This window comes from Physcomitrium patens, chromosome 22, assembly GCF_059467195.1.
Source record: "Physcomitrium patens ecotype Gransden chromosome 22, ASM5946719v1, whole genome shotgun sequence".
Classification (NCBI taxonomy): Eukaryota; Viridiplantae; Streptophyta; class Bryopsida; order Funariales; family Funariaceae; genus Physcomitrium; species Physcomitrium patens.
In genome coordinates, this window is record NC_143431.1 from 6,156,024 (window position 1) to 6,215,778 (window position 59,755).

The following is a 59,755-nucleotide window of genomic DNA, read 5'->3' on the forward strand; positions in this document are numbered from 1 at the left end:
CATCACTTCCTCTTCTAGCTTCAAGGTCTCCAAGAAGTAATATTGCAGCAAGCTAGTATATGCGCAAGAAGTTGAATATCTGTCACATGGTGTCCGCTATATATTCTAGTTGTTTTTTGTAAGGTAAATGGTTTATAGGTCCTTGTAGCCAATGATAGTGCTCCAAGGCTTCTACTTGTGATCAAGCATAAACTTTGATATTTTTATTATGGAATTGTCATGCAAACACTCCTTCTAAATGTCCTTCATAGGCAGGTTCTAACTAAAATATAATTACTAGTGACCTATTACTAAGTATCCTTTGACATCTTTGTGATTCAGGCGGCTCTTCATCTTAGGGTCATCTTCGCAAGCTACTTGATTGAAATGGTATGATCAATAAGACGTCTATTTCTTAACTATCCATATCATATAAAGTAGATAAGATCAAAAGAATATAAATAGGCTATGGTCATGAACTCAAACTATTGACTCATATTATTCTAAAAATTTGATAACAACTGCCTCTTCAAAGGTTGTCTCTTCCCCTTTTTTATGAGTCTAAGAACTAAGAATCTTTAGTGTGAAATTATCTTATTAAGCTATTGTTCTTCTTTTTGTCACTTTTGGTTTGGATGGATGTCGTTGATAGAACCTTCAAACCTTTATTTAAACATTTATAAGGTTGCCAATTGGTTCCGACATGCGATTGTTGATATCATATCCATGCCAATGGACCAGATATTCAAGTCTTCTATATCTTATCCTTAAATCTAATACCTCTTCTATCTCAAATTTAACATAATCATTGATTTTAATCATAGGAGGTGGTCGTTGTCTTTGACCTAATATGTTTGATTCTTTATACATTTTCAAAAGTGAAGCATGAGAGATTGGATGGATCTTCATAGATGAAAGTAACTCCAAGTAATAAGTTACATAATTAATTTGTTTCTGAATCACAAATCGTCCCAATCTTTGGTAGTCCAATTAATCACATGACCTGTTGATTTTTATATTGCACCAAAGCAGCCATAATTTTTTACCAACTTGAAATGGAAGATGTTCCTTCCTCAATTCATCTGCTAGTAGCTTATAACATTATTTATTCTTTTTTAGGTGAGTCTTCATGAATTCTTGAAGTTCAGCCATCTTTATAGCAAACTCTTCTACTACTGGATTATTTGACTTTGATGGCTCTATCATATCCAACTTTGGATGATGACCGTAGTTTGAATAGAATGACATTTTTTGTGTAGATGTATGGATTGTATTATTATATACAAATTCTACTAATAATAAGTAGGAAGTCCAATCGTCTTATTGATAGGTGATAGTACACCTCAAATATTGCTCAAGAATTTAGTTGACCCACTCCGTTTCACCATTAGTTTGAGGGTGGAAGGTAGAAGAATGGTTGATGTCAACCTTAAGAATCTTAAAAGGTGCCTTTTAAAACCTTGATATAAATTGTGGCCCACAATCCGACACAATGTCATTTGGCAATCCATGGTAACAATAGACATTGTCAATAAAGAGTCTTACCGTCTCTTCACTAATAATTAACTTCTTGTAAGGTATAAAATGTGCCATCTTGATCAATCAATCAACAATTATAAAGATAGTGTCAAATGAATTTGATGGTGGAGGATCTATAAATAGATGACCATAGTTGTATTAGAATTGGAAGGAGTTGAAGAAGTACATATGACTGACGGCGAGGATTCTTTGACCTTCAAAAAATATCACATGATAGTACAAATTCTTTAGTGTCCTTCCACATTTTAGGCCACTAAAAATCTCTAGACAGAAGTTCCAAGGTCTTGTTGAATCCAAAATGTTCGGCTATAGGAAAGTTATGGGATGTTTGAAGAATCTGCAAGCAAGTCGGTCCTTCAAGAATGAACAAACGTTCTTCAAAGAATAAAAGGTTGTCTTCAAACTTAAATTTAGAAGAGTCTTTAAGAAGGTTGTTGGTAAGACACTTGATATTAAGAACAAGAGGGTCCGTATTTGAGGCTTTATAAATTTGATCAAGAAATGATAAATCTACAAGCATTAATACATTGATTGCTCAAAGATAAAATTGCTTAGGTTTTAACAAGATTGTCCATTGTTGATTATATACTGCCTCGCTTTCTTTTAGTTCAAGGCAGGAATATCTTGGTAATGCATCTGATAATCTTTATTGGCTCTCGGATCGATATGTGATACAAAAGTCAAATCATGATAAAGATATATTCCAACATGCTTGGCAATGATTCAATACTCTGGCTAACATGAAGTATTCAAGATTCTTGTGATCTATATATACAGTCATTTGATGAGAGGCGCCTTCAAGAAAGTAGCACCATTCTTGGAAAAAATCTACAATAGTAAGTAATTCTTTATTGTAGATTTTATACTTAATTTTTGTACTTAAGAATTTTTTAGAATAGAATGTAATTAGATGAAGTTTGCCATCGTGTCCATATTATGACAAAATTGCTCCCAATGCAAAGTTTAAGACATCGATCTCTATAAAATAGGGCTTGTTGAAATCTAGATGTATCAAAATTGGAGCTATTGTAAAAGCATCTTTTAAGCTTTGAAAAGTTTTCTCTTCTTTGAGGCCCCAATCTAGTTTGTCCTTACATATTAATTGCGTAAGTGGAGCAGCAATCTTGGAGTAATTTTTAACAAAAATCATATAGAAGTTTACAAATCCAAGAAAGCATTGGACATCTTGTATAATTTTTGGCTTTGCCCAATCAATGATTGCTTGTACCTTCTTTGGATCCATAAAAAGGCCTTTGTTGGAAATAATATATCCAACAAATTTGACTTGAGATGCATGAAATATACACTTCTTCAATTTTGCATATAATCCAGCACTTCATAGCTTTTCTAGCATAAGGTGGAGATTTTTTTTATGGTCTTTCGGATTCTTGGAAAAGATTAGAATATCATCTAAATAGATCACAACAAAGTCATTAACATAATTGCAAAGTATATCATTCATTAAGTGTTAGAAAATGGCTGGAATATTGGTAAGTCTAAATGGCATGATTTTGTATTCAAAATGTCCATACTAGGTGTAAAATGCTGTCTTTCATTCATCTCCTTCCTTAATGCATATCAAGTTATATGTACATCGTAGATCAACCTTCATAAAGATCTTTGCTTGGCTAAGTTGATCAAGAAGTTTGGATATCAACGACAATGGATATCAATTCTTTACTGTGATTTTATTAAGATCGCAATAATTAATACACATTTGTAAGGATCCATCTTTTTTCTTCACAAATAATATCGGAGCACCAATTGGAGATTTAAAATTTCAAATAAAATTCTTAGTCAGATTTTTTTCAATGTACTCTTTTAAAGTCATAAGCTCAATCTAGTATAAATTGTAGATAGGTCCAAACAAAATTGTTGAGCATCTTCTTAAAGGTCAATTGTTTAATCATAAGGGTAATGCTTCAGCAAGATATCTAATTTTTTTTTTTTTTTTTTTTAAATACATCTGCAAAATCCTTATATGCCTTTGGAATTGTTGTTGTAGTAACCATAAGTTGCAATTGTGGATTTGTATAGACAACAAATATAGTATCTTATTTGGTTGCCTTCACAAATGTTCTAGATTTGATAAATAAATATTGTTTAAATTTTGGCTTGTTGGATGTTAGAAGCTTTTTCATAGATCTAGGGATTCTATGATCTATTAGAAGAAATTCTAACTTTCATGATATCCAATCTATCTATGGATTGTATTTTTCAAGTTATGAGATTTCTAAAATGATTGGACTTGATAGTGATCTAATGATGTTGAATACTACTTGGCTACTATAGATGTCCAAGATTATTTCTAATAGAATTATTTCATAAGTGACGTCTCTAGAGGATAAAGGTCGACTATCTATTACTTCTATGTGTATAGCTTTCAATTTTTTGACTATACAGATTTTGTGTAATCTAAAAAATTCTTTGTCAATAAAACAATTAGAGGCTCCCGAATCAAGTAATGCATGACAACCTAATTTTGTGATTCGTAATCATATAGATATAGTAAAACAATGAGAAGGATTGACAGAGAGTACATGACCTTTTTTGGTTTGTGATAGTGAAGAATCTAGTCACACAATCTCTACTGTGGCTAGACATCATTTTTTTTTTATAATGCTTTTGATGATGTGGTGGCACTCTTCATTTGATATGTATGATGGCATTTCTTTGAATAATTATTAACCTTATGGCCACTTTTTTTACAATATAAGTATGGGCCAAGTTCCCTTTGACGCTTTTTTTCTTACTCAAAAAGAGATTTGAAACAAATTGCATCAATTTGCATATCTTCTACTTCCAATTGCTTAATAGAATTAAGTCGTGAAGAAGCTGTAAAATAATTGGTATATATATGTGGCATAATTGAAGAATGTTTATCTTATTGTCGTTGATATAAATGGTTATCACACTTCACAGCTTAACTAATGGCTTCATTTAGTGTTAGAAGATTTGGTATACACAAAAATAAGTCCTTGACATCATTTCTTAACTCCCAATAAAATTGGCTCATTAATGCATCTTTTCTCTAATTCATATCACATACTAATTATTAAAAATCTTAGGCATACATTGATGAAAAGTGAATTTTTTGTCAAAGGCTTTGAATTTTAGTTGTTAAAAAACAAATCTTATCATGTTCACCAAATGCTACCAAAAATGCTTCAAAATTGTATAATATAAGAAAATTCTTTTTAAAAAACGGGGCGAATGAAGATAAAGCTTGACCTCAAAGAAAGGTTCCAAACAAACCAACTTAAGAGGCTTCAGTGAAATATCGCTGAGATTGAAGCAAGATGATTAATTGTACTTGGTTTACAAAGCCACAAAATTTTGAGTAGGTGCCATCAAACTTTTTCAAAAGGTTGATCCTTAGTTCTTTTGTTGTTATTATTGTCAGATCATTCCCTTGAATGGATGCACCATCCATGTTTGAAGTAGACATAGTCATTTGAGAATTTAGAACTTCTTCTTAAACATAAAAATTTTAAAATGATTGCATTAGAAGGAGATTTAATCACATTAAATATTACCAAACTGTTGTAACTTTTAGTTGCTACTTCTATAGGAATAGTTTCATATATAACATCCATAAAAGACAATGAACGTCTATCTATTATTTGTACATACGTAAGTTTGATTTTCTTAACTAAGGATATATCTTATTTTTTGACAAAGTCTTCATCTATAAAATAGGCTAAGGTTCTTGAATCCAATAAGACTAAGATTTTGTGATTTTTTGGTCCTAAACAAACTTCTATTATAAAACAAGGTAAAAGATCTGAGAATAAGATCTTTACTAGATGTTGCACATGATTCCAGTTGCACGATTCCTATTATAGCTAGAATAACTTGTTTTTTGACACATTATCTTCTTTAGCAATTGTGCCTCTCATTTTGTAATTGCATCATTTTTGTGGATAATGTTGAGTAGTATGTTTAGCTTTTCTACAATACAAGCATAAACCTTCTTGACTTCCTCAATTCTTTTCCTACTTTGAGAGAGATTAAAAATGTATTATATCAATTTGCATTGGTTTTGGCTTTAATAAATAAGTTTCTAAAAACCTAAAAAATACCGTCATTATTTGATTTGTTCTTTTTTAATCATATCTATGTTCTTGACATCTTTCAAATAATCAATTATTACAAACAATGGCTTGGATAATAAATTATTTTTGAGATTTTATCTTTGGCATTATCAGTAACAAGTCTTTGACATTATCTGTTAATTCATATTAAAATTGATTGATAAGGGCTTTATCATTCAAGTCTACATTGCAAGTAAGGTTTTAGAATTCAATAGCATATATGGTAGCTGATCTTGTTCCTTGTCATAAAGATAAGAGCTTGTTCTTTGCTACTCTTTTTCAATCACTTTTTCCTAATGTAGTCGTAAACACTTCTAAAAATGAATTCGGATCATAAAAGAGTCACAAATCTTTTTTCATTAAAGGTGTAAACTAAGAGAGAGCACTTCTTCATAGAAATGTACCTATGAATCCGACTTCAATAAATCCATCAAAATATTGGAAAAGATGAAATCTTAGTTGGAGCTTGACTTATTGCAAAAATCTTTGAAATTTTGATCTTGTTCTAACAAACTTCTCAAGTATACTAATCCTTGTCCCTATCATACTTATAGAAGCAAAATTCCTTAGATTTGGTTGTGAAGTTGATGTATTTGCTTCCTTCAACTATATAACTTCTTGCCACAGACTTTGAACTTCTTCTATATGCATAAGTATAGTACTTCTATGATTTATATTGAAAATATGTGAGATTTTTATTCTTAGAATATTGATAAGGTCATTAAGATTTGTAATAGTTGTAAATCTATTCTTACTTCTGTTAAGAGCAGCATCTATAGTTTTTTTTTTTTTTATATAAATAATTCAAACAAATTCAAAAAATTAAATTAAAGGAGGATAATCAGTAATTTATAATAAAAATTTCTATAAAGAAGGGTAATCCACTTTCTTTAGGTAAAATATCAATATTAGAAAATAAGATTTTTTGTTTAAAGAAAGATAGTCTACAACCTTCAAAATACAACAATAGAAGTAGGATAATCTACTCACTTCTAATATAAGAGAAATAATATGTCTTCACTCTTATCAAACTATTTAAGACACAAATCTCAAAGAAAGAAAATCATCAACACATCCTTATATTACTGAAAGAAACTAAAAAGTCACTCAAAGATAATATAATGTTGAATTAGAATAGCTATTTCCAAAAATAAGAAGATTAAAAAGTCTTAAGACACGACTAAAGACTAAAAAGATATTGACAAGAGTGAAGAAGGCTTCACTCTTACCTCCATATATACTCTTTATTAGGAACTACGTGGGGATGTCCTATAGGACTTCCAAAATATGTTGACTTTGCAAGACACTTAACTTAACTTGCAAGGTAAGTTTTCTATATGTATACCATATAATTAGCTTGTTCCGCAAGCTATCAATACATGGTTAATTTATTAACCAAATTTCTAACCTACCAATGAATTATAAATACATGTAAAGTCAAGCAATGTCTATGAAGCTTCTAAAAAGCTTTTCTAAAAGTTCTTATAAAATTAACCTACTTTTATCTATTTTTATCTATTCTTACTTAGTCATATAAGTGTTTACTAAAATTCTTATGTATATCTGTGACAACATATATCAAAGGTCGTGTAGAACATTGTCATGTAGCTTTTAGTTAGATAATATATTTGGAGGAAAGAATGAAGACTTTTTCATTCTTGTCAATGTCTTTCTAGTTCTTAGTCTTGTTTTAAGATTTTTTAGTCTTTTTATCTTTAGAAATAGTTATTCTAATTTAATATTATACCATCATTGATTAATTCTCTAGTCTTTTCAAATGACATAAGAATATATTGATCTTTTAATTCTCTAAGATTCATATCTATGACAATAATAAAGATTATCTATCCTTTATTTCAGTTTTGATGGATGTCATCAATGAAATATAACAACTCTCTTTATTGCATTTACAAGATTCTTAATTGACTCTCATATACATTCACTAATATCTTATCTATACTAATGTCTAAGATATTTCAACATATTTTATTGTTGCCTTTGATCTAAGACTTTTCAATTTCAAATTATTTATTATTACCTATTTTTTAAAAAAGAAGTGACATTTATCTTCTTCATAAAATATGTATTATCATGATAGCTCAAGAAGAGACATATGGAATATGAAATGAATTTTCATAGACTCTGATAGATACAATCAATAAGTAATTATATTGATCTATTTACAAATAGAAACTAATTTAAGTTTATAGTAATCTATCTTGTTATAAGAGCAAATAGTCTTGATAGTATGATGATGTAATTATATTTTGTCACAAATATGGAATTGAGGTTATTCTTCTTGATAAGCATCTATATTGATCTTTTATCATTTTTAAGTTTTTTTTAGTTGTGCCTTCATTGTTGTATGTAGTTTTAATAAATAATTTTCCAAATCTTCAATTATAAAATTTTTAACTTTTGAGAAGTCAAAAGCATAAAGTTGTAGATGATAACAATAATTAATAAAGAAAGATGTTTGTTCATAAGATAAATATATCATATTATTATAAGCAAACTTTGTCAAAGGTAAAAAAAAGTTATCCAATCATCTTATTAGTACTTGATAATATAACTCAAATACTACTCTAAAACTTAATTCACTTGCTTTAATTATTTTTCATATTTAAAGCCATCAAAAATTTCTAGATATTAGTTCTAAAGTCTTGATGTAACCAAAATGTATAGTTACTTGGAAGTCATGATAAGCTTAACAAATATCTTATTATCTTTTATTTTTTGGAATGTATAATTTATTCTTAAAATAAATTATACTATTTTTAATTCAAACTTAAAAGTATCATGAAACTTAGTAAAATTATTCTTAATAATATAAATAAGTAGATCAAAGGACATACTTGACTGAACTTACTTGAGAAAGGTTGATTAAAAAATCAATATTGATTTCATTTTTCAAAAATAAAATTATTTTGGCATTAAGATGATTCTTCTTTATTGATAAAAAATTACGTTTTTTTTTCTTTTGCTTCAAGATAAGAATGTTTAAAAAGAATGTTTGATAAATCTTGATATTTTATAGACAATAAGAGATCTTCAAATTGAATCTTAATAAGAACATATTTCAATGGATTTGGCAATGATTGAAAATATATGTTGACATAAAATAAACAATGTTCTTGTGATATGTATACACAATGATTAGATGTAAAGTGCCTTCTAAAGAATGATGTCATTCTTGAAATGAGTCCATAATTCTATGAAGTTCTTTGTTGTAAATCTCATAGTTGATTTCTATAACTGAAAATTTCTTGGAATAAAAAGCTATTGAATGGAATTTATCATTTATTATTAATTATGATAATACCACATCCAAGTCAAAATCCAATGAATCTATTTTTATAAAAAATGCCTTAAAAAATTTGACATTGTTATATGCTAACACAACTATATTTTTAAAAATAAAAATATTGATATTATTAAAAAAGACCCTAATAGAAAGCTGTAGTAGAACAACAAAGATAAATGATAGGATAGTGTTGTTCTCGTTGCGTTCAAGCTTCAATATACCAAAGCAATTGAACTAATACATGTGAGTTCGAATACGGAGAAAGACTGGTTATATGGATTGGATCTATTAAGGTCACAATTGACTGTACTCTAGCTATCTAAAATCAATTATCAAACTACAAAACACCAAGGCTTACTACTTCCATCTTAATTCAACCCATAATCCATTCTACAACTATCAATTCAATAATACTTCTATATTCTTATCTATTCATCTCCCACTTACTTTCTTTGTGGCTTATATATATTCAATTAGTGATCTGCAGCTTACCTATTGTATTTAGTTTCTCGATTCATCACATAGAATTCAATATCTCGGCTTACGACTCTCACAGTCTAGCACTCCAGATTAACTTCTTAGTATTCAAAAACTATCCATTACTCACCAACAACAAAGAAACAAAAAGAAGTAGCACCAAGCTTGTCCCGGCTTACGACTCTCACAATCTGGCCCTTGGCTTACGACTATCATAGTCTAGCTCTTGGCTTACGACTCTCACAGTCTGCCTCTTGGCTTCTCTTTTTTCAACCTCTTTATCCTATCAAAAGATGATCTATCAGCCAACAGATTCTAAAGATTATGATCTTTGAATTCTTAACCATTTATTCCACTAACAACCTACTATTATCAACTAAACTACCTAACCATCAGTCTAATTCTCAAGGTTATCAATAACCAACCAATAACTTACCACAAAGTTTATTTACCTATTTTACATAGCCTCACTCCTATCTGTGCAGCGCCCTCGCAAACACATAATTGTTATCTATCTAAAAACTACTTAACAAAATTCTACAAAGGTACTATTTCTTCTCACCCATTCAATTGATCATTTGCTGCATTATCGAATGTGCGTTCCACCGAATCTGGTCCCAATTGCAAATCTTCTTTCTCCTCCTCCAGTCCATCCATCAACTTCTTCCTCAGCTGGTTTGAGAGATCTTCATTATACTCTCCCAATTCATGGACTTGAGCTTCCAGTTTCAAGTTTTGGACATCCCGAACTTCTAATTATTGCTGCTGTTGACTCATCCATTCTGGAACATATTCAATCGATACTTGTGACTCGGTCCTCATTGTTAACTCTTAACTAGAACTACTACTCTCAAAAATACAAGAAATATAAGAAAATGGCACTCCATCCAAAACAAAACTATACCACAAAATGACTTTAACTAGTGCTCTACTCCTATTCTTTTACTACTTAGTGTTAATAAAAACATGTTATCCATACTGTCCATGAAAGGTAATGGGAAGTAATCTTTTTTGGTGGCCATATTAAATTTCCAAAAATCCTGACAAATTCAGATTTTCTCGTTCTTTTTTGGCACCATCACGATTTGAGAAATCCACTCACTATTTGGTACCAGATAAATAAAACCAACTACAAGAAGCTTGTCCAATTCTTCCTTCATTATGAGGAAATATTTAGGATTAAGGTGATGTTGCCTCTGCCGTACCAATTTAGCGTTCTCCTCTAAAGTGATACGATGCTCATAGACTTCAGCGAGGATACCTTTTAGATCAACATAAGTCCAAGCAAAAGCTGCTTTATTATGCAAGAAAAATTCTATCTAGCAAGTTAACTCTTGTTCCTTAATACCTTCATATACCTTAATTGTTTGAGGCTTTGTTGTAATTGCCAAGTTGATAGTTTGACATAAAGGTGCAATGGCGATGTTCAGTTTCAACCCCCGCGTTGATTTAAAATCAGTCGATAAGTCTGACATGTACAAAGTACTAAATCCTAAGTCCAAGGCACTCTCATGGTACACATCATACTTGGTCATCCAATCAATACTAACTTTAGCAGAGATTTCCGAATCCATTGTGTATATCAAGTACTCCCCCAGACTGCCACATTGGTACACCACTCCAAAGTGTTGGTCTGCTTCAATGGACACCTCCGTAATCGATGCTACTGTATCATCATCGATGCTAAGCTCATCGTCCAACATCAATTCAGATGCTGGCAATTGAGATTCCTTGTGATAGTGTACTGGGTACATTTGTAACACCATATTATCTCCTCCCTTGCCAATTGTCAAAGTACCTCGATCCCAATCGTTCTTAGCCTTCGCTTCATAAAGTCACGATCGTCCCAATAAAATTCGATACAATAAAGCTGAATGTTGATCGAAACATCGATGGTTGGTGTACCTGGGTCAGGGTTCAAACTGACTTAACAAACTTCTTTATTACGTTGCCTATGCCGTATTAACAATGAATTCAATGTAGAACGGCACTCTGGTGTAACCGTTAGAAGTTGCTTCATAGAAATAGAAGGCCAAATAAGATTGAGATCCTTCAAAATGTTATAGGGTTCCATATATAAGGTAATACCCAATGCCTTCTTTCTTTTCATTGGTTTGAATTTAACTCCATGAGGTAAGATATTCTTCCGCCTTAGACTCAGAATTGAAACAGTAGACGAAGTTTTTTTGGAATTTGTGCCTCTAAGAGGATCTTTCAACAGATAGGATGTTTTCTAAAACTGTATAGAGAATGGAACAGCTTGACACGAAATCGAAGCCTCCGTAATTGGTACCTCATTGGGGTATACAACCGATTTAGGTCTTATACTCAGTAAGGGATCCATGTCAGGACCTAGATTGGATGGCCCCATAATTGGGTCCAAATGGCCCTTTGCTTCAAGATCACTCAAATATTGAATTGGTCCTTTTTTCTTTTGCTGACTTCTTGTATGGATAGCTTGAACTACTTCTATCCAATGAATTGGTGATTCCTCTATCCCATTATTTTTTTCTTCTACAATTTGCACAGTTGATTGTATCTTCTGATTATGATTATTAGGATTAAATGGAACATTGTATTGATAATGAAAATGATCCAATTGCTTGTAATTTCCACATACTAGAGCATATTCATCTATAAACCTTGGATTAGGGCATTTACTGGCATAATGACCAATTTGTCGGCACCGGTAGCAACGTAGTGGTTTTTGATCCATACTATTAGGTACACTTGGAGTCTCTATTGGAATATATCTATTAGATCGATTCCAGATAGCCATAGTAAATGATCATGGCTGACCAGTTGTTACTAGTCAAGAATAAGACTACTGAATTGGTATAGTTTGGAGATTATTCTCTTGATTATTTCCATTGTTGTGCATCTTTGTTCCATAAACCGGATTATAATTAGTATTTTGAATATTTCCAAAGCCATGATTAAATCAATTTGAGCGATTACTATTTCATCCATCCATATTTTCAGTTTGTACTTGATTAACATTCCATTGAGTTGGCTGTATCATCTTGTTATTGAACTGTTGTTGCCTTTGTAAATACCAGCAATTTTGGGTAAGGTGATTTCTTCCACAAAATGTACATTGTACACTCGTTTGTCTAGGTGATGGACATTCCGTATCAAAATGATCTTATCTCTTACAATTATTACACCATACATTAGATCTCGTATTAGAAGTCTTATGTCGTTTCTACTTGTCTTTAGCCAAATTTACGGCCAATTCTTCTATCTTCTTTATTAGATTTAATAACAAGGCTACATTTGCATCTTTAACAGTCGCACTTGTGAGCAACTCTGGTTATTGATAGGTTGGCGATGTAAATTAAGGTGTTATTGTTATTGGTGCTATTGCTTGGAGTGGTGTAGCATTAATTGATTTTTGTAACATAACATTCTTCATGTTGGAGTCAGCCATTTGTGGATAATTACTCATCGACACATTTCTCGATTGTATTTGTTGGCTTCCTAAACTTGGAATCATTGTGGCCCCCACTATTAACAATTGGTCATAATGACATTCTTCCCACACCTTTGCTCGTATCAACGATGCCTCTATTGTAGCTGGTCGAGCCTCTTTTACAAACATTTTCAATTCTAGTGGATGCAAACCATTAATTAATATGGATAATATAAATGCATCTGGCATTTGATTATTTGGCCATTTACAAAGTATATCCGCAATCCGGCCATAATAGGACTCTATTGATTCTCCCACAAACATCCTGCTATTCATAAAACTTTCTCAAAGTCGATCTTCAAATTCAATTGGTCTAAAATGGGTTAGGAAGGCGTTCCTCAAGGCCTTCCAATTAGAAAATCTACCCACTGGTTGCCAAATATACTATTCAAAAGCTATATCTTTTAAAGTTATTGGCAACAATCTCAACCAAATGTCTTCAGTTCTACCATTATTAGCCACTCAAGCTGTCAAGAATTGAGATATATAGTGATCGGGATCAGAGCCCGGCCAACCACTAAAAGTAGGTAATGCTGCCACACTTGTAGTTTGGACTCCTACTGCTCCTATTTGTACTGCAATTGGTACTTCTAGCACTCTCGTGGCCATTGGTGTTATCACTAGTCTCTTTACTATTTGAATTTGAATTTTTCTTCCTTTGGTTTTACTTGGACCTACAATTCTTTTTTGTCGTTCCTATAGGAGATTTCTTATGCATAATCGCTCCTGTCTTTCTTTTGCTTCTCGATCAATTCTTTGATAATCCTCCCTTTCATGATTATCACCTATAATCTTTCATTCTTCTTTACAAAATCAATACTTCCTTGAATTATAACTCACATATTTGTAACTCTAAAATTGGTTCTTCTCATGTTCTCATTCAACATATAATTCCATCTCCTATACAATCAATTTCTAACATTTCATATTGTTATTATTTCCCCGACATCGGTACCAAAATATTGTTCTTGTTGTATTCAAGCTTCAATATACCAAAGCAATTGAGCTAATAGAGGTGGGTTTGAATATAAAAAAAGATTGATTATATGAATTGGGTCTATTAGTATCACAATTGATTGTACTCTAGCTATCTAAAATCAATTATCAAACTACAAAACACTAAGGCTTACTACTTTTGTCTTAATTCAACCTATAATCCATTCTACGACTATCTGTCACGGCCATAATCATGTAAGCTAATAATTACATATAGAAGTAGATAAAAGTAAGTTAATTCTATAATATTTAATATAGAAGCTTCCTAGAAACTTCTTAGACGCTGCTTTGACTTCACAGGTGTCTTTAATTGACTTTTTGGCCATGTGCCACACATGTTGGTAGCTTGAAGATTAAGCTAACTATGTGTCCCACACGTAGAAAAACTTGCCTTGTAAGTCAAGGCATGTGTCCTACAAAGTCAACACATATTGGAGGTCCTATAGAACGTCCCCACGTAGCCCCTAGTTAGATAGTATATATAGAGACAAGAGTGAAGGCTTCTTCACTCTTGTCAACTCCTTTCTTGCTTCTAGTCTAGTTTCAAGGGTCTCTAGTTTTCTTGTCTTTTTGTAATAGCCATTCTAGTTTCTCTTTTCAATATACATACTTATTATTCATATTTTGTTACTTTTCTTTGAGTGAAGGCTTACTTATCTGAACTATTTTTTTCATCGAGTTCTTGTCCTTGACAGATTGACAAGAGTGTACTTACAATATCAGAGCTTTGTTTTTCTTCAGTAAGAGTGGATTACCCCTTTCTCTTGACAAGGCATAAGCGTATTAGAAGTTTGCGGATTACCCACTTCTAAACTGATATTGTTCTTAGTATCTTCTTTGTTATCAAGTCTTTCTTTTCTTTTGTCTTGAGCAGTATCAAACAAATTTTTCTTCTTAGTGTCATTATGGCAAAGCTTGTTGAAATGAAGAGTGCAATGGCACAAATGCAAGAGCAAATGAGGGAGTTAATGCTTGCAATGCATCAACTCAATTCACCAACACAGGAAAGAACAAGAATAACAGAAAGTGGGGATATAGAGATGATCGGAGCTGCTTCAACATCTACAACAAATCACGTTCCTTCTCCAATTGTACAACACCCTATAAGCACTAGAGAACCAAGAATTACCTTACCTGAGAAATTTGATGGTACGAGATCAAAGTTTCGAGGGTTCATCAATCAAGTACAATTGGCAATTGAACTTCAACCGCAAAGCTATCCAACTCCAGGATCACAAGTCAGGTTTATTGGCACTCTACTTTCTGGTTCTGCATTATCGTGGTTTTCGTCTTTTCTTGAACAACGAAATCCAATATTGGATAATTTGGAAGCTTTTTTGGCGGAGTTTCGATCTATGTATGGTGAACACGATGCAACTCATGTTGCAACAAATAAGATCCGAATTCTGCGATAAGGAAATCGCTCAGTAACAGTGTATGCTTCACAATTTCGATAACTTGCAATTGACATCAAGTGAGATGATGCTGCACTCATCAGTCAATTTCTTTATGGATTGCAATACGAAGTAAAGAAATTGATGCTCAACTTATCTGATCCTCAAACTTTGAGTCAAGCAATCGATTTTGCGGTAAAATGTGATAATCGACTTTTCGAATTTCGATCCGAGAATCATTCACGGGAACCTCAACGTTATTACTCAATGGCAACATCAACATCTTTGCCAAACGTACATTCGGAAGTAGAAGACATACAAATTGACGCGGTACGTTTTAAACCCCTAACTGAGCGAGAAAAGATTCGTCGTCGTCAAGAAGGATTATGTTTATATTGTGGAGAACCTAAGCACACTGCTCAACATTGTCCAAAGAAACGACGCAACTATAAAATGAGGGGTACGACGGTCAAAGAAGACAACATGTCAAAAAACGGATTCGTCCAGCTACAATAGGGACCGTGCAACTGGAACCTTGTACAATTCCTAATGAAGGTCCTATCCTCTCCTCAGAACCCTCTCCTTGTTTTATAATAGACTTATATTTAGGACCTAAGAATTACAAAGCCTCTGCTTTATTAGATTCGGGAGCCTCAGCATGTTTTTTAGATGAACAATTTGTTAAAAGTCGTAAAATACCCTTTGTATAGAAACCTAAACCAGTACATGTAGAAGTCATAGATGGTCGTTCCTTGTCTTCTGGAGATGTCACTCATGAAACTCATCCTATAAAAGTAACAATAGACGGTCATGATAGCTACATAGCTTTTAACATAATTAAATCCCCGTCCAATCCAGTTATTTTAGATTTATCGTGGCTAGAAAAATATAACCCTCGAATAGATTGGAATTCGCATAAACTTGACTTTTTCCAGAGCGTTATTAATAGTTCTACTAACTAAGTAAAAAATTATAAGTCTAGTATAGTAAAACCCGTACTGATAGGTGCAAAAGCATTTATACATGCAGCAAAAGAAGGATCAACTTTTGCTATTTATGCTGCACCTATTTCTGAAAACGTAAAGACTTCAAGTGGCATTCCAAGTCAATATCAGGAGTATCAAGACATTTTTGAGAAAAAAAATGCAGATATTCTTCCTGAGTATCGCCCATATGATTGTTCAATCGACCTCAAGGAAGGAACTCAGCCATCATTTGGACCAATTTACAGTTTATCGCAAGATGAGATGGCTGAACTCAAGACATATATTGACGAGAATTTAGCGAAGAATTTCATACGCCATTCAAAATCTCCAGCAGGAGCTCCAATTCTATTCGTAAAGAAAAAAGATGGATCTTTACGAATGTGTGTTGATTATCGAGGACTCAACAAGATCACAATCAAGAACAGGTATCCATTACCTTTGATATCAGGACTCTTTGACCAGTTGAATCAAGCTAAGATCTATATAAAAATAGATCTAAGAGGAGCATATAATCTAGTACGAATCAAAGAAGGAGATGAATGGAAGACTGCGTTTCGAACCAGGTATGGACATTTCGAATATAATGTCATGCCCTTTGGACTCACGAATGCACTAGCTGCTTTTCAACATCTCATGAATGATATATTTCATGAATTCTTAGACAATTTTGTCGTCTGCTATCTAGACGATATCTTGATCTATTCTAAGAATGTCGAAGAACATGAAATACATGTTCGTCAAGTATTACAAAAACTTAGAGATGCAGGATTGTACGCCAAGATGGAAAAGTGTGTATTTCACACTACTCAAGTTGATTTTTTAGGATACATCATTTCAAATGATGGTCTCATGATGGATTCTAAGAAAGTCCAAACAATCATGGATTGGAAGATTCCAAGAACAGTAAGAGATGTCCAATGTTTCTTGGGATTTATCAATTACTATCGGATCTTCATCAAAGATTTCTCACGCGTTGCAGCTCCACTTACACGCTTGACTAGTAAAGATAAATTTCAATGGAATCAAGAAGTAGAAGCAGCATTTGAAGCTTTGAAGACATCGTTTGTCTCTGCACTAGTCTTATATCGTGTTGACTTTTCCAAGGCATTTTTTATGGAAACAGATGCATCAGATTTTGCATTGACTGCAGTTTTATCACAAATGGGAACAGATGACAAACTTCATCCGATAGCTTTTCATTCAAGAAAATTCTCAGCAGCCGAGATCAATTATAAGATCCACGATAAAGAACTTCTTGCGATCGTGGATTCCTTTCAAGAATGGCGTCATTATCTAGAAGGCGCTTCTAGTCCAGTCACTGTGTATACAGATCACAAGAACCTCGAGTATTTCATGTCTGCACGCGTGTTGAATCGTCGTCAAGCTTGTTGGAGTATGTCTTTGTCAAGATTCGAGTTCATTATCACTTATCGGCGAGGAAAACAACAAGGTTTGTCTGATGCCCTATCTAGACGTTCTTATTTTGCACCAAAAGAAGGAGATGCAGCTTTTGAGCAACAAAGAACGGTCCTCTTGAAACCGGAGCAATTTCATCTCCGAGCAATGAAATCAACATTGACTGTTGATTCAACTTTTCTCAAGCAAATCCAATCCAGTATGTCCTTAGACCCTCTTGTTTATGATATCGAGAATAATTCTTCCAAGTCTCATGATCCTTCTAAGTTCGAGTTCAAGAATAATCTATTATATTTTGAAGGTCGCCTATATGTTCCAGAAGGAGAAGCACGTTTACGTGTTCTTCAAGCACGTCATGACTTTCCAGCAGCATGACACTTTGGATATAATAAGACTTTGAAACTCATATCAAGAGATTTTTGGTGGCCACAAATGTGGAAGTCAGTCAAAGACTTTGTACAATCATGTGATATTTGTTCAAGATCAAAAATTCCTGGTCATCGACCTTACGGACTTCTTCAGCCATTACCTATACCAGAACAACCATGGTCTTCTGTTTCTATGGATTTCATCACAGATCTTCCAAGCTCAAGATCTTACGATTCTATATATGTGATAGTAGATCATTTCACCAAGATGGCACATTTTGTGCCATGTACAAAATCTATCACAGGTGAAGAAACAGCTAAGCTTTTCATTGATAATATCTATCGCTATCATGGATTATCTAAAGATATCATATCAGATAGGAAAACTCAATTTGTGTCAAGATTTTGGAGGACCCTTTTCAAGATTTTAAAAGTGGACATAAAGCTATCTTCGGCTTTCCATCCTCAAACTGATGGACAAACAGAGCGCGTAAACCAAGTCTTGGAGCAATATTTAAGGTGTACTATCAACTACCAACAAGATGATTGGACAACCTTTCTTCCATTGGCAGAGTTTGCTTATAATAATACGGTACATTCTTCCACGCAACAAACACCTTTCTTTGCCAATTATGGCTATCATCCACGACTTGATACTTTTGATTTTTCAAAAGTTGATAATCCTGCAGCAGAAGATATGGCAAATCGGTTGTCAGAGTTACATGCAATAATGAAGACGTAATTGAAGGAAGCTCAAGAACGACAAAAGATAAATGCAAATCTATATCGTAAAGAGCAACCACAACTCAACGCGGGTGATAAGGTATGGCTACTTCATCGCAATATCAAGACTACTCGACCTTGTGACAAGTTGGACTATCGTAGGCTTGGCCCCTTTTCTATTTCTGAACAGATCAACCCAGTTGCATATCGGTTACATCTACCGGAGTCAATGAAGATCCATCCTGTATTCCACGTGTCTCTTCTTGAACCATATAAGACAATGGATATACAAGGAAGAAGACAAATGCCACCGCCTCCTATAGAAGTAGATAATAATGAAGAATTTGAGGTGGAAGAGATATTAGACTCAAGGCGGCGCCGAAATAAGCTGGAATATCTTATTCATTGGCGCGGATATGATATTAGTGAACGCACATGGGAGCCATCCAGGAATCTAACAAATGCATCAGCTAAAGTTAAAGTTTTTCATCAACGACATCCATCAAAACCAAGATGAAAATCTCTCTTATAAAAGAGACAAGATTGAGGCAAGATATCATTCAATTTCCTATCCTTGTTTGTAACTTCTTTGCATTTGTGATGCTAATTAGATGGAGAGCCAACAACCAGCGGATTCAACTCAAGAACCTTCGTTTGCTGACTTGTCGGACGAGACATTACGATTGTCACAACCTTCAAGACGACGCAATCGAGATGAAGATCTTCAAGAACGACATGTTTTTCTTCGAATAGATGGTGAGATACAACGCATTTGGTATCACGATTTGGGAAGGGACTCTCGATGTTTGGTGATTTTGCTAGAGGTAGGAACAACTCCTGATGGTGTTCCGAATATTCTATTCGAAGGAAGTTACGAAGGCCTCAACAATGATCAAATAACTGGGTGGTCTTCCCGCCCTGGTATGGGACACTACCGAAGGTTGAGAGGCCCTATCAATCATCTTCGAAGAGAACAGAGATCGGAGTATGTGGCGAATACAATTCGTCGCATCATAGATTTCCTCAACATATGATGACCGCTCCTCGTGGAACTCGTCTCTAGAAGGGGGGGTAATGTCACGGCCATAATCATGTAAGCTAATAATTACATATAGAAGTAGATAAAAGTAAGTTAATTCTATAATATTTAATATAGAAGCTTCCTAGAAACTTCCTAGACGCTGCTTTGACTTCATAGGTGTCTTTAATTGACTTTTTGGATTAGAAACGTGGTCAACAAGTTGGCCATGTGCCACACATGTTGTTAGCTTGAAGATCAAGCTAACTATGTGGCCCACACGTAGAAAAACTTGCCTTGTAAGTCAAGGCATGTGTCCTACAAAGTCAACACATATTGGAGGTCCTATAGAACGTCGCCACGTAGCCCCTAGTTAGATAGTATATATAAAGACAAGAGTGAAGGCTTCTTCACTCTTGTCAACTCCTTTCTTGCTTCTAGTCTAGTTTCAAGGGTCTCTAGTTTTCTTGTCTTTTGGCAATAGCCATTCTAGTTTCTCTTTTCAATATACATACTTATTATTCATATTTTGTTACTTTTCTTTGAGTGAAGGCTTACTTGTCTGAACTATTTTTTTCATCGAGTTCTTGTCCTTGACACTATCAATTCAACAATACTTTCATATTCTTATCCGCTCATCTCCCACTTACTCTCTTTGTATTTTATATATATTCAATTACTAATATCCAGCTTACCTATTGTATTCAGTTTCTCAATTCATCACACAAAATTCAATATCTCGGCTTACGACTCTCACAGTTTAGCACTCTAAACTAACTTCTCAGTATTCAAAAACTATCCATTACTCATCAACAACAAAGAAACAAAAAGAGGTAGCACCAAGCTTGCCTTAGCTTATGACTATCACAATCTGGCCCTTGGCTTACGACTCTCATAGTCTGGCTCTTGGCTTCTCTTTCTTCAACCTCTTTATTCTACTAAAAGATGATCCGTCTACCAACGGATTCCAAAGGTTATGATCCTTTGAATTCTTAATCATTTATTCCACTAACAACCTACTATTACCAACTAAACTGCCTAACCATTAGTCTAATTCTCAAGGTTATCAATAACCAACTAGTAACTTACCACAAAGTTTATTTACCTGTTTTACAAATAGTATTAAAAATTTTAGCCTTAATATTATCTTTGATAGAAAGAACTTCTTTTTGTTTTGTAAAAGCATAAATAACTCAAATATAAATAAATAAAATAAGTAAATAATATAAGCTTCTTTAAGAGAAAGTTAATAAAAAATTTAAATAAAAATTACCTCAAATTACTAAAAATTAATACTTAGAGAAGATTAGTTATAAACTTGAATCGAAATTAGATCCCAAGGCACAAAATTGCACAACTATAGCAATTCCATAGTTTTTTTTTGTTACTTAAAGAGCAAGATTAAAAAAAAACCTATGAAAATTTTTTAAGAATTAGTTTCATGTCATTTAGATTAATATTAAGATTTTTAAGGATTTTCAAAATTAATGATGTACTTTGATAGATTTAGATTTTAAAAAATAAAAATAAGTTTACAAATTTAAAGATTTTTTGAATTTTATAGCATATTTATAAATAAAAATTTGATAGTGTATTATTTTAATTATTATAAATGTATGTAAAGAAAAATTTAAAGTCAATTGAGTAGTTAGATTGAAGAATATGAGAATTTTTGTGGATTAAGGTCTTGAATAATTGAAATTTACAATCAATGAGAGATTTTGCAATCTAGCAATATGTGTTACCTTAATTGAGGCAATTTTTTTTAAAGAATATGAGACTTAAATACTTTTAGAAAATTAAATTTTTGAAACATTTGATCTATTCAACAAAGAGAAATCTTTGTTGAAAGATCAACATTCAAGTTGAAAAAAGAAAGTAGCTAACAATTGAGAGATTTTAAGAGATTTTCTTGTAATTTTTAAATGTATATATTTTTTGTTTAAAAATTTCTTATCAATTGAAATTTGAATAAAATTTTATTTAAGATAAATGATTCAATTAATATTTATTAAAACCTAAATAATTATATTAATTTATTTAGATTTATTTATGATTTTTATAAAATTTAATTAAGATTTTTTTAGGATTTAGGATTTAATTAGAATTTGATTTAAGATTAGGATTTAGAATTTAAGTTTTTATGAATATTGGTCTAGGATTTGGTTAGGATTTAGAAATTTCAGTAGGATTTGACTTAGGATTTGACTTAGAATTTGATTAAGGTTCATTATAATTTTAATTAGGATTTCAATAAGGTTTTAATTAAGATTTGATCTAGGATTTGATTAAAATTTATTATGGTTTCAATTAGAATTTCAATTAGGATTAAATTAAGATTTGATCTAGAATTTGATTAAAATTTATTATGGTTTCAATTAGAATTTCAATTAAGATTAAATTAAGATTTGATCTAAAATTTATTAAAATTTCAATAAAGATTAAATTGAGATTTGATTAGGATTCAATTAGGATTTATTTTGGATTTATTGATATTTTTGTATTAATATTTCTTTAAAAAAAATTATCATTTCTGTAATTTTTTTATTTATTATATTTTTATATGATTTTTTTAATTTTTTAAGGTTTTATTTTTATATTTCTTAAGGATTTCTTTGCCATTTTTCTTTGAGATTAAATTATTATTTTTTTTTTTTAAAAAAAATTGTAACTTCTTTTAAATTTATTTTAAATTGATTAAAATTTGATTAAAATTTGATTAAAATTATTAAAGATTATTTAAAGTTTATTTAGAATTCTTAGACTTAGAATTATTATTCCATTTTTACTTATCTTCCATAGCTAGATGTCCATTGTATTCTCAAGCAAGAATATATGTCATACAATAATGTGATATAAGATTGGTACAAAAATAAATGCTGACTTTAAAACTTCAAATGATGCTTCAGCTTTTTTAATTCATTGAAGTTTATTTTTATAAGTTAATTGTGTAAATAATGTTATAACTTAAGAAAATTTATTGATGAAGATTTAATTGGCAAATCTAAAACAAATTACATAACTTTGATTATTTTTAAAATCTTTTAGCCATAATAATTCAAACCTTCTTAAGATCCATCATAAGACCTTCAATTAAAATAATATATCTTAAGAAGTCAATTTTATTAGTATAAAATATACACTTTTTTATCTTAATATATAGTCATGCATTTTTAAGTTTTTATAATATACAACAAGTGAAAAGTTCATATTTTTTTGTATTTCTTAGAATAAATTAAAATATCATTTAGATAACAAACAAAAAATTTATTAAGAAACTTTCAAAAGACGTCATTTATTAGATATTAAAAAGTAGCTAATACATTTATAATAAGGCATGGATAGGATATTTGTATTATTTGTTCATAGAAATATGTAAGTAGAATTGTTTTTGGAAATTTATTAAATATGTAAGTAGAGTGGTTTATTGATTTTTTAGAATTGAGGTTTATTGAGTTTTTTAGAATTGAGGTTAGGATTGTGGTTTTATTTGGTTCTATTCTCTTCTACTTAGTCCTATCTTTGAAGTTCTATTCTGTTTAGTTACTTTTAATTTTATTCTAGTATACTTGGTCTTACATTGTATCAAGATCTTTATTTTTATAAATTTAATAATATTTTAGACTTTAGAAAATCCAATCTTATTTCAACATTTGTGAATCCAAAAGATATGACATTATATTTGAAATGTCCATATCTGGTTCAAAATGTAGTCTTCTATTCATCTCCTTCTTTGATTTGTACTAAGTTGTATATTCTTTGTAGTTCTATTTTTGTATATTTTTTTTTTCAATTGAATTGATCAAGATGTCTTAAAATCAAAGATAAAGGATACATATTTTTTATGGTGATCTTATTGAGTCTTTAATAATACACATACATCCATAAAGATCCACATTTTTTCTTCACAAATAAGATAGAAGCTTTTGCTAAAGATTTAAAATGATACATAAAGTTCTTAAAAAATTATTTGTCAATGTATTTTTTGAGTGCAACTAAGTTATTTTTCATTAAATTATAGATTGATCTAAATAGTAGTTGAATTTTTTCTTGAAGATCGATGGAATAGTCATAAGGACAATGTTGTATAAGAATATATACATTCTTCTTCTCAAAAACATCTTAATAATCTTGACACTAGCTTAGAATACCACTTGAAGTCTTTCCTCTATCAAAAATAAATGTGGCATATATAACAAAAGGTGACCGTTTATTTGCAGCATATATAAAAGTTCTTGCAACTACTAATATAAATTTGATTGTATTAAATTTATAGATTTTTATTTTACTAATAGAATTTTTTTTTAAACTATAAAAAAAATCAAGGTTATGAAAAATTTATTCTATTTGAGGATTATACTTTTTTATCCACAATAATCCTAAAATGACTAAAATAAAGGAAGATTTAATCACATTTAATATTATTAAGCTATTACAATAATTAATTTTTATATCTAAAGGAAAAATTTCATAAATAACATCTTTAGGAAATGAAAAATGACCATCTATGACTTCTATAAGCATGAATTTAATTTTTTTAATTTATAATATTTTATTTTTCTGACAAAGATTTTATCTATAAAACAAGTTGAGGCTCTTGAATTTAACAAGGTTAAGACTTTGTGATTTTTTGATTCTAAACAAAATTCTATTATAAAATAAGGTAGAAGATCTAAGGAAATAATATGATCTTTACTAGATGTTGTAAAAAATAAGTATAAATCTTCTTGACAATATCAAGTCTTTTCTTATTTAATAAAAGATTTGAAATATACTATGTTAGTTTGTATAGATTATAGCCTTAATAAATAAGCTTTTAAAAACCTAAAAGCTATCAATATAACTTGATTTGTACTTTTCCAACCAAATCTTTGTTCTTTGCATCTTTCAAAAGTCAATTTTTATATACAATGGCTTAAATAATAAATTACTTTAATAAAAAAAAATTAATATTATCAATAATAAATCTTTGATATTATCTTTCAATACATATTAAAATTGATTGATAAGGACTTTATCATTCTAATCCACATTGCAATATAAATCTTATACAATCATTGAAATAGGAAATAGAGATATAAAAATAAATCTTTACAAACTATTATATCTTATTAAAAATCTTAAGGAAAATAATATAAAAGCCTCCATTTTTCTCTGAAAAAATACTCAATTAGAATTTCTCAAGCAATTCAAAATAAACTCTACAATTTTTAGTCTTCCAATAGTTCTAATCTCTAGAATAGAATCAAAACCAATAAAATAAAATCTAACCAAACTTTGGTACACATAGCTAAGTTATTTAAATTATACTAGTTTGTCACAAATAAGTAAATAAAATATTGAAATCTTTGAATAATCAATCTTATATACAATTTATAAAGTGTCATAATTAGATGAGTACATTTAAGCAATTTTTTTTAAGCAAGCAAAACATTAAGCCTTAAGATAGTTGGAAATTGTCTACTTAGGCTTATATAGCCTTATGTCAATACCTTCTATTGGTAGTACTAAGTATTTTTTAACCTTTACCAATCATCATATTTATAAAATCTGGATTTATTTTTTAAAATTTAAGCACTAAACATATGAGAAACTTTTTATTTTTAAGAACCATGTAGAAAATTAGACATGGCTTCAAATTTTTATTCTTAGATTAAAAATTAAAAGAATGTATATATTTTTGGAATTTTTTAAATTTTGCAACCTTCATAGTATTCATATATAGGTATCTACTTTCTACTCTTTTTTAAAAAATAGAGTATTGAAGCAAAAGAACAAAATAATTTTATATATGATATGAAATATGCTATCTATAAAAAAAAGTTGTAATTTAGCTCTGAAAAGAAATAACAAAGACACTAGTCATCTTCTCAAAAAATCACTAGTAAAATCCAACTTAAAAATATCAAATAATAAAAAAAAATTAAAGTAAAACCTAACATATTTTATCCTTACACATTTAGTTGCTTAATGCATGTCCATCTAGACAAACTCTAATAAAATAAGTTATATTCTAAGCTTAATCAAATAATTATTTTTGGCTATGATAAAACTTACAAAAGCCTATCTTTATACTTAAAATTTTAAAAAATTATTAATACAAAGAATTTTATATTGAAGAATCATGCTATTTTAATAGATATCTTCAAAACTTTTAATCAAGAAATCAAGATATTAATTCTCCTACTATACATTGATGACTTGTTGTTTATAATTGTTCTTCAGTATGGATTAATTGGTTTTGTTGGCAGTTAGAGACAAAAATTGAAATGGCTTTGCTTAACAAAGAAATCGAAAGAATATACTTTGCTTCTAAATTTTTTTATAGTCTTTGAAGGAATCTTCATATTATAAACCAAATACATTGAGCATTGTTTCAAAATCTTTGGAATAAGAAATAATCAATGTTCAATCATTCTTATGATTGAATGATCTAAATTGAGAATGAATATACATAAAGAAGAAATTGATTCCATGCTATATTGAAAGTATGTGGATAAACTTATATGATTTTCCTATAGATGCTATAATATTAGCTTGGTAGTGAGGATTTATATTAGATATATGTAAAAACTTCAACTTTTATATATAGAAGTATTTAAAAAAAAATTAGAGATATCTCAACCATACAAGAGACTATAAAATTATATTCATAAAAGAAGAACAATCAATCTTTATAAGATATGTAGACTTTAACTATCTTGAAGACATTAAAAATAGAAGATTGATGATTTAATATATATTTCAATTTGGAAGCAGTCCAATTTGTTGACACTTAAAATATTAACTAATTATGGCACTCTCAATTCTTAAAGTAAAATATATATTATTTTCCAATGCAACAAAAAAGTATATCTAAATCAATATACTATTGACAAATCTAAGAATGAAATAATATACTCACCATAATATTTTGTGACAATAAAAGTACCATCAAACTTGCTTACAATCTTATCTTTTATCAACATTCAAAACACATCTTTGTATTCTACCATTATACAAGAGAGAAAGTCAAAAGCAAAAAGATTTAATTCTTTTTCAAATCCTTGTATAAGCAATTAGCTAATTTATTCACAAATCCATTAAGTAAATTATTAATTAAAAAATTTAAGAAAAAATTGTGTTCAAAAAATTCTAAGCTTATAGATACTTTATCATCTAGATATTCTCCATCTTTGTACTATTTTTTTTCTTGAATTCTAGACAAAATAATAAATTATAATTTTCAAATTGAGAAAACGTATTGACACTATTAATATTTTTTATATAACATGATAACTAGATCATACATGTAATCTCACATTCATCCAACAAAATCATTATAACTTTTATAAATTTATAACTATTTTCTATTATTATCATTAATTGATATTGTCTATCAATACATAAAAGCCTCGCTTATATTGTACTACATCATTAAGTAAAGAGTGTGGTTTGATAGGTCTATCATTTATCACTTGCATAGAAGAAATACACGTCATTGAGATATGTAGTGTGATTACAATGCTCAAGAAGAGCATTGGAACACATATCATTGAAATTGTAGAATTTAGTACAAAAGTTGATGCAAAAATATAATATAGAATCCAAAAGAGTAAATTGAGGAGTAGTTGGAGGCAATGGTGGCAATATATAAGGCTAGTCAATGTGGGATTAAGTAAAGCATAGTAAACTAACTCTATTACTACTATGGTTTTTTGAGCTTGATATATGTAGTAATAATGCGATGTTCTTTTTTCTTAAGTCTATTTGGTACAAGCCACTATTAAAGCTAAAGACTCTTATGCATGAGTGCTTTGGAGCAATAAAGATAAAAAAAAAAAAAAAAAAAAAAAAAAAAAATCTAATATTTCAAGATTTTTTTTATTATTTTATTATTTTTATTTTTAATCCATCTTTTTGGAAAAATTGGCTTTTGTTTGTATTATCCTATTTTGGATTAGTATTAGTAGAAAGAAGTTTGAAACTACTTCTTTGCATAAAATCACTCATATTAGACTTATTTCAATGCACGACACTCACCCATAGTAAAAGCCATTGCATTGTTCATTCCCAATTTAGGACTAAAGAACCGCAAAATGAAGTCATACTAGCTATTTGCATCTACTTGGGTGGTTTGCTAAACTGCAACAGGAGCACAGTGAGAGTTGTAAGTAGGTCCAAATGCCACAAATTTTGGCTATTCAGTTTATATCCTGATGAAATTTGGTCAGTAGTTTGTAGACAATCACACAATACGAGAAAGATATGTGCTTATTACGACCTCATCTGCTGGTTGACCTTTGAGGTCATGCAAAAACTGGCATCCGCACATCTGTTATTTGCATCAGAGATAGTGAAAGGAAGTACAGTGGTGTTGCATACAAAATCAGGTGTTCTTAAAGCCAAAAAAGTAACTGGTTATCTGAATTTTAATGGATCTCCATCAGATGAAGGAGATCCTGATCTAGTCAAGCGAGAATAACCATACGACAGGGGGTGTGGTCAAACTAGGTTTTCTTTCGGCACCAGCCACCGCCTGTCACGACTCTATCTTCTTCCATAAGTGGCCCTGAGGTCAATTGGGTTGGACAAAGCTACGTAGATACGAACTCTGCAGGTCTACATTTCATTATTGACTTGTTTTCATGAGTGTTTTGGTGTTTTTGAGTGTTCAGTAATGTCATCATTTGTTGTTGGTAAAGCAATGAATTTGTCAAACGACTTCATTTTGCATGTGTGCGTCGATCAGACAACATTCTAAGATGCTGATGCCATTACCAGGTACACATTTTCAAAAAATATTGTTCGAGGGCAAGAACACGAGTACCGAGAGAGATCGCCAGATGCAATGTCTCAAACCCAATGCTCTTTGGACCATGCTCGCTCGCATTTGTGTCTCAAATTCACCCTTCTTTACTTATTCAAAGAGGCATTCACCTTTCTCCACGACTATCTCAATAATCCACCTCACCTCCGGAAACGACAGCACATAACTCAAACCCGACACCTGACACTGGAACCATGACTAAATTAACTATGCTCGGGTAGACTAGCAACGAGCCATGATTCATCAGAGCACAACAGAATTTCATCAAACAGCACCTCGGCGACCACGGTCGATTCCAGATGATCCTCCTGCGCCGCTTTCTCCAACACAATCTGCTTCCTAATCCGCAGACCCACTTCCTCCGACTAATCCACCAATGAGCCTAAGTCATCAAGCGAATAAATGGACAACAAAACCCCGAGCCGCCTCCGGGCTCTCGCAATCCGTGAGGGACGATTCCCCATGATAGAAGGCGAGACACTGAGAAGGTGCAATGAGTGAGTGAGTGAGTGAGTGTGATTCAAGTAGGAATGAATGAATGAGTTGGGACCCAGTAGGAAATGCGACCAACAGCACTAGTTGTAAAATTAGCGGAGCGCCATCTGCGTCTTCATGGCCCCCAACCCATCGCCATCGCTTCATTGCCTCGTCGCCGCAGTTGGAGCTCATGGAAACGAAGTGGAGTTCCCGAGACTAGGCGGGGGGGGATAGTGTGAACAGGGCTTTTGGAAGTCATAGATTCTGCGCTTCGCATCTACTTTTGAGACTATGTTCTTGGAGAAGCACACAATTTGTTGTGGTTTGTAGATTTTGTTTTTTGAGTTTCTTAACAGATAAGATTATCTAGTTTTTTAGTTGTTTATTTATTTATTATTATTTTTTTCTTTTGGTGTTGAACAGAATAGGTGTTTACATTAATTTGAAGTTTTTGTTTTGTTTAAAATTGATTGAGAAATGATTTGTGTAAACTGTGATGACTGTTTATTGATGATGTTGGAATCCTTGCTGAAATGGTACTGACTTTTCATCTTGTGAATTAAACCCTAAATCAGGTCTTACCTTTACAATTTCTTAACTTGAAATCAAATCTTAATAAATATAAGCTCCAATGGGCTTGGCAACGATTCAAAACATGTGCTGACTTAAAGTACTCAAGGTGATTAAATTAGAAGCGTCTTTTAGCTAATGATTTCATCCTTGAAATGAATCCACAATTGCAAAAAGCTCTTTGTCATAGATTTCATAGTTGACTTTGGTTATTGAAAATTTCTTGGAATGAAAAGCTATCAAGTAGAGCTTGTCATCTGCTCCCATTTGTGAGAAAATGGCACCTATAGCAAAGTTTGTTACATCTATTTTTATAAAAAAAAACACCTTCAAAAAGTCAACAAGATGTAAGATTGGTGTAGAAATAAATATTGACTTTAAGGCTTCTAAAGATGTTTTAGCTTGTTTGTTCCATTCAAGTTTGTCTTTACATGTCACGCATGTAAGATGGGTCACAACTTTAGAAATTTTTTTAATGAAGATCTTATAGTAATTAAAAAATTTCAAAAAATATTGCATATCTTTGATTATTTTTGAAATCTTCCAATCCATAATAGTTTGAACCTACTTTAAAACTATTATAAGACCATTCTTTGAAATAATGTATTCTAGGAAGTCAACTTAAGTAGTGTGGAATACACACTTTTTTATCTTGCCATATAATCTTACATCTTTTAATTTTTATAATACACTCTAAATATAAATTTTATGCTCTTCTATGTTCTTAGAATAAATCAAAATATTGTCAAAATAATAGATAATAAAATTATTAAGAAATTTACAAAAAAAAAAATTATTAGATGTTGAAAAGAAATTGGCATATTTATAAGCCTAAAAGGCATGACATTATATTTGGAATGCCCATACCTGATTTGAAACATGATTTTATATTTTTCTTTATTATTAACACGTACCAAATTGTATATTTTTTATAGATCTATTTTTATATAAATCTTTGCTTGATTTAATTGATTTAAAAGTCTTAAAATCAAGAATGATGGATAATTTTTTTTATGGTGAACTTATTAAGTTTTTGATAGTCTACACACATCCACAAAGATATGTCTTTCTTCTTTACATATAAGATAGAAGCCTAAATTAGATATTTAAAATGGCATATAAATTTCTTAGCCAAATTCTCATCAATATATTCCTTGAGTGCAACCAACTCATTCTATAATATTCTATAAATTAGTTTGTATGGTGTTAAAGCTCTTTCTTGAAGATCAATGAGACACTCATAAAGACAATGCTTTGGAAGAATATTTACATTTTTTTTTCAAAGATGTCTTCATAATCTTGGTAGTAGCTTGAAATACCACTTCAAATTTTTTTTCTAAGAATGATAGGTATGGCGTATATAACAAAAGTTGATCCTTCTTTTGCAGCATGCATGAAAGTTTTCACACCTATCAATAATGGTTTGGATGTATGGATTATATAAATTTTTACTTGCCTAGCAAAATCTTGATTTAATTTATGGAAAAAAATTAAGATTGCAAAAAATCCAATCCATCTAAGGATTATATCTTTTTAACCATGATAATCCTAAAATAATTAGATAAAAAGAGATCTAATTACATTAAATATTACTAAACTATTATGACTACTAATTTCTACTTCTATAAGAATAATTTCATGTGTAACATCCCAAAAGAAAATAAATAACCATCTGTTACTTCTATATGTATAGGTTTTATTTTCTTACTTAATAATATATCTTATTTTTTAACAAAGTCTTTGACTATAAAACAAGTTGAGGCTCCTAAATCCAATGAGACTAAGACTTTGTGATTTTTTGATTCTTAACAAACTTTTATTGCAAAACAAGATGAAGGATCTAAAGAGAGAGTATTACCTTTACTAAGAGTTGTGTAAGATTCTAGCCACATGGTCCCTATTGTAGTTGGAGAAACTTATTTTTCAATACATTGTCCTCTTTAGCAACCAAATGATTTTTTTTTGTAAATTTCTTACCTTTACTAAGAGTTATTTTTTCAATAGATTAGTAGTAAAAGACTATACCAACATGTAGTAGAGCTTCATTGGTGAAAAAAAAAACCACAAAGTTTGATAATTAGCTATTGGAATTAGAGCCACATCTTACAAATACCAAAGCTTAAATGTTATGGGCTTTTATCTACTCATATTGCAATTATTTTTCATTCAATCTTAAAGAATTTAAAGCTTATAGAGGCAAATCTATTCATATCCAATGAGAAGATAATCATCCAATCTTTTGACGATCTTAGAAGTTTAGTATCTTAGAAAAAGTTGATATCGATTTAGTTATTAAGAATTATTAGTTGTAGGCTTGATTGAACTTTTCAATAGCAAGAATACTTATGCAATAGTCATGACTTCAAAGAAAGATATTTTTAGAAATAAGAGAAAAAAAAGATGTATAAAAATTATGATTTAGTTAATTATAAGATTAATTCTAATCAATATCTAATAATAATAAGAGAATAATTATTTGATACAATAGGATTCTTTCAAGTATTTAGTACTTTGGATTTGAAATTTGATTACTACTAATTGCCATTAGTTATTGAAGACTAAGTGAAGAAAGCATTTTGAAGAATTGATAAAGATAGCAAAGATCAATTCTATCATTAAAATTTTCTTCTATTTGATCTTAAGAATGCATCGGCTAAGTTTCAACATGTGATGGACCGGATTTTATCTAGCTTGTCATTTGCTAGATACTACATTGATGATATTATCATTTTTAGTAGCAACCTATAAGATTATGTGAGGCACTTACAAGCAATATTTGATCAATTACAGCAATAGAAATTATGTTTGTATCATGAAAAGTATAAATTATTCCATGAATAATTACCATACTTGGATCACATAATTATTCTAAGAAGAATTGACATATAATAAGTGAAGGTAGAAACCTAGTAAAAAATCTTAGCACCAAGTGATATTTCTCAACTTTGGACTTTTTTAGGATTAAAAAATTACTATCAAAGGTTTATTAAAAACTTTGATTTAATTCCCAAGCCTTTAAATATTTTTACATGCAAGGATTAATCATAGACTTGGAGTTGTGAATAATAACATGTATTTGAGCAAAAGTTAGGTTCAATTCTAGTACTTTGACATTTAAATACTATCAAACCTTTCTAACTATACACATATTGGAGTGTAATTGAACTAAGAGTAGTCTTGATACAAAAAAATAATATAAGAGAAAATATATAATTTTATTTTCTTCTAAAAGCAATAACAATGACGAGTCTAACTTCTCATCATATAAAAAAAAAAACCTTGGCAGTAATTTGGACCATTGCTTACTTCTGACTTTAATTATATAGTCAACAATTTATATTGGTAATTAACTATCAACCTTTGAAGTAGCTTATGGAGCCAAATAAGCTTATTAACAAACTTGCAAGATGAATTTTGTTGCTTCAATAGTATAACTTTGAGATTATACATTGGAGAGACATTATTAATTTGGATACCAAGAAATTTTCTTGTAATCCAAGTCCTTTAAGAAAATATTTAATTAAAGCTCAATGGCACCAAAATTACAATAGAAAAGTAATTCTTAAATGGCATGCAGCCTCATACTTGACTTTGAAATCAAGTTCTACAATCTTCGTTCTTGATTAAAATTTAGATGAAAAATAAGATATATATATATATATATATATATCAAATAATTAGAGAGATGTGAAATGACCTTGTAGTCTTGTATAAGCTTTAATGAAGAAAATTTCTTTAAGTTATTTCTAATATAGAAAAAAAATATGATTAATTTCTAAAAAATAAAGTTTTATTCAAAGAAAAATTTATTATTTTAAGTAGAGCTTAATGGAGCTAAGTACATAGTTCCAAAGTCAGATCAAAGAGCCTCCTTAATATGAAAAAAATATGAAGAGCTTAGACATTTTGATATATGTAAGTGTGAAGGACATAAATTAAAAGATGATGCATAAATCAATGAAATCCATATCAAAGAAAGAGCGACAAAATAGAAATAAAGAAGTACATATATTAAAAGAAACTAAAAAGACTTATTGCCAAAAGACAAGAAAATTTGAGACTCTTGAAACTAGACTAGAAGCAAAAAAAGAGTTGACAAGAGTGAAGAGGGTTTCACTCTTATTTCTTTATATATTATCTAACTAAACGTGGCGATATTCTATAGGACCTCCAATGTGTGTTGACTTTGTGGGACACATGCCTTGACTTACAAGGTAAGTTTTTCTATGTGTAGGCCACATGGTTAGCTTGGTCTTCAAGCTAACAACAAATGTGGCACATGACCAACTTTTTGACCACGTTTCTAATCCAAAAAGCTAATTAAAGACACCTATAAAGTAAAAGCAATGTCTATAAAGCTTCTAGGAAGCTTCCATAGAAGATAGTATATAATTAACTTGCTTTTACCGACTTCTATTTACTTCTACCTATTTATACAGGTAATTATTAGCTTACATGCATATGTCCATGACTTTACCTCTCCTTCTAGAGATGAGTTCTATGAGGAGCAATCATCATATGTTGAAAAAATCTATAATGTGACGAATTATATTTGCTACATACTCTGATCTTTATTCTCTTTGAAGATGGTTGATATGGCCCCTCAATCATCGATAGTATCTTATACTAAGGCGGGAAGACCATCCTATTATTTGATCATTATTGAGGCCTACATAACTTCCTTCAAATAAAATATTTGGAACACCATAAGGAATTATTCCTACTTCTAATAAAATTACCGAACATTGAGAGTCTCTTCCAAAGTCATGGTACCAAACACTTTGTATCTCGCCATCTATTCAAGGAAAAATATGACGTTCTTGAGGATCTTCATCTCGATTGTGTCATCTTGAAGGTTATGACAATCGCAATGTTTCATCCAGTAGGTCAGCAAACAAAGGTTCTTCAATCGAATCCACTAGTTGTTGATTCTCCATCTCCTTAGCATCACAACTACAAAGAAGCTACAAACAAGGATTGAAAATAAAATTTTATCTTGCCTAGATCTTGTTTTTTTTATAAAGAAGATTTTTATCTTGATTTTGATGGATGTTGTTGATGAAAAGCCTCCATCGCTTGTGCTGCATTTGGAAGATTCTTTACTCACTTCTACATGCATTCACTAATATCATATCTGTACTAATGGATAAGATAATCCAATTTATTTCTGCACTGCCTTAAATCTAGGACTTCTTTCACTTTGAACTCTTTATTATTGTCCACTTCTATAAGAAGAGGTAGAGCTTGTCTTCTTCTTGGTATGTCCACTGTCTTGTATGGTTCAAGAAGAAACACGTAGAATAATGGATAGATTTTCATTGACTCTGATAGGTGTAAATGATATGCAACTGGATTAATTTGTACAAAAATAGGAAATGGTCTAAGTCTACGATAGTCCAACTTATCACAAAGATAAGTGGTCTTGATACTATAATGAAGTAACCATATCTTATCACTTACGTGGAATGGTGGTTGTTCCTTTCGATAGACATCTCCATTGATCTTTTGTTATTCTTGAGCTTCTTTTAACTACGCCTTCATTGTTACATGTAGCTCTGATAAATGACTTTCTAAATCTTCTATCACATGATTATCAAGTTTTGAAAAGTCAATAGTATCAAGTCGTGGATGATAACCATAGTTGATAAAGAAAGGTATTTATTTTGTAGAAAAATGTATTATGTTATTATAAGCAAACTCTGATAATGGCAAAAGAATTGTCCAATTATCTTATTGGTAATTGATGGTATATCTTAAATACTGCTCCAAAACTTCATTAACACACTCCATTTTTCCATCAATTAGAAGATGGAATGGTGAAGATAGTTTTATATCCACTTTTAGAATCTTGAAAAGAGTCCCCCAAAATCTTGATACAAATTGAGTTTTCCTATTTGATATAATATCTTTCAATAATCCATGATAGCAATAGATGTTGTCAAGAAAGAGCTTCGTTGTTTCTTCACCAATGATAGATTTTGTATATAGTACAAAAAGTGCCATCCTGATAAAACAATCTACTATCACGAATATAGAGTCATAAGCACCTAAGATTGAAAGATTTGTGATGAAATCCATAGAAACAAAAGACCATGGTTGTTTTAGAAAAGGTAATGGTTGAAGAAGTCCATAAGGTTGATGATGAGGAGTTTTTGATCTTGAATAAATGTTGTATGACTAAACAAAGTCTTTCACATCCTTCTACATTTGTGGCTAATAAAAATCTCTAGATATAAGCTTCAAAGTCTTGTTGTATCCAAAATGTCCTGCTGGTGGAAAGTCATGACATACTTGAAAAAAACGTAATCATGCTTCTCCTTTTTAAACATATAATCAACCTTCAAAATAGAATAGTTTGTTTTTGAATTCAAACTTAGAAGTATTTTGGGACTTAGAAGAAGGATTCTTGATATTGTAAACAAGAGGATCAAAAGACATACTTGATTGGATTTATTTCACAAGGATCAAATCAATAATCAACATTGATTTCATTACTCAAAGATGATAATACTTTGGCTTCAAGAGAATCATTCATTTCTAATAAAAAGATACATTTCTTTCTTATGGTATAAGATAAGAATATTTAGAAAGGGCATGTGACAAACCTTATTATTTTTCGGGTCAATGATCTTAAAATCAAATCCTGATAAGGACATGCTCCAACGGGCTTGGCAACAATTTAAAACATGTATTGACATGAAATATTTGAAATTCTTATAATCTGTATATATGATGACTAAATTAAAAGCACCTTCTAGATGATGATGCCATTCTTGAAATGAATCCATGATTGCAAGAAGTTCCTTGTTGTGGATTTCATAACTAATCTTAGCTGTTGAAATTTTTTTGAAATGAAAAGCTATTAAGTGAAGTTTATCATCTGCTCCCATTTGTGATAATACAACACCCAAAGTAAAGTTTTATGCGTTTGTTTCCATAAAAAATGCCTTAGAAAAGTTGACGTGATATATGATTTGGTGCAGAAATAAAGACTGACTTCAAAGTTTCAAAAGATACTTCAGCTTCTTTACTCCATTCAATTTTATCTTTATAAGTCAAATGTATAAGTAGAGCTACAACTCGAGGGAAGTCTTTGATGAAGACTTGATAACACTTGGCAAAACTCAAAAAACATTGGACATCTCTTATCATTTTTGAAATCTTTCAATCTATAATTGTTTGAACTTTCTTAAGATCCATCATAAGTCCATCATTTGAAATGATGTATCTTAAGAAGTCGACTAGAATAGTACAAAATATACACTTTTTTATCTTGGCATAGAATCCCACATCTCTTAATTTTTGTAACACACAATGAATATGAAGTTTATATTCATGTGTGTTCTTAGAATAGATCAAGATGTCATCTAAATAAGAGACAATAAAATTATCTTAAAACTCTCGAAAAATATCATTCATTAAATGTTGAAAAGCTGTGGATGTATTTGTAAGTCTAAAAGGCATTACGTTGTATTCAAAATATCCATACCTAGTTCAAAACACAATCTTTCATTCATCTCCTTCTTTAATATGTACTAAATTGTATGTTCTCAATAGATCTATTTTTGTATAGATCTTAGCTTAATTCAGTTGATCGAGAAGTCTGGATATCAAAGATAGAAGGTACTTATACTTGATGGTGATCTTATTGGATCCTCGATAATCAACACACATCTGCAATGATCCATCTTTCTTCTTCACAAATAAGATTGAGGCTCATGCTAGTGATTTGAAATGGCATATGAAATTCTTGGCCAGATTTTCTTCAATATGTTCCTTGAGTTCATCCAATTCATTTTGTGATAAACTATAGATTGGTCCAAATGGCGGTTGAGCTCCTTCTTAAAGATCAATTGTGTAGTCATAGGGGCGATGTTGTCAAAGAGTATCTGCATTCTTTTTCTCAAATACATCTTAAAATTCTTAATATTGGTTGAGAATGTCACTTGACGTCTTTGCATCATTAAAAATAGATGTAGCATAAATGATATAAGGTGGTCCTTCTTTTGTAGCATGTAAAAAAGCTCTTACACCTACAAATATAGGTTTAATTACACTAGACTTATGACTTTCTACTGGATTAATTTCACTCTTAATTATGCTTTTAAAAAATTTGAGAGTACAAGAAATCCAATCTATGCAAGGATTATACTTTTCTAACCATGATAAACCTAAAATAACTAGATTAGAGGGAGATCTAATTATTTTAAAGATTACACAATTATTATGATCATTTATTGCTACATCTATAGAAAATATTTTATGAATAACATCTCTAGAAGGCAATGGATGATCATCTATGACTTCTACATGAACAGGTTTGATTTTTTGTATTAATGGTATTTTATGTCTTTTAACAAATTCTACATCTAAAAAATAAGTTGAGGCTCTTGAATCTATCAAGGTAGAGGTTTTATAATTATTAGGTCCTAAACGTACATCTATCATAAAACAAGGAGAGGATTCTGAGAAGAGAATAGGACCTTCATTAGAAATTGTATAAGATTCTAGCCGCACAGTTCCTATTGTAGTTGGATAAATTTGTTTTTTGACACATTGTCTTCTTTGATAGATGTGTTCCTCATTTTGTGATTTTATTGCTTCTTTAGATAAATTTGAGCAGTGTATTTAGGTTCTCTACAATATAAGCAGAATCGTTCTTGACCACGACGAGTCTTTTTTTATTTGATAATAGGTTTAAAATGTACCACATCAATTTGTATATCCTCTGCTTTTGAATGTATGAGTTAAAGAGATGTTGGTGTTGCCATTGAATTGTAGTAATGTTGAGGCCCATTTATATGACTCTTAGATCAAAATTCAAAAAATCGATTATCCCATTTCACAACAAAGTCAATTATTTGATTCAATGTTTGAGGATCAGATAAGTTGAGCATCAATTTCTTTACTTCATATTATAATCTATAGAAAAATTGGCTAATACATGCAGTATCATCCCACTTGATATCAATTACAAGTTGTTAAAATTGTGAAGCATATAACGTTACAAATCAATTGCCTTATTGCAAAATATGGATCTTGTTGATTGCGATACGAATTGCATCATGTTCTCCATATATGGACCAAAATTCCACCAAAAATACCTCCAGATTATTCAATATTGGATCTCATCATTCAAGAAAAGATGAAAACCATGATAGTACTGAACTTGAAAGAAGTGTGCCAATGAATCTAACTTATAATCATGGAGTTGCATAGCTTTGATGTTGAAGTTCAATCACAAGTTGTACTTGATTGATAAATTCTCAAAGTTTAGATCTTGTACCATTAAACTTCTTCAGCAAGGCAACTCTTGGTTCTCTAATATTTGAACGATGTTCAATCATAGGTGTAGGAACATGATTTGGTACAAATATTGAAGTAGCTCTAATCATCTCTATATCTTCACTTCCTGCCATTCTTGTTGATCCTTGTAATAGTAAGCTAAATTGATGCATTGCAAGCATGAATTTTCTCAATTGCTCTTATATTTGTGCTATTGCACTCTTCATTTCAATAAGCTTTGCTACAATAATACTCAAAAAAATATCTAATACTACTCAAGACAAGTAGAAGAAAGGACTTGAAGACAAAGAAAATACTAAGAACAATATCAGTTTAGAAGAAGTTAATCCGCAACTTCTAATATGCTTATGTCATATCATGAAAAAGAAGTAATCCACTCTTAATCAAGACAAGACAAAGCTCTGATACTATAAATGTATTCTTTTCAATCTGTTAAGGACATGAACTAAAAGATGATGCATAAATCAATGAAATCCGTGTCAAATAAAGAGTAAAAAAATTAAAAAATAATGAAATATATATATTAAAAGAAACTGGAAAGGCTTATTTCCAAGAGACAAGAAAACTTGAGACTCTTGAAACTAAATTAGAAGCAAGAAAAGAATTGATAAGAGTGAAGAGGGCTTCACTTTTGTCTCTATATATACTATCTAACTAGAGGCTATGTCGCAATGTTCTATGGGACCTCTAATGTCTTTTGACTTTGTAGGACACATGCCTTGACTTATAAGGCAAGTTTTTCTATGTGTAGGCTACATGATTAGCTTGGTCTTCAAGCTAACAACAAATGTGGCACATGGCTAACTTGTTGACCATGTTTCTAATCCAAAAATTCAATTAAAGACACCTATAAAGTCAAATTAGTATCTATAAAGCTTCTAGGAAGCTTTCATAGAAGATATTATAGAATTAACTTGCTTTTACCAACTTCTATTTACTTCTACTTATTTATACAAGTAATTACTAGCTTACATGCATATGTTTGTGATAGTAAGACATATTTTATATTGTACAATTAATATTGGTAGAGTGGTACATATCAGCAAGTGGCTACATATATTTCTTAATGTGAAATATGTGATCAGATTAGATCCAACTTTAACCTTTATCACTTCAATTAAAGCCTTTACCTATCATAGATTTGAATTACTATTGGACTTTGGAATTTATTGGACCACTTATTTTCACCTCACGTAAAACTAAATATGTGTTGGTGATAGTAGATCATTTTAACAAGTGGATTGAACTTGTAGCTTTATCACAAAATTCTTTAGAATTGATAATTATGGCTTTTTTTGATTGTATACTTGTAAGTTTTGCAGTACCTACTAAAGTCTTAATAAATCAAGGAAGAAAGTTTCTCAAGGTATTTGAAGCTTTATGTACTAAAGCTTATAGATTATTATACCACCTATAGAAATAATCTTGAAGTAGATGGCTTAGCTCAAGGAGTTGTTTAAACTATCAATGATGGTTTACAAAAGTCTGAATTACTTCATAACAATCATTGTGATTGAAATTTGAAATTGTGATGGATTGCAATAGATTATTATTTTAGTAGACAAGCATCTTTGATATCTTATAGTTTTTATTAATTATTGTAGGAATGTGAGCCAATCTTATTGAACTTAATATATGAGAAATTAATTCTAATTATAGACTTAAATGGTCTTGACGTTTAGGCTCAATGTCTATACAATTGAGCAAAGTTCTTTAAAAAAACAATATCTATGGCTATAAAAAACTTATATATTATTCAATATTCCTACAATTTATAATATGCTTGCAATTGTAGTAGAACTTATTAATCTTAGTTGCAAAGATTCTTTGAAAGAGATTATGTATATTTATAATATGAGGTACTACAACACCTGATGTTAAGGCAAGACAAATAATTCTACATGTAAAGGATGTATTGCTTAATGGTATTTTGTTGTTGGAAGGTTAAATTTGGATCTAATCTGATCACATACTTGACAAAAAAGTCAAATACATTCAAAAAATTGTACTCCTTATCATTTCCTATTGATGATTCTATACATCATGAATTGAGAATTGTGCCAATTGGTCTTCTTTATTTTGTATGTGATGAAAAGAAATGGACTACTACCATGTTTTTGTATCATCAATACCAATATAAATGGCATGTGACATGTTTGACACTACTTCTTTTTATTTTTTCTTTTAGAAATTAGATTTGTCCTAGTTGTAAGAAGTATTTCAATCATACTTCATCTATCAATAAGAATTGAAGATTTCTTCTAAGATATTTGTTATATATTTTGGTGGTTTAATTTCTACAACATTGGTTTAGAAGAATATAATTTAGCAACAATACCATTATGGCATTCATCTTCAACAATATTTGTTTTGTGGTCCTCGCTGAGTAGAGAGGCTCTTAATTAGCTAGAATAGGCACTTGAGAGTGTGTTGGTTGCATATTTGTATTTCATTTAGATTACATATTTTGTAATTAATTTGTAGTACTCAATGTGTTGTATAAAACAATCTTTGTTTATATGACAATTGTCATGTGATATAACATTGGGTGCAAAATCTCATCATATCTATGTAGTTTAATTTGGTTAGTGGTTTTTCATCCATTGATAAAATTTTTATTAATTGACTTTATTCACGTCAACTAGAACTGAAATATTTAAGTAGAAAAAAAAACCCTTGACTTGACATTCTTATTAAGTCAAGTCTTGTGAGTGATTTTTGAAAGAGAGAAAATATGTTATAAGGTTTTGCTTGGCTATGGTGATTTAGCCATTTTAGTAAAGCTTTAGGATTTTTTCTATCTTCACACTCACACTCTTATATTATCTCTTTGTGAATTTGGTATAGATTTGTAATCTTTTCCTTGAAAGTATATTGGTTGTGTATATGTATTTGGTATAGATTACATACTTTGTGATTGGTTTGTCACACTTGATGTGTTGTATTTAATGAACTTTGTTTATACAAAAAAATTAAAATAAAATGACTTTATTTTGATATTTATTATTTACTTCAAAGACATTGAATCAATATCATAAAGTTATTAAAAGAAATATTGTATCCTTAATCAATACTTATATACTATTCAATGCTTTGTCTCTACTTATGGTATTTTGTGGGATTTTCTTAATATATAGTTATCAAAAATTATCTTGCAATAATCTATTTTATTTATAAAATTTCCATATAGAATTTATACATAATTTTTTTGTAAGTTTAATTTATTTGTAATATTATGTTTAAATATGTTTTTAATGAGAAATATCTTATAGCATGAATTTATATATTTTATTTAAAATAGAAATATATATATATATATATATATATATGTGTGTGTGTGTATATATATATATATATATATATGTGTGTGTGTATATATATATATATATTTTTTTTTTTATTTAAAATAGAAATATATATATATATATATATATATATGTGTGTGTGTGTGTATATATATATATATATATATGTTTGTGTGTGTGTGTGTACATATATATATATATATATATATATATATATGTGTGTGTGTGTGTGTACATATGTATATATATATATATACAATGTGCGTTTACAAATAAATAAATATTAAGTGTTTCTAAATATTTTAATTGATATTTTTTAAATATGTTTTTAGAATGACCAGTACTCATGCTTTATAATTAACCTACTAGTTTTTAATAAGTTTTTATAGATATGGTACTGTGTTCAGATTTCAGAAAGTTTTAAAAACTACACCATCAAGAGAAACATGATATAATCAAACATCCAACCATGCTACACACATTTCAAATCCGACCCAAAAACCCACACAAAATTTGCAATATATCATCAACTGCAAGAGCGAATGAAAACAAAGAACTGTTGAAACGATGGAACAACCAATCGAGAATTACATAGTTATCATAAACCAGCTATTCGTGTTTATCAATGTTTTTGTTGGATGCATGTTTTAGTTGTCTTGGTGAGAATGCACCATCATTTGGAAGTCTTGTAGGGAGGGAACTGCAACTCCAAGCAAGTGAAACAATGCCACAGAAGTAGCCTGTCCAGGAAGGAGGAGGAGCTGCGGCGTTGCTCAGTAAAATAAAACTATGTCGTGTCTGCATCCCTATTCCACTGTTTTCCATTAAGCCAGAGCCATGCGTTGTGGTGCGGCAACAGCTCCATTAAAGCTCCTTCATAGTGCCCTTGCTTGCAGTGCTGGAGAGGAGAGGCTCTATTATAAAACCTGGTTGCTATCTTGGAGCCTCTGGTTGCGAGATGGGGACCAAGTCTCAGTTTCCTGTGGCAACTCCTTCGTGTGTGTGTGTGGTTGTGTGTGCTGTTCGTTGTGGAGGATTCCCGAGCGTTGTGCACAATCCATGGCCAGATGCAGGCTGGAGTATTGCAGGGATTTTCGTGAAGTGGATCCAGGCTCCGGTGGTCGTTTTTTGTCTGAGAGTGTGTTCTTCGGTGGAAGTCGTGTTCGATGAGGGGAATAAGAGTAGATGGTGAAACCTGGGCTTGTTAACTCTCCAAGTCTAGTCTCTGCGGATAGTCTCATTCCTGGAATTGCACTAGCACCGAGCAATTCTCCTTTTTCCTGATGAACGACATCACAGCAAGGGCGTTACCAAGCGACGCACACCTCGATGCAAGGCTGCTCAACACCACTGAACCACGCATAGTGAATCGCAGAATCAGGGAAGTGTATCTGCAGACAATGTGATCTTGTCACAACGACAGCAACGCCGAACCGATTTGCGTCGCGAAAATCCTGGAGATCGGCCCGTTGTAATCGTTGCAAACCTGCAAACTGACGCTGTCGCAGTGTCGCCCTCTTCGCAGTTTCAGCTCGTCATCGGAACCTGTTTGTTTTTGCGACAGATTCTCCGACAGATTTTTCGACTGTGAACTTGCGATTTCGAAGCTATTTTAACAGGGACAAGTTGTGGATTCGTGGAAGTGTTCTGATGTGTTGCTGCACCTCTGCTTGATGCGGACGATGTGGCGATGAGCCTGATTCTGAGATAGTTGTGAAATCAGTGACTCACCTTCGATTAGCCTGAAAATCACTGAGTTTCCTCTCGCAGATCTGCCGCAGAGCTGCAGACTAAGTGCACAAATCTTTCTATACATGTATCCAGGTTTTGAGATTCTTCACAGTTTCATCCATGACTGCAACAATTTTTGCGGGAACTTATGCCACTGCATTTGCTAGTATGTGAATAATGGTGAGTATAAAACTGATGGTAATAGAAATTTGTATAAGATTTGACAGTAAAGTGAGTAAAGGGACATGGATCACAATAATTTTCAATTCTTCTCTATTCTTGCATGTTTTTATTTTGTGTTATTTTTTTCCGTAATATTGTTTGTTTGTTTTTTATACCTTGATATTTCCTTAATATTGTTTGTTTGTAGTCTATAGTTTATTTTCTTTTTTTGTTTTCGTTTCTTTTTTTTTTTTGAACTACTGTCTCATAGCCGTTCTCTCAAAATATCTCCTATTTTCAAGTGAAAATTGAATGGTACCTGAGTTGGGTAATTTTTGTATTAGGTATGAGGGTTTTTATTTTTCAGTAATTCATGTTGATATCATTGGTGTTGGGGTTTTTATACCACTGAGTACGCTCATGGAATATAAATCCATAATGAAAATTGAATAAAAACTCAATGAAGGAAATCGAAAAGGGAGGAGTATTGGAGTTTTGGGATCCATATTTTAGTGGTTTTCGTAACGTACATAATTTTGGCAAGCGTGACTTGTTTGTGTTTATATTAGAGTTTTATAACACTATTTTTTGCACTTATATCCAGATTCGACAGAATTTGGTTGTAATGTTTCAATGATTGAATTTCAGATACGGCTATTATATTCTTCATTGAATTACTTTGTGTAATAACATTGCAATAACATCTTTTTGATTAGTAACACATAAACAACTATACAATCTGCAATGTATTACATGGTTTCTATATAAGTCTGCCTTTCCAAGAATAAATCAATAATGGTCATGAAAAAAATTGAATAGGTAAGAGTAATAGGCTCCTTATCAACAAAAAAGTATTGGGGTTGTTGTTTTTTGCAAGATAATATCTTGAATCATTATCATGAATAAATATATGTTACAACAACCCCAATTCTATCAATTATTGAAAAAATTTGTTCTAACTTCCAAAACATGACATGCTATCTTTTCTATTAGATGTTTTCTAAAATAAGTTTTTGAATTTTCACAAAAAAAAATTAAAACCATCCAAGCCTTGTAAGCGAAGACCACTTAAATGAAATAAAATTCATGTTTTGTTAACTTCATAGATTCAAAAAAGAGGTGTCTGTGGCCAATGCCATCTCTTGCAAAATACGTATTTGAGATACACACCATGTTGTTGACTTTGTCATTTTTAATCCATTCAAAGCACTTCTAGCCCTTAAAATATGCATAAATGACATTTCAAATATCTTATTTCCTAACTTGAAAAAAGACTCTTGAAATACTCACATGGTAAATGCTAAAGTTGATTCCTATTCTATCAATCAAGTATATAATTTACATAATTTGATAGAAAAGAATGACAAAAGACTCTTTCAAAAGGAAATTGTGTCTGGAACAAACCTGGTATCATTGTCTGTTACTGTGCATACATTCTTCAAAGTCAAATTAAGTTGTTGCACTTCAAGTCAATTAGAAAATACAGTTTTTTCTCCATTGATTTGTTAAAAGGAAATCCATTCAAACATGGGGCCATTCAAATATGTCAACCACATGTGAGCAAAACAATTAATCTTGATATTGGTGATCACAACGACCACTATTAACAAATGTTTTGTAGATGTACCCTTTTGTAGCATTTGATCACTTCAACCTCACCACTCTCTAAGCTTGGAAGAAATAGAAAGCTCCACCCTAGTCCACATAGGAAGGGGGGAAATGACCCACAAATCTAGAAATAAAACAAAGTGAAAAAAACAAAGTATTGCTTGTTAAGAAACATCACCAAAAGTTCCTCATTCTCCTTCATCCTTCCTCAAAAGTTTGACCTAATTTTTCAATGAAGCTATTGAATAACAAACTAGGTCCACCAAGTTCAACTCATGCATTGCTGTTGTCAAAGTTGGCTTAAAATATCCCGGTTACCGCCATGTTTGTGGCTTAAGATATTTGAATTTTCAGTCAACTTGCAAGTTCAGGGAACACAGCCACTGGAGGTTGAATTCAAGGTCTTATGGATTGTGACATAGAACTCATGAATAGCAAGGAACACTTGTGAAAATTTTGTAAATGTTTACCAACTGTGTGTACCTACACAAACAAAGAATTATAAACAAAATGGCACCAACATGTCTTTCCGCAACAAAATTTTCTCCTTGGGTTGAGTTTTTCTAACTGCGTGTTTTTCGGTGGCTTCTGGAAACCTGTTTGCTTTTCTCCTACAGTCTGTGTATGAATGAATATATATGTATGTCAAGTATATGGTGAATGTTTTTGCTTTATTATACAAGTAGAGGAATTTTGGATTGATTCTAGGGCCAAAAGAAATTCCACAAAAAGGGTGGGGTTTCGACAAAAAAAAATGTGATCTTCTTTGATTTTGAAGAATGTAGTCCTTTCAAACAATCTAACTTGATATGTTGTTTGAGATTACATTGAATCATGCAACCCAACATAGAATAGAGAGTATTATGTTTGTATAGGAAATGATGTCTTCGATGTCATTTGTGGTTTTTCTATTTTTTTTCAAACAACAGTGAAACATAACATTGCAATTAAATTTTTTAGTGTTGGAAATAAATCTGGGTTTGTCAAATAGGACAATGTGGTAGCTTTTGAGGAAAGATTGTGTAAATCATATTTTTTCTAAGGATGTGAGTTACCTACAAATGTAGAATTAAATATACAAGTGAAGCTGCTGAATTTCTTATCACTTACTTTCAATGAAATATCCCCTTATTGTGTAATTTCCAAATTTTATTATGCCAAAAAATTAAAGTAAATATCTTACAGACCATTACAAGTTAACAATTTCTATAAAATATCATAAGTTCAGATTTAAATATAGATATATAATTTAAGAATATACAAAATAAACTTACCAAAAACAAAATTAAGATCTTAATTTCTGATCTTGAATAGCAATTTGTTCTTAAATGTTTCAACTAAAAGTAAAAACAGGTTTCAGGTTTTTACAGTTCAATGTATATTGGCCTTATTTTTAAATTAACTTTTACCATATTGTATTAAAGTAAAAACAAATTAAGGACTTGTCTGTCATAAATTTTATATATATATATATATATATATATATGCAGCATTTTATATTTCTAATAAATAAATAATTATTATATTCCATTGGCATTTTTATTTTTTATATTTTTATATTTTATTTAACGTTTTACTATATATATATATATATATATATATATATACATATATATATATGCAATACTTAACTATTAATTGTGTTTTTTAATACAAATGTTTTTGCATAAATAAGGAACCGTATTTTTCAAAATTAAAATACATGAAATCTTGATTTTTTTCTGATAAATATATTACTATAAATAATAAAAATATTGATTTGGCTTTTATAGTTATAAGAATATCCCAAGACATAAAAACATAAATAATATTTAATTATATAATGAATTTAATTCATCTTCTGATATAAAGAGATGAAAAAGTACTTTCGTACATTGTGTAGATAAGTGATAATATCATAGCTCAATAGCAACTTTTGTACCCAAATAACTTCATAACTAAGTTTATTCTTTCAAGTTATGAAAAATGTCTCTTTTTCATTTGACTTTCAATTGGCAACATTGCTTAAAAGGTGAACAACATTTATGTCCATGTTATGCAACCTACAAGCTTTATGCATTCATTATTTTTTTGCATGAGAAACTTAAGTAAGCCAAAAACAAAAATAAAAATATCTTCAAGCTTTTGTAACCATAATTGCTGTGTCTAACAACAACTAAATTACCAAAATTATTCATCCTAAGTAACACAATCTTTAGACAGCATTATCATTCAATACAGTCCATTTTTTAAAAAAAATTACATATTTTAATTCCTTATTAAATCATTAATATCTTGTTTTAAGTAGAACCATCATTCATGCACTAACATTTCAGTCCTACAAGTAAAAGTGCACTTATATTACAATAAGTAATACCAAATATAAACCAACACACGAAATGCAAGAAGTTTTTAAATTTTCTTCTTCTTCTTCTCTGCATCACCACATTATGAAATACCATGCAATCCAAGTAGCTTCATCAATACAAAAGAAAGAGAGGTTCTTATCTTCTCCACACCCCTCGCCATGCACATAAAAATAACCCTATCCAATTGCTAGAGTGAAATATATATATATATATATATATATATATACATATTAAAAAAGTATTTAAAAAGTAAAAAAATGGACCACAAAAAAACAAGGAGATAAACAAAAAGTAGTCTCTTGTGCCATGCAGAGAACACCCACCCCTGTACAGGCACTTTAATGAACACCAGGGAGACCTGGGAGCCATCGCTGACATAGCACGGCTGCACAGGTCAACACTCCAACTCAGCTTGTTTCCACGCTGGCAAGCGGTGACTTGGCACATATGGACAAGTGGGGCCCTGTGGAGAGACATGCTTGACTTTTGGTTTAGGCCTGGGTTGCTCTGGGGCAGCCTCGGCACTGGACCACCACCCCCGAAGCACCAGAAATTTCCCATGTGGGCGTGGTTCGGCTATCCGAGCCTGGGGTCTGGGTAAGGGGGGGGGGGGTGGGGACAAAGGAGGTGTGAGGCCCCTTAATGGGGGTTGTGCATAAAGACCCCACACGTTTATTAGACTTGTGACACCACCATTTCCCCTACTATTGAATACTCATTTGGGTGGATATTCTTTAATTCCATTCATGTTTTGATTTGGTGGGCTTCGTTGAGTTGCCTCATCCTCAAGGAAAAACCAATATCCTCTCATCAAAAGTTACAAGGTGTATACAATATATATATATATATATATATATATATTTGTTGAGTCTAATGTGAGATGTTGATGGTTTTGGATGATCCAATGGGAAAATGAACATAATGTTGAGTTGTTATGTTTATTGGGGTTTTGTTTTTGTTTTGTTTTGTTTTTTTGTTTTTTTTAATCCAATTTGATTGCTCTGTTTTATTCACTTGTTACTGATCATTTGTTTGTGTGTGAGATGCTTTCTGTACATCATGGTATATAGAAAAAGCACTTATTGTCTATGTAGTGTTTAATATATTGATTGTGATTGGTATTGTATTGTTGCATTTAGACATGATATGTATTATTTATTTGTTCAATTCTCTCATGAAACACAAATGATGGTTATGGGAGATCTATAAGCATGGAAAATAATAGCATTTGCATTTTGGTTTGAATGGCCTAGGATATGTTTTTGTTCATCAATATTTGTACACATAATAGGCTCAATACTTCTACATTATCTTGGGTTACAACATTTGGATGTTTTTCATGATCATAACTGAAACCAATGCCCATTGAATCTAGGTTATGAAAAGGAAATCAAGAGTAGTTTTTATAGAGCCAAAAACAAAAGCTACTTTGATGCATGTCATGCATATCTGCAAATACAAATTGCTGAAGAAAGACATGCATTCCAATCAACATCTAAGGAATTGATTTTTGTGCTTATTTATTAGCTCCATTGTATTTGCAGCACGAAACCTTTCGTGAAGGCAAGCATGTGTTCAATAAAGTTAAGTATTTTTCAATAAAAGTTTCCTACTTGCCTACTTTAAAAAAAATGCAATTAATAACTTATTTATTTTCATGCTGAGTAGATTCAAGATTGCTTACTTCTAAATTCATGCTATGGTTCAAAATTTTAGAGTCCATGATGATTCTAGAAAAAGACATAAAATAAACCATTAGAGATGGTCAGTTTTTCAAAACTCAAATTATTTATGTTTATAATACCAAACTGAATAATGATGAAACTGAGAATGCAAATTCTCTATAACAGAGTTTCTTTTTGATTTGGTCAAGAAACAAAACAACTACTTGATGTGGAACTGTGAAAGACTTCCAACTGAAATTCATTCTCACCTTTTTGAAGTCAATTTTCTATTCTGTATTGTTAAAACCATGAAATATATGCTATTCTTTCAAAACACCAACTCCCACAGTGTTGAATGACCCACCTATCCTAACTTGCACCCCAAAAAGTAACACATACACACACACAAAATGAAAACAAATAAACTTTTCTTATACAAAAAACTCACAGTTGTTGTCAATGTATCAACACTAAACAAGTTTGATCATGTGTGTTGTGTAGCCAAACAGTAACTTTTCAAAAAAAAAGAAGAAGTATGTGTTCATGATTAAACAAAGGAAGCAAGGCAAGGAAAGGAAGTAAATTACAAAAATGGTAGGTACAGAAATATCAACCAGCAAAGGTAGTAAATTTGTGCTTATTCTATTATTATTATCATTTTATAAAGTTGATTTGTTTGGAGTTTAGTTGTTCCTTGACATGCAAATGTGTACACATGCAATCAGGGTGAGGGGGTCCATTAATAAGGATCATTCCTATCCCCTGTCCCTCAGGTATGGTGAAGAGGGATGCCATGCCTTTCCTCCTCATCCCTGATTGTCAATCCAGCCTTGGTCCCACCCCCCACCTTCTTATGCTCTCTGTGTACATTACTACCATATTACACAGGTGGGGGGATTTATATAATTTTACTCTACTCCCCTCTCGGCACCCCCACACAATAGTGCTGCTGCTGCTGCTGCTGCTGCTGCTTCCTCCATGACAACCATTAAACGACACCCCCCTCCCCTCCAGGACAAACAAAGGAACTACCAAACAAAAACAAAAACAAAAAAAAGAAAAGAAAGAAGTAATTACACAGTTTTATACACCAAAAAGGAAATCAGGAAGGAGAGAAAAAGGGAAGAAGAGTAAAATCGAAGCCGTGCGCTACAGGGCAAGAGAGAGAGAGGAGGGGACAATCCCAGGGAGACATTAAATGGGGCGAGAAAGAGAGAGAGCATGAGCATGATTAAAAGACAGACAGACAGACAGACATTTGCCTTCATCCTCCCCCTTTTCACTCTCCCTCAAACTCTGCTGCGGACTGATAGACTCAGCAGCAACAACAACAGTAGAGAAGAAGAAGACGACCACCACCACGCCGCCGCCGCCGACGACGACGACAACGCACAGGAGGAGGAGGAGAAGAAGAAGAAGCAGAAGAATCCATTAGAAACAAACAGGAATTGGAATTGGAATTGGAGGGAATAGGAGGCATTGGGATTGGAGGAGGAGGGGGAATAGGAGTAGTAGGAGGAGGAGGAGGAAGAAGCAGTAGCAGCAGCAGCAGCAGTAGAGTTAATTGGAAGAGGAAAGCGATGTGGAGGAAGCCAGGAGCCTGACTCACAATGCCAATTCTGCTAGTAAAAACGGCGTGAGCGGGGGCCCAGTGGGTGGCGTAGAGGGAGAGAGAGTCTAAATGTGGCACTGGTAGGCTTGGCAGAGGAGGAGAGGCAGAGCTTGCGAAGAAGGCGCTCATAGTTCGGATCCATCCAGTGTGGCAGTATGAGAGTAGTAGTAATAGTAGTGTATGGGGAGAGTATGTAGGAGAGAGAGAGAGTGGAAGTGACCCTTTGTTCCTTCTTCCTCCTTCGTTCTCGCCTTCTGCCCTTTGTCTATAAACGACGAGGACTTTGGACAGTTTTCGTCGGTCGGAAGGAGGGAGGGAGCCACCAAAATACCCTTTTGCTGGCTCTCGCTGGGTCCCTTGCTCAGGATGTCAATTGAACTCACGACACCCCGTCGAAGTCTTCACTTGTGGGTGATCTGCCTGAGAAGTTGAGAAACTCCAGTCGTGCTGCCGCTTTTGTGCCACCAGGGGAAAGTCCAGAGGTCAATCCCACGAGTTTCTCTGTCTGTCTGCGAGTGCAAAGGGCAGGTCTGGTGAAGCTGCCTAGTTAAGCTTTAGTGTTGCACTCTGCTTGTTTCTTCTTTTGGCTTTGGATGGTGCGATCGGATTGCGGTGGGTTGTGTCGCTGTTTCAGCGTTGTTATTGTTGTAGTAGTTGTTGTTGGTATCAGGACCAGTACTAGGGTGCGTCAGATAGAGAATTGGAGGTTTTGTAGGGAGGATGTGTGTTTTTTAGGTTAAGTTCTTGCGAGAGAGGGAGGGAGGGACGTAAGGGAGGGACGTAAGGGAGGGACGTAAGGGAGGGACGTAAGGGAGAGCGTGGCAAAGAGTTGGAAGCAGTGGCTGGGAAGGGAGAGTGGATTGCATGGGCGATCCCGAAAGGTGGCCAGAGGCGAGTGGCCTTACACCCGAAGGAGCCCAGTCGTTCGACGCTGCCTTCGCCACGTTTCTTTCCAAAGGCGATGCATGGTGGGCGAAGGCGGAGCTTCGAGCAGCCGAGTTGATCACTTCTCTTCAACCCAATGAGGCGTCGGAGCAAAGGAGACAGGATGTTATTGACTATGTCCGAGGTCTTGTTAAGGGATGTATCTATGGGCAGGTCGGCCCCTCTCCCTTTTTGCTCACTGTGTGTGTGTGTGTGGGGGGGGGGGTGTTCACAAGCAATCGTGCATTGTGTGTAAATGAGAGTGTTTGCTTCCATTGATGATAAAGCCAAACTATTCTGATTACGTTTTCGTCTAATCGTTCCAGTTGCAAAATTCCTCGTATTGACAATTGCCCAGTCTTCAACTTTATTTTTTGGGCTCAATGATGATTTTTTTGGGATTTTCCTCTTCTAGGTAGTCAACAACAATCGCAGTTATACATTTGGGTTTGGCCTGTCGTCTGGTCTGATTAGAAGAAAGCTGACTCAGAAATTCCTACAGCCGATTCGATCTGGCGATCGGTGACGTTTAGGACGTTGCTTATTATTGCAAGTTCCTAGTTCCGGACGAAAGTGAATAATTCCTGCTAAGGTTTGGGAACTAGTAATGTCTCTGTCGCAGAAAATTTGGGGAACTTAAGTTGTTATTGAGTATAAGGTCTAATTGACTTTCATGGTCGCTTTTCTGATCAATTCTTCTCATTTCTTAGTGACTGATCAAACATTCCTCCCCAGTGCTTACACAGTGAAGCTTTATGTCTAAAGCATTTTTATCGGCATAAAGGGCTCGCGCATCATGCACTTGGGCTGCTACATAGAATTCTTCACCCCAATTTCACTGTCAGTCATTTCATATTTAACCCGATGAGTGATATACATGAAGGGGTAGTTCTCAAGGTTGGTGTGGATCCTTGTGCGTACAATGTTTAATTTCACAGAATTCTCGTCTTCAGGTTCATGTGCTATCCACGTTTGGTTCCGTTCCATTGAAGACGTACCTACCAGATGGCGACATAGATCTATCAGCCTTTACTCCTAGTCCTGATGTAAAACGGACATGGATCCAAGATACATACAATGCTCTGCAGAAGGCGAAGGATAATCCGAACTCGGAGTTTCGAGTAAAGGAAGTGCAGCTCATTCATGCTGAGGTGCCTCACTATCCCAGTGCTTAATAAGTCACGGAGGGCGTTGCCGGTTTCAGTGATTTTTTTTCAACGGTGGCGTTAGTGCGTAAACCACCGTCTGCTCGCTAACGGTCAACATGTTTTTGAAAGTGTGAATATGTGTTCTCTCTCCCCATAGCTCGTGCCTGTAGGTGACATACTCAATCCTCAATTTTAACTCGAGTATGGTGACTGAATCCAACCCTCCTAGGTATGTAAATCAAATGCTCTGTCCTTGTATCAGGTCAAAATCGTGAAGTGTTTTGTGGAGAATATTTTGGTGGACGTTTCCTTCGATCAACTGGGTGGACTAGGCACCCTCTGTTTTCTCGTGGAGGTGCGTCTGTATCTCCGATTTATGTAAGCTTTACATGTCAAGGAATATTTGTAGCTGACTTGCTCTGTGAAGGTTTATTGAAAGGCCACTTGCATCACTGTTTTCTGTTGCAAGTGAGATTGAAGGCTGACGAATTCAAGACTTGATGTAGGTCGACAAATTAATTGGTGAAGATCATCTATTCAAACGCAGCATTATACTCGTTAAAGCGTGGTGCTACTATGAGAGCCGCATATTGGGTGCCCACTGCGGCCTCATGTCCACTTATGCCGTGGAGGCATTGGTTCTTTACATATTCGACAAATTCCATGCCTCATTGCGAGGGCCGTTACAGGTGAGTTCCGGCATGTAACTATTTTCATTTAGCTTAGGAATCAGTGCGTAGATAACTAAGGAGAAGGCTTTGAGTGGGTGAATAGCTTGTCTGATCAATCAGGTGGGATTGATGGTTTTAGGTGCTCTATCTGTTCCTGGAGTTCTTCAGCAGCTTCGATTGGGACAACTATTGTGTCAGCCTATCAAGTCCCATCCCCTTGAAGTCTCTTTCCAAGGACTCTGAGAAACTTGAGGACTTGCAGAAGCTCGGTGAGTTGGTTAGACCCTAAGAATCACTACTGCTTCAAATGTAAGTGCTAGACGGATGAAAGGAAAGCAGCGGGACGCTGATGGAAGGTCTGTTGGCTGTGAAGATGACGTCGCTTGCAACAAACGATGAAAGTCCTTACAACACTCATCGACGTCCTGTGTTATGTAGCACTCGACGTGCTTGTATGCATTTGTGTTCAGCTTGTTTGATTTCTATTACGTTGGTTTGAATGCAGCAGCAAGCCTTTACTATGTTCATGTCACAAAGTTTCCCATAAAGCAGGGATGGATTTCTTGCAGCCTTGTCAACTCGGAGGGATGGAGGAGAGCTTTTCTTCACTAAGGAGTTTCTTGTTGCCTGCGAAACTGAGTATGGCGTAGTGCCAGTTAGCCAAATCACAAAGTCCAACAAGTTTACGGTCAAGTGCTTGAACATAAGCGACCCTTTGCGCAGTTCAAACAATCTTGGTCGGAGCGTGAATCAAGGTTATAATGTTTTATACATGAAGGCAGACTTTTCACATTAATTTTCATTATCATGAAGAGTTTTGCAAATCTACGACTTTTATCTATTTAATTATGAATTTTTATTCATAAAATTTCCAAAATTGAATTGATATTTGCTTTGAAAAAGTAGTAGATAGGTTGAACTGAAGTTCAATTGGTTTCCTTCTAATCTGAGAATAGGTCTGCAAGAGTTGTCTATTGCTTCTGCTGGTTATTCGTATCAATGGGTTTAATACCAAACTTGGAGATTTGATTCCAGAAGTTTCGTTTTGACTCAGGTAACTTTGCCAGAATTCGAAGAGCGTTTGATTTTGGAGCTCGAACACTCCGTAGAGTACTGAGTTGTACGGAAGAGGACGTTCCTGCGGAGCTTGAACAATTTTTCAAAAACTGTAATTTGAGACTCCATGGGGGTTATCAGCGCCCTGACGTCGCCAGTCCTCGGCCATGTCGGACGAAGGCGTCCAATGCTGCTCAAAAAATTGGATGTGCCAAACGAGAGGCGATGGGAAATGAAAGAAGTGACTTGACTTCACATTCTACTCCTTTTCAAAATGGCAATCAGTTTCTGCGGACGGAACCAAATCATGCTCTTCCTGTTGAGCAGATACACTTCGACTCTAATGCACTTCCAGGTGGAGAAAGCTCTCAGGAGATACTGTGCAACGATATGCAGTGCACAGGTGATTCTGTACAGTGGACACACCCTCGGTGTTCCTCCTTGAAAACAACTCCATGTAGAGAAAAGAATGGTTCTCAATTTGTTGGAACTCCGAAATCGGTTGCAGAAGAAGATTCAGCTTTAAGTTTAGAAGACAGAAACGGTTCTTTGCACTGCGCCGTTAGTGAAGATCCCATGGTCTCTGCGAGACGTGGTGAAGAGACCATGACTAAGAGGAATCCTGTTCAAGTTTCTTGTGGTGACAGCGTGAACAATAAGTTACCTGTTCCATCAGAGGCGTACGAGTTCGATAAACTTTTTTCAGGCTCAATGTGTGCTCAGGTTCTAAATAATGGCCCTGGTCAGGAATCAAGGAGAAGGCTGGAAAGACCAGATGTGTTAGTAGCCAATATCGAAGGTGCAGGCTTATCAAAACGCGGTACGATGATGAATGAAAATCATTGGAAAAACGGCACATCTTCAGCAACCTGCAACAGACCTGATTCCGAGGAGGATGAAGAGTGCTCATCTCAGAGCAGCTCCAAATATGAGGCGACTGCCTCTGAGGATTCCACTGTCATCGTTGTTTCTGGGTGTGCGTTGGAAAGCTCATCTGCTGCTGGAGAGGGGTTGCTGCCTCTTCCTTTCCAGCTAGGTAATGTCGTCGGAAACTCATGCCAAGTTTTGGTCAACTTATGTTGAGAATCATACCAATGCCAACTTGCCTCCTGGTTGCACTCTGGTGATAGTAAGAGAATGTTGATTTATTTCTTCTAACCTGTGCACAGTTGTGTCTACTAATACTCCGATTTTTTTATTTTTTTTTTTATTTTTATTTTTTTGTTTTGGATGGTTTATTTGTGATTTCTCACTAAGTCTCATCTGACCTAGTTCATGTATTCATCCTTGTAGGAAACGACGAGAGCACTTCAAGTTTTAAAAGGGACTCACCATCCGCGTTACAAGGTCGGCTACTTGACCTCAGTCTTGAGCCTCGTCATTTAACAGCAAATCTTACAACTGAGACTCAAATTCAAACTCCGTCTCATTCTGGAGTCGATCAGCCAGCCGGCTTAGGCAGTGAGGAGTGTGGCTGTTCTGTATCCGCGGAATCCCATAAGCCGACGGGGAATGGCTGTGAGTACTCGGGTGGTGCTGGTGGAGGTCTGATCAAAATGCCCAGGCGGAAGGGGCGATCTCAAAGGGAACATCAAACTGGTTTGCAGGGTAAAGATCTGGAAGGTTCTGGAGTCATTGGACATAGTAAACCGAGACGAGTTTCAGGGAAATCAAGAGGTGGATGGTCTGTTGATGATAGCAAAGAGAAGCTACACTCAAGAGCAGAAGCTTTTGCACAGGAAGGAGATGCAAGTATTGTTGGCAGTCCACGGCAATCTCCTGTCCCGTCTCTTGGGTATCCATATGTTCATTCTCCCCGTTACTCTTCGGCAGATGCAACAGGAGGATCACCTCACAAATCCTCCCGCTCTCGTTCTCATCTTAATGCCGCCGGGCCTGTCGTCCGTCAACCAGTGCCAAATTACCAGTTCGATCCCGGGACACCAAGAAATCCGTATTCATCATCCGGCACTGGTACCCCATGCCACCTACCCGTGCCTGATCGCGTATCCTCAAGTCAAAGCTCCCCTCCTCAGTTTGTAACACCGTTCTTTCCTGGTTTTGCGCCGCCGGTGATGTTGCCTCTAGGCTTTTCTAATTTTCCCATGTTCATTCCGGGTATGGACGTACCTAAGAGAAATTCATCTGCCAAAGGAGATGGAAACAATGGAAAGAACCGATCGGGCCACGAAATGAATGGATGTGTTGAAGCTCCAGTTGAAACATTTGGAGACGCTCCGAGCTTCAAGTCTCAATCAAAGGTGAATGAATCACAGGTGTGTTCTTGTTTGTTTGGATTTTCGGCTGGTTCAACTGCAATTTATGAAGAGAGTAGTAATTCCTTCTTTTCTGTGTCACAGATTGCAGTCGGAATTGTGGAGAGCCTAGTAGCAGTAGGAGTGCCGGCCAGCACCAGCTCCAGAAGAGCTGCCGCACGAAGCGTCGACGGTGCTGAGGCAATTGGTAGGACCACAGACATTCTGCAAAGTAATTTACAACAACATCTAGATTCATTAAACTTTGGGCGGTACTGTGACTATTCTTCCAGCCCTAACCTAAATCAGGTAGTTCATCCGATGTTTGCTTTGGACAAGCGTGCACGCGCACATAGACCTTGGGAAGGTCCTGGTAGACCCGACGCTGCTCTTCGCGCCCAATTCATGACGCAACAGTTTTATGCGTCTGGTTCTTGCGGGTACCCTTATTATCAACCATATCTACTGTATCAGTTGCCATTTTGGCCCCCTCGAGGTGTTGAGCTCTCGCCACGTCCTAGAGGAACAGGGACCTACTTACCGAATACTGTAAGTCTACTTTCCCCTAAGGCCGACATTGTGTCGCCCTTTTCCTTGCATACATTTGCAGTTACTTTCTGTTACTTTCCTTATTGTCCTTGCTGTTATGTTCTGACTCATCCTCGTCTGCTCCGTTTATAAACTTGCAGCAGCACATCAGGCAGAACATCAGGTCAAAAGGAAGGGGAGGGAGTCAGAACGGATCTCCACAGGTTGAAGAGAAGGGCCACCATCAATCACGCGACCATGAGGTCGCATATCCTTCACATGTGCCACATTCTAGGACACAGATGAACAAAGGCGAGACTCATGTCCAAGCGGTTTACGGCTCCACCAATATAGTGGTGGAGATTCAGAATGCGGATTCTGCAAAGGCTCGTGATCCCAACCAGCCAAAACATGACGAGGTTTTAGGAGCCCCCTCACTACATTCCCACGCCATTGAACCGTCGGTATCAACCATACCAGCAAATTTCTGCGATCCACCCTATCCTAAAGAGTTGTTCCTTCGTCCGGACTGCGACTTGGATGTTACTCTTGACGCAGAGAAATTGTGTGGTTCTCCTGGATCGCCCATCCCAGTTTATCCTGTCTTGAACGAAACTCCCACCTTGGATCCCGAGCTAGTCTCTGCAGACTTTCGGCACTGTAGAGAGGCGTTTCCCGAGGCTTGCAATAGAGGCGGTAGTCTTCTGAGACGAAGCGCCAGTATGGGGCGTGCTTATGATCAAACTAAACCTGATGACTCGGCTGTCATTTTAACTCTGCCAAGATCTGTTGGTGAGGTGCTACCGTCAACTACAACACAGAGGTGCTCATCCTCTACCTTGCATACAAGAGTTTGCTAGCTACATTGAGAGGGTTAAATCAATTGTCTAAACTTCAAGGGTCTTGTCTGCATTGTGTCAGGAACAGACTTCCAACATATCAAATGAAAGAAGAGGACTTCCCCCCTCTTAGGGTTCGAAGAAAGAACCGCATCGACACTGCAACTGGTGGCACCAACGGCATCGCCAATGGCATCCCCAGCAACTTAGGCAGATACGTCTCATTGTGAGTCCTTGTTGAGTTCAAAGGATGAGGAACTCATGATTTAAAGCATCGATCAGGGGCAGGAATTAGCCCATTCATAGTCAAATCAAATTTATTTGCTTTGTTTTTGCATCCAGCTTTCTGTAAAAAGTTCATTACCCTTGAATGCCTCTTCATCTGTTGTCAATCCATCAAACAAATCTTCATCGTCTTGCTGAAGGGAGTTTGATTTTATACAGGAAGTATTTAGATAGAGATACTGGAACATTAACCATCATGAATTGATGGGCGGATGTGCCAACAATCGTGTTGCTGTTGGATTATTTTCTTTCTAACACAGTTGTCATTATCTTGTCGTATTGCTTACACTCTTGTGGCTCTATTATGTTTTTGTGGAAACACAACTATAGAAACATGTTCAATGTTCAAGCACCTCAAATGTGCTTTCAAAAAGGAAGCTTGGATACCTTGCATCTAGATGCAGTCAATATTGATGCTCGGCATTCTCGTTGAAGTTTCGTTTTGTCAGAACACTCCCGAGTTCTAAAATGTTTACTGATCCACATCTGGGAAGACTGAAGAGCACATGATTTTTTAGTTATTTAACTTGTTATGATTATTATGATTATTATGACTATTATTTTCTAAATAAATTACTCTATTCTTAATTTTTGGAAATAGCTATTGAAACACAACATTTTGTTTTTTTATTTTACTAATTGATTAGTACATTTTTTTTCTGGTATATGTATTTTGTATTTATTTTATATG

The 59,755-nt window shown here is 33.1% G+C and overlaps 1 protein-coding gene and 1 long non-coding RNA gene across 6 annotated transcripts; one reads left to right on the top strand and one right to left on the bottom strand.

Moving 5' to 3' along the window:
* Positions 1 to 42,778: 42,778 nt before the first annotated feature.
* On the bottom strand, positions 42,779 to 47,009 carry LOC141044745 (uncharacterized). Its single transcript, XR_012216418.1, has 2 exons — positions 44,657 to 47,009; positions 42,779 to 44,445 (listed from the first exon to the last, which is right to left on the bottom strand). It is a non-coding gene; the product is annotated as an uncharacterized LOC141044745 (long non-coding RNA).
* A 4,760-nt stretch (positions 47,010 to 51,769) lies between these two features.
* On the top strand, positions 51,770 to 59,350 carry LOC112275079 (uncharacterized). Of its 5 annotated transcripts, none has more exons than XM_024505065.3 (11): positions 51,770 to 52,456; positions 53,236 to 53,433; positions 53,693 to 53,785; positions 53,937 to 54,119; positions 54,241 to 54,370; positions 54,671 to 54,856; positions 55,156 to 56,193; positions 56,451 to 57,433; positions 57,518 to 57,961; positions 58,102 to 58,763; positions 58,862 to 59,350. In XM_024505065.3, the coding sequence occupies exons 1-11, from the start codon at positions 52,223 to 52,225 to the stop codon at positions 59,007 to 59,009; spliced, it is 4,299 nt and encodes a 1,432-aa protein (XP_024360833.1). In that variant the 5' UTR covers positions 51,770 to 52,222; the 3' UTR covers positions 59,010 to 59,350. The 5 variants fall into 5 exon arrangements, with proteins under 5 accessions (XP_024360833.1, XP_024360835.1, XP_024360834.1 ...); XM_024505067.3 differs by having other exon boundaries at positions 58,868 to 59,350; XM_024505066.3 differs by having other exon boundaries at positions 58,105 to 58,763.
* Positions 59,351 to 59,755: the final 405 nt, after the last annotated feature.

What these genes read in the sequence shown, in the direction of transcription:
- LOC112275079 (XM_024505065.3), top strand. Translation starts at nt 52,223, where the DNA reads ATGGGCGATCCCGAAAGGTGGCCAGAGGCGAGTGGCCTTACACCCGAA. An exon ending in CCCTCTGTTTTCTCGTGGAG is followed by an intron (nt 53,786 to 53,936) that starts GTGCGTCTGTAT and finishes GACTTGATGTAG; the next exon opens with GTCGACAAATTAATTGGTGA. An exon ending in TGGTCGGAGCGTGAATCAAG is followed by an intron (nt 54,857 to 55,155) that starts GTTATAATGTTT and finishes GTTTTGACTCAG; the next exon opens with GTAACTTTGCCAGAATTCGA.